Below are 72,089 nucleotides of genomic sequence, written 5' to 3'. Positions count from 1 at the left end.
TCAGTCTAAGCTCAGTCCACCCTTGTTACCTTTCCTCAGAATCCCTGAACTCAGAGGGACTTAAACCAAACATCCGGACATTTAGCTCCGCAGTGCCAACAGCCTCTAGTGACCCCAGGTAAGTAGGAAAGGTGCCCCGCAAACAGGGCGAGTAGTAGAGGTTGCACCTATTTTCTTTCTGAGATTACCCATATGAGGGAGTCAGAACTGTCGTTAAATTATGTTTGTTTATAGAAGTCGCTTTACCTTTCTGAGCCTAAAAGTCACAGACCATTGCAACTAAAAGGGACTTTGGAGTTTACTTAGTTCTTCCCATTTCATTTCACAAGATGGAAAGGGACAGTGGGAGAAGTGGAATTCAAACTTTCTAACAGACTTAGTAGAATTCTATAGCTCATTTCCCCTAGAGAAATTAGATGCAGTTTAAAGTGCTTTTAAATGACCACCATGTCCTGATTTATTCCTCCAGAAGCAGGACAGCAAATATGAGGATGGGGACGGAAGTGAGGAAAACACGCTGAATCAATGGACACGAAACGAAGAGCGATTAAGAAGAGGCTGCCTGAACTCATTCGGATTAATTCCACTCTAAAGAAATCCTCGAATAGAGGAAACACCATAAAATATCTGAGTTACCCACTCCTTCTTAAAATGTATTAATGAACAGATCCAGTGAGAAGTTTACATGTCTTAACTGTGAATTCAATAAACATCATTGCCATCTGATCTGTACTAAGTCCATGGGGATTAGGGTAAAAGTAAGGATGTACATATGAATAATGACAAGAGCAAACATTTATGGAGAGCTACCACGTTGCAGGCGCTGGGCTAAGAACTAGCTCATTTAACCTTAATCGTAAGTATGATTGTTTGCCCATTTTACAGGTAAGGAAACTGAAACTTAGGACAGGGAAGTAACTTGCCTGAGGTCCCAGAGCTGGCAGGTGGCGGTGCTGAGTTTCTGACTCAGGTCAGCCAGCATTCCTAACCATTAGGCTCTAGTGACTCCCAGGGGAAAGATCCCCGGAGCTTGTAGTCGGACGGGTAGGGCGCACGGGAACAAGGAGTCCATAATGATAGGGCCTCCCACTGGGACAGGGGATAGTTAAGGAAGAGTCACAAGGAAGGTAACACTAGAGCAGGAGCTTAAAGAATGAAGGAAGAGACGTCCACTTGGAGAGAAGTGGGGAAAGTTTGCTTTAGGGACTGTGCCACGATAAACAGAAGCGTCAGACCTGGAGCCGAGGAAGAACCACATGGTGCTGGGGTCACACCAACCGTACCCCAGGGATTCAGCTTTGGGCCTAAAGCCAGTTTCAGAAAGAGAACACTCTTGTTGCAATCAGCACGAGTTCTAAGACCTGCAGCCCACTGGTGGCAACTGCTGGTGGCCGTCAGCGCTGTCTCCTCGCAGCTTGGCCCACTGTGGCCTCCCCAGGTAGCGAGCTGGACACCGCTCCAGGGCAGACTAGCCTGGGGGCTGTGGAGGGTGAGGGTGCGGCGACACAGAGCTGCCACGAACCAGGCAAGTCACTGAAGACCGCGTCAGGTCAGTGCACCTCCTCCAGAACGGTCCCCCTTTCCACAGCCCACGGCTTTATTCAGCCCCAGTGCCTGCAGGTGAGCCCAGTGTGGCCGTGGACAGATCCGGAAGAAAGACGAGAGATGTGACAAAGGAAAAGCAGGGTCCCACAGGTGCTACTGATGCCCAAGGCATTGCTTTGTGCTTTCTTAAAATCATGGCTAACACATGGACACTAGTCAACTGAGCAGTCCCAGGGCCCCTGGTAATATTCGCTCACTTCTCCTTAGAGAGACATCCCTTTTCCCTCTCGAAAACTAGATTTTTTCTTTTTCCGTTTTCTGCCCTTAACCGTCTCTAATGCTCCCTTTCCTTTCTCTCAGTTTCTTCCATCAGCCTCTGGTGGACTCGCCCCAGGGCCTACAGCTCCAGGCCCAGACTTTTGCTTGGAAGGGCAGCGAGCCACTGTGGTCACGGGCCACTCAATCTGAATCCACTTGGAGAGCTGGACCAATGCAGAGCCCTGGGCCCCGCTCCAGACCCACTGACACAGTCCTGCCGAGCTGGGAGCTGCATTTTCAACAGTGCTTCCAGCTCACTTTTTGCTCACTAAAGTTTGAAAATCACTGCCCTGGGGACCCAGACCCTGGAAACTTTCAGATCTCCGATCTTTTCCTCCATCTCTCCCATGGAACCTTCTTTGGTAAATGGAGATGCTGAGAAGGTACAGAGCAGTCCAGGGCTTAGCTTTTCCCGGTTGTCTTGTGTTAACTCATCTGTCTCCTCTGCTAGACTGTGAGTCTCTAGGATGGACATCAGGTTCTACTCAGCTCTCCAACCCTGGGTGGTGCCTGGGTCACCGTGGACGCTCCACTACTGTTTGTGGAACGAATAAATTGTTGATGTAGCAAACCCTCCTCTCTTTTCTCTTATCCTTTCCTCCTCTCCTTTCTCTTGGGGGCCCCCTTGGCCTTGGGCACAAAACACAAATGTTTTAAGAGATGGTTAATATTTTAAGGGACAGGGTCAGGCATAGGCCGGGCAACGGCTGCTTGCTCAACTGACAAACAAATCCACCTTCTTCTGTTCTTTCCTAAGCCAACAGGAAGCAGCCAGGAGATGGTCACTCACCCAGCCAGGGCCCAGAACCACCATCCTCCCCTCCCACACAGCAATTTCACAATGTTGCTGAAACCTGGGGCTATAAATAGTCTTTACTAAGAAGCCACACCTGGGGACTGAGCAGGCCAGATGGGTGATCCCTATTTGCTGCCCCTTCCAACAAGTGGAGAAAAAAATTTTTAAGTGTCACTTAGAAGAATCCAAGCCTGGGCCAAGTATTCTACCTTTACCTTGGAGTTCTGTCGGCTCCCCCGGGTTCGGACTGCATTTTAGGGTCTCTGACACATTCTGCTTATTGTTGTCCAATAGGAAACTTTGTCCTGCTCATAATAATGAAGATAATGGTAATGAAAGTAATTTTTTAGTAGATCTTCCTCCCCCCACTCCATTCCTATGATCTCTTGTGAGTGGACCACTGTAGTGTTTTCCACACCGATTCACGTCCTCCCTCGCTCCAGTCTACAAGATCAATTCTCCTACACACTTGCTTTTTTCATGGTTTTTCCCTGTTCAGAATTTTTCACTCTTCCCATTATATGTAACAGTGGCCTACAGTGTTTTAAATGCATACCCTGATTCTCAACGTATATATCAATGTGCTACTATGGATTCATATAAAATATTAGGAAAGCTTACTTTCATTGTTAATCTTTGACAAACGTAAATATAAACAGCAGTTCTAATATTTTCTCCCTGTACTCCAATGGACCATTTTGGACACCACTGACAATGGCTGAGATTGAATCATTTTGTTGGGTCACCAAAGCCTTCTAAGACCTAGTTCCAGGTCATTCATTCATTCACTCAACATTTCTTAGTGACTAATATGGCCAGGCATGGGGCTAGGCTCAGGGGATAATAAGTAGTTAGAGCCCCAATAGATCAGGAGCTTACAGGTGAGTGGAGGAGATAAACCCATAAATAACTAACTCTTGGAGAGACTTATGTATCGTCAGAGATGTTTGCACAAAACCTTAAGGGAGAATAGAGATAAGAAATAACTTTGCCTGTGAGAGTCAGGAAAGGCTTCTTGAGGACTATGTGAGCTGGGTCTTGAAGGAAGAGTAGGAGTTCACCAAATCACAAAAAAGAAAAAGGGCCTTCTAGGCACAGAGCAGAGCATAGTGAAAAGGCACAAAGGTAATAAAAGAATATGGTACATTTGAGAAGGGACAAGTAGTTCACAGAAGTTGGTGGATTACATGGGGAGTGACAGAGGATGAGGATTAGAAAGGAAGGCTGAGGTCAAATCATGGAGGACCTTGTCTGCCATACCAATTAAGTTTGGATTTTATCCTGAAGTTAGTGGGAGTCATGGGATGTTTTGACAAACTACATTCTCCTCTAAATGTGTTTTTACCTGTCTTCCCCAGAGGAATGGCAGAATATGAAGTAGAAATAAAATCAGCAGTTCCTCAGGGCAGGGCTGGCACACCTTCCCTCCCCTGAATGTGCCACCAAAGATGTCTGTCCCTTCTCAGGGTGCCTATGAAGCTGGTGGCCTGGGCTACTTGGGAGGTCCTACAGCAAGGGCCACAGCCGCCAGACAGCAGGACGCGCCCCTCCCCAAAGTCTAAAGGCAAGTTCAAGAATGTCCAGTGTTAGGATGGAAGCTAACAAGGACTCACACTCCTTGTCCGGGATTAATGGTTATTAGGAAGGCTTCGTTACGAGATTCGGACATGTCTCTCGTACACTCTCAGGAGTTGATCAACCCAAACTTTAGTAAAAACCAAAGTCTTGGAATATAACACAATAACAGATGCACATAGCGTAAACGAAACTGAAATTGGAGAGTAAGAATTTTTTATTTCTTTGTCTCCCCAGTTTTCTGGGTGGCAGACACTACCATCTACCTTCTCTCTTTATTACACTCTTACTAAGAAACTGATGTTTATACAGTGTTCCCAAATAAGCCTTTCATCTGTTAGGGTCATTAGTATGTCCAATTCCTCTCCTAAGAAGCTTTACCATAAAAATCTCCTTAGAATAGAGTTTTCATTCATTTAATCAACCTGCATTGTGTGCCGAATGGTTGCCAGGCACTGTCCTTGGCTAGGCTTTTATGTCTAAAGTATTTTCCTTCATTTGTGAAAATGACACACATGGCCACCTTCTCTACAATGGGTCCTTTGGGTTGTTTTTCCCAGGAGGATGTTAGACTTACCCTGAACCCTCCACAATTTCCCTCTTGTGACCAGGGCCAGGCAGTTATAAGATCCTTGGTCCATGTTTGAGGTGGTCTGTGTTCAAAGACTAGAACTTTCCTCTGCAGAATAGAGCTTTACTCTATGCAGTGCTGCAACAGTAGTGTTGAGCTTTTAGCCCTATGCACTAACAGAATGAAATAATCATTCAGAGGGAAAACATTGCATCCAATTAGAAATGATAGAGCTCTTTATCTAAACTAGGAAAAGACTTCTCAAGATCACAACAATGCGATGACAAACATGAAGCGTAGCCCTGCAGGGATGCGGCCACTGGGGCAGCTGACACCCTGGGAAACAGCAGGATGTAGCGGACAATGGGCTGGCCCAGAGTCAAGAGACTACTGTGCTGGTCTCAGCTCTGAACACCAGCCATCTTCCTGGAAAGCTCCCACCCTTTCTGGCTGACACAGTCCTTCCTGTCAAAAGAAGGTACGAGGTAGTTGCTATCTAAGAACCTGGTTCTAAAGTGTTGTGTTTATTTCATCATATTTCCACACGGTACCAACAAAAGCAAGATTTATTAGGTCAGCACTGCCTCCTGTGTGCTTATATCGGAATCTGGCTGCTTTTATTATTCTAGTCTAGATCATGCTACTGATCTGCCACTTCTCTTTGGAAATCCTTTGGAAGGGAAGAGAATGAAACAAACACCCTTTACTCTCTGCTATTTTCATCCGGGCTTCATTCTGAGGCTCTTCTAATATCTTCAAACAAGGAGTGAGGGACAAGGAAAGAAAAAAGAGACATACCAGGGGAAGCAGGGACATGACTCTTCATCAGAGACAGAAAGAACCAGAAACCACTGCCCCACACAATCATGAAGGTTGATGCTAATGTCTTGAGTACTGCGTTTCAATATTCCCCTCTTTGTAGTGACAGTGACAAAGCCAGCTTACCTCATTAGGGCATTATGGGAGAAATGATGACACAGCTTAAAAAAATCACTGCAACAAAGTACTGTTTGTGTGCAGTCACAGGTAACACGAGTTGCTTCTTACATGGGCAGCAGTGGTCCCCAAATAAAGGTCTTAACCCACTCTTCCTACAGGAGCTATGCCCGGGCGGCACTGGCTAAGAAGGCAGGGTGGTCTGCCCCAAGTCTCATCAATATGGGGACCCAGTGAAGCTCTGAAGCCAAGTTGAGGCTGAAGGCTGGCCTCCAATTTAAGATGATTAAGAAAGTCAGCATGGGGCTTCCCTGGTGGCACAGTGGTTAAGAATCCGCCTGCCAATGCAGGGGACATGGGTTCGAGCCCTGGTCCAGGAAGATCCCACATGCTGGGGAGCAACTAAGCCCATGCACCACAACTACTGAGCCTGTGCTCTAGAGCCCACGAGCCACAACTGCCACAACTGAAGCCCGCGTACCTAGAGCCCATACTCTGCAACGAGAAGCCACTGCAATGAGAAGCCCACACACTGCAACGAAGAGTAGCCCCCGCTCGCCGCAACTAGAGAAAGTCCGCACGCAGCAACAAAGACCCAACGCAGCCAAAAATAAATAAATTAAATAAATTAATTAAAAAAAAGAAAGTCAGCATGGACACTGTAGTCTAGACAGTAAAGAGCTCAGTAAATGGCAAGACAGCCTAGGACTCTTGAACGAGACGGCCCATGGGCTGGGGTCAAGCTGTTTCACTAACAGGGACCCAAGTTAGAAAATACCATGTGTATGTATGTTTATTTATATTCACAGACTATCCATATACTATTTATTTATTAACACTTATTTAGATTTAGATTTATCACAACCACTGGAGGGCTGACCCTACTTCCAGCCCTCTCCTGCGGTTTTTCTCCAGCAGAGGTTGGCTAGGGCTTTTTTTGTGCAGGCCAGGAGCTGAGAATAATTTTTACACTTTTAAAGGGTTGTTAAACACGCGCGCGCGCGCACACACACAAAGAAGATTATGCAACCTTGTGTGATACACAAAGCCAGAAATAATTTACTACCTGGTCCTTTGCAGAAAAGCTTGCCCACCCCCGGTCTCGAGGCCTTATTGGTCTGTCGTGTATAACGTGATTTATGGCTGTTCTTTCATTTCATCCTTATGGCGACCCTGTGAAGTAGGTAGGGCAGCTGTTATCATGTCCATTTTAATGGCAGCCTGGAACAGAAGCCTGGAACAGTTACACAACTACTCCAAGGTCACGGTCACGGTGGTGAGGCCAGTTCTCCTCATTTTCCATCCAGGACTCTTATCAGGAGATCACAGAGAGAATCACTGACCCAGCTCATCTTCACGGTGGGGGGCGGGGGAGGGTTGAATTGCATCCAAATTGGTTTGAGGGTACCGGGTCTGTCCACCCTTTCTTAGCAGGCAGCTCATTGGGGGAAAATATCATGAAGACTCTTTGGAAATGCTGGGAATGTTTAACTAGCCTCGTTATAGATTTTGGCAGGTTAGGCAGCAGAAGTGCACACTCCCCTGCAGCCGATGGCTCAGCTCAGAGCTGACAGAGGCCCTGCCATCGGACGCCTGCCTTCCCCTTCTGCTTTCCCCTCTCATTCATTCGCTCCCCTCTGCGTCCCAAGCGCATGCTGAGCGGAGCAGCTGGAGGGATGAATGCCCACATTGTCCCCCCAGCCCGTCAGCAGCCACAGACCCGTGCAGCTGCTGTGAGGCCCGCGTCCTCGGTGTAAACAGCTGGCCCGCCTGAGTACTGGCTTGTTCTCTTCGCTGTTCCTGGGCCAGATCTCCCCGATGCTGGGACCCTCCTCCTCTCCCTCCCCTGCTCTGCTGCCCCAGGGCTGAAGAGGGGCTTTGTGCCCTTAATTCAGACCTTAATCCCCTTGAACGCTACCAAGGTAGAGACCCAAAATAAAGACACACATGGGATGGGTCTCTGAGTCACCCACAGGCAGGAGGGGCTGGGGGCTGCCTGGCTGTCTGTGGGGGACGATTTCAGAAGTCTGGATACAAATGGTCGGAGGCTGGAGTGGGTGACTTTTCAGGGCTCTTCTGCCCTTACAAGTCCACAAACATCTTTCTGCCGGCCTGCTGTGGAGTGACAGGGTGCACTCTTAGAGACAGGCTGCTAAGAGGCAAATCTGTGCAATCATTACCAACTCAGTCATTTGGGTCATTTAGTAATTGAGTCCTTACTAGGCAGAGACCTGGCTTCTCGGGAGGGGGACAGAGAGGTGACAAGGATGAAGACCGGCAGGAGTGGGACCCCGATGACGAAGTAGAGCCTGAGAACTCTCGGGATGCACACGAAGACCAAAGGCAGGGGGTCAAGGTCAGGGAGGAGGGCCACAGCACTGAGGGGGTCGGCAGGGGGAAGGTCTGGCTCTCCTTACCTCTGCCTCTGATTTGTCCTTACAGTTCCTGTTTCCACAGTGACTCAAACCTAAGGTAAGTCTCTCCCTGCGCCCTCATACAAGTCACCGTCTTCCCAGCTCACCCCAGCGCTGCCTGTCCTCCCTCCATCACTGGGTCCTTGGACACATGCGCGTTGCAAATCCGCACGTCTCATCAGAAAGAGCACGTTGATCTTTAGCTCCTTCTGCAGGACTTGTCCCTGCCTGTGTTTCTCACGGCCCTTCTTTCTTTGGACCTTGAATTATAGTTTTCAGAGCCCTGTCCTACTTCTGTCATTAGACTGAGAGCCACTTGAGGGAGGGACTCTATCTGACTCAGCAGCGCCAACACGGTCCCTTGCCCCTAGGGGACACGCAATAAATGTGGAGCCACTGCAGAATTTCCTCACGATTCTTCCGGCCAGATGCTAAGAAAAACTTTTAAAGCCCTAGGTAAGGGCCAGCTAAGGGATTGAAGGTCACTCTAAAACTAAGAGAGAGATGTTCTAGTCCAGAACTTTTTTTTTTTTTAATTAATGTTCTTCAGGACACCAGGTTGCATCAGACACTAACAGACATTTCCAAACTCCTGAGCAATCCACCTGTCCCAGACTCCTGCCAGCGTAAACACTGCAACCATGGGGGAGAAGAAAGGGCCTTCTTTTTGTTTCAAAGTCATTCACTTGTAAAGAGCAGTTAGGACTGACAGAAGACAATCCTTGTAAAGGCACCCCCAGTGCTTTAGCTCCGAAATCACTTCCTCAATCGTGTATTTTGGAGGTCCCTGATTCTACCTGCCAAGAGGAAACCTGTTATGTCTGCTTATTTGCTGAAATCACTGCTGATTTAACTCAGCAAATAGCAACAAAGAGCTGTTTTAATGAGATTTGAAAGTTCAGCGGTGAAAATTGGAAATCACAGCATACCAAACTACCCAACCACCTGAAAATATTGTACTGAAATGTTCTCGTCACTCGCAAGAATTGTTTCCGGTATATATACACCAAATCTTCTTTATCCATTCATCCACTGATGGATACGTAGCTTGTTTCCTTGTCTATTGTAAACAGTGCTGCAATGAACATGGGAGAGCAGGTATCTCTCTGAGCTCCTGTTTACATTTTCTTGGGAGATATACCCAGAAGTGGGATTGCTGGATCCTATGTATGGTAGTTCAATTTCTGATTTTTTGAGGAAGCTCCATACTATTTTCCATACTGGCTACACTGATTTACATAGAAAGTACCTCTTGATTCCCAACGAAATTAGATTAAGGTATGAGCGCTCCAGCCTTCTTCTCATACCCTTCTCATTTTCTGACAGCTGGAATTTGTTTTTACACTGTCAAGGTTGATCATATTACATTTTTTCCTATAACCATATTTAAGTCTTCTGTGTTCTATTAGTCTGATTGTCAAGGTGGGAAACCAATAAACTTTATTTTAATATAAGCTGAAATCGTTAATACATCAAATCAGTTCTTTCCATAAACACCGAGGCCGGCGCTGAGCTAGGATTATACTACAGGCCCAATGTCAGGAAGCGCGTGCTGCGCCCTCGGGCTAAATGGACTCCATTCATTGCCCTCCCGTGGTAATGGCCACCAGCCACCATTTTATGGGGCTTATTGACAGGCAGGCTTCACTCTGGTTGAGATGAAAGAGGAGTCTGGCTGGGAGGCTCTCAAGTGTCAAAAGCTGGGGGGTGGTTACCCAAGGGTCTGGAAGCCCTAATTCTCAGAAAGATGTCAACAACTGTAGAAAACGGAGCTCTGATTTTTACTGGAATTTGGCTGCAAAGGCTCCAAACTCAGGGGTGGGTGAGGAGAGCGTGGGGTGCCACCCACGGCCAGCGCATCTGCAGACAACTGGAATTACCTCTGCATCTTCACCCCGCTCTCCCCACCACCATTCTGGAATGTGGCTTCTGGGATCTGATTATCCATCAACGGGCTTTTATTCTCTTTACTTCTTCTGAAAATGTGTTGGGGTCTCTTCCCCACTGTCTCCTTCAATTATCCTGAGTTTGAGTTTATTCCCATGTTTTTGTTTTGCTGAGGTCTCTGGAAAGAGGAGAAAGCCACAGTCATATGTATATTTTATTTCACTCCTGATTATAACATAGCTCAGCTTTATTATAAAGAAAAATTTCCAACAATCCAGAAAAAATATATATAAAAAGCAAAGGAAAACTCCGTAAAATCCTACAACTTGGAAGTAACCCCAGTTAGCATCTTGACGAAAATCCTTCCGGAATCTACCAGCTTTTCCTGCTCTGTGTGGAATTTCCAGAGGGAACTTGCCTGCACTTTTATCTCTGAGCCTTTACCCCTCCGGGACTGGTTAAGCCAAAGGTGGGAACAAATAGAGGGGAATGCTCACTACTTTTCAGGTTGCAACCACAATCCAGGGCTTTACTGAAAAAGGAAGCAGTCCCCGTAGGCAAGTGTTTACCAAGGGTTGTTTCCTCTGTCTCTACTTTTCCCGCTTCTGACTTTCAGAGCATCTTATGGTGGAAACCTTGCATTCTTTAAGCATTCTTTGCATTTCTTTGCAGAGACAGGCTTTCTAGAGCAGATTCTTCTTTCTCTGGCTTGGAGTGTGGGCATTATGAAAAATCAGATTTATTGGTTTATGAAATTCACAGTTGGATCAGCCGTCCTGAGTTTTCTTGTGATCTGAAACAAACAACGACGACAAAAAAAACCAAAAAGCCATTGCCCATCTCATCTCCTCTTGCTGGAGAACAGGCCTCCTCTCTGAAGGCACAGGTCCTGGGGTGGAAGGGAGAGGGCTTGGGAACAGCGGTCGTCCTCAGCTTTCTTCCTTCCCCTTTTGCTATTTTGCCAGAGCTGTGTTAGCTTGCTTGCTCGTGCTGAACAGGAATTAGAAAGAGGCAAGCTGGGCTCTTCTCCAGTGGATTGCGGCACCAGTCAGAGTTAGCAGGAACTAACGTTGTCTTCTGCTGTGTGGGGTGGCCCCCAGGGTCAGAGACGAGAGAGCTCTCCAAGGGTGTGGGCCTGGCAGACTCAGCTCCGCCGTTCCTCTCCTGAGGGGTAGACGCAGGCGCCGCAGGAAGCATCAGATGGCCCCGTGCTTCTCTGGGCCATCATCAGTCAACATGCTGAGTCTGGCCTTTACTCTTGACTTGGCCCCAACTCCTGGCAGAGAAGAGGCTGCAGAGTGGGACGCGTCTTCATCTCTCAGCCACACACAGGCTTAAAGGGACAAAAAAATCATCACATTCCTTGTCTGAGGAGGACTTTGGAATCTGCTTTAAGTGTTCATTCTTTTTTCCTTCACCCCTTTGTGAGACATTTTAGACAATCTCTGCCACCAGGATGCCGAGGTGCCCGGGCAGTGAGATGCAGAGGGCAGGACCTGCCTGAGGGTGACAGCTTGGGAAATGGCCTCTGTGAGGCCAGGCTTTGTTTTCTTGCAAACATTTCATGACTGTCACGGGGATCCAGAGGCAGAAATGGCTCACCTTCTTTGACACACAGATAGTATTCTTTGAGACTTCAATCAAATCACAATTTGTTTTGAGCCCTAGTCCTTGTGGAGATGGACCATTTTATGGTTAATTTGGAAGTGAATTCCTCTATAAGAAACATGCCTACTCAGAATCTTTTCTGACGGCCAAAAATTAGGTAGCCTGGCAATGAACCCTTGCCAACATTTTTTTTTTTTTTGGCAATTCATCATGTGATTGAACTGAGAGATCAAATACAGAAAGAAGAACACAAAAATAAAAATCACCTTACCTACCTCCCCACACCCAGGAAAGAACTGGTAATAAAACAAGGGACCCCGGAGAACAATCTTCTAGACTAAACTCCCATACTTTATTCAGTGAAGACTTTTTGGACCCTGAGAGGCAGAGTTGAAATCACTGGTCTTTGTGTTAAATAATATGTTTCTTACTGCATCATTTTGAAAGTATCTGTTTATAATTAAACGAATTAGAATCGGAGCCCCTTGAGGGTAGGGACTCTTCGTGTTTTTGTATCTCTCTCACTGAGTACAGCCCCTTAAACATATAACCAAAAAAAAAAAAGTATATAAAATGAACAAATGGGGGGCTTCCCTGGTGGCGCAGTGGTTGAGAATCTGCCTGCCAATGCAGGGGACACGGGTTCGAGCCCTGGTCTGGGAGGATCCCACATGCCACGGAGCAACTAGGCCCATGAGCCACAACTACTGAGCCTGCGCGTCTGGAGCCTGTGCTCCGAAACAAGAGAGGCCATGATAGTGAGAGGCCCGCGTACTGCGTGCGATGAAGAGTGTTCCCCACTTGCCGCAACTAGAGAAAGCCCTCGCACAGAAACGAAGACCCAACACAGCCAAAAAATAAATTAATTTAAAAAAAAAGCTTTAAAAAAAAATGGACAAATGAATGAATGAATGGATCACAGACTTTCCTTCCCAAGTCACAAATCCCAAAAAGGGTGCTGCCCCCCTGAAGCATGTTTTTCAGGCCATCAGTAATAACAAAAATAACAGCTACAATTTACTGAGCACCTACTATGTGCTAGAGACCATGCTAAGAACTTTATGCATAACATAACATTTAATCTGGATCCTCCCCTAAGTTCACATACGGTATATGGAGTACATTGTGCTTCCCCATTGTGCTACCTGCTGCACTTACAAATAATGGTTCACTCTTTGTCTCTCCTTGGATTGAAAGCCCCACAAGGGCAGAAACGTTATCTTTTCTTATACCTGAATCCTCCAGCACATAGCCCTTATAATGTGTGCCAAGTAATACATACTGAATTAATTTTTTTTTTTACTTTAACGAAGTCTTACAGATCCCCGTTAGGTGATATTATAAGTATTTTCTAGTAAAGCTATGGCAATGCTGAGTGTCTCTGCTCCTTTCCCTTCCTCAGACAGAATGTAGGGAAACTGGCAAATTTTCCCTGTGGTCGCTGGAAACATTGATGACCTCTATTGTCACCAGTAGGTCACTCTGTACCTCAAACCTTGGAAGAGGCTCCTCCCCACTCCCTGATAATTTTTCCTTTTGCTTGTCATTGACATACCTGTGTTGCTGTCTCCACCAATGTGACACTGCTCCCAGGCATTACTACTGGTTCTTTGGGATCCCAGGTACCAAGAGAACTAGAATGAAGCGGACACATCCAGGAACCAGACAGGGCTGAGCAAGGTTCAGTGCAGAAAGCGCAAGAGTCTGACGTTGAGACCACCAGTCCCAGGTACATCCCCAGCTTAGAAAGCTTCTCTGAAAGGAGTAAGGAGTAGCCCCCATTTCTCCCAGTCAGAGGGGGTTTCCCTTTGCCCCCAGCTATATTCCACCCCAGCCCATTTCCTCCATGACTGCCACATCCAACATCTTCATCCTAATAGGATTTTCTGCATTGTGTCTAGAGGTTTGTTCTGCTTCTTGGGGCCCCTTGCTACCATCATGGACCCCAACCTCTCCTCACTGCTCTAAGGGCAGCCATCTCCTCGGGTTGATGTCCAAGGCCAAGAAAGAGGTGAGCAATTTCCACAAAGTGGGCTAAGAATATTCCCACTAAACCAGGGCGCTGTATCCGGTTTGAAAATGGCACATTTGTTGGACACTCTTCTCCCTTTCAGCTTCATGAATTCCAGAAATGCAGATTCCAACCCCAGATCCTGGACAGACACTCTGCCAGGAGTCCAGCTTCTGGAGTTGTTGCCATTCTGGTCGGGGACATCCAGGATCTAACCAGTTCAGAGCTACAATGGCCAAGAGTCAGGAGTGTGATTTCATCTGGCACTGGGCTTGTTGCTAGGATCACGTAGAGGGACAGCGGAGACTCAGAGTTTCCACTATAATAATAAATTGCAGATGCCTATTTAAAGCACTCAGACATTTATTTCAAAGCTTGGGAGGCAGCCCTGGATGATAAAAACCAAACAGACTAAGGGCTGGGAGTCTGGGTCACTCACTCTGTGTTCTTAACAGAGTCACCCGGTCTTCTTGGACTCAGTTGCCTCCTCTATAAAATGAGAGGATTGATGGGATGGAGATGAAAAAGGGGTCCCAGACCCAATTTCAACTTGTGTGGAGGCTTCCCCACACCAACAAGCAATTCTCAGATGCCAGCAGGGTGTCTGAGAATGCAACCCAATTCTGACATTATCTGCCGAGAGACAGAATCAGATTCCACAGGTTAAGAGGCTCAGCCCCACAAGACTGTCCTCCACTTCAGATGCTAGTGCAACACCCAGGTTTTAACCTGTGCTTCTTTCTCATCCACTGGATATAAGTTGGAGGTTCTCACAACCCACTCCTTGCTTTCCATTAATTTTCTAGAATGGCTCACAGGACTCAGGAAAACCCTTGAGCTCACTATATTACTGATTTATTTAAAAAGGATATCAAGGGGTACGAATCAACAGTCAGATGAAGAGATACATAGAGCAAGGTCCTTCTGTTCTCATGAAGCATGGGGCCCAGCATAGAGGCAAGCATCTGATTCCCTAACCTGGAAGCTCTGGGAAAAAGAGCCAGAAAGCTGTCATTTGGGGTTTTTACAGAGGCTTCCTTGCATAGTCATAATTGACTAAAGCACTGGCCAATGACAACCGATTCAACCTTCAACCTCCAGCCCCAGAAATCAGGGGGTGCAACTGTAAGCTCCAACCCTCTAATTACGGAATCGGTTCTCCTGGCAGGCAGCCTCCGTTCTGGGGTGAGATCCAAAAGTCACCTTCATTAACATAAGCCCAATTGTCCTGGCAGAAAATTCCAAGGGTTTTGGGAGCTGTGAGCCAGGAACTGTGGATAAAGACCAAATACATATGAGAATGTGAATGACCAAATATATGAAATATTTCTCTTATAAATCACACTATCACAGGTGTTAGCTAAGGCTATGCTGTTAATCATTCTGCAATACACAAACGTACCGAATCCACACTTTGTACACCTTACACTTACATAATGTTATATGTCAATTACATTTCAATAAAGCTGGGGAAAAATGAGGGATTGATTGGTTCATCTCTGAGGTTCCTCTCAGATCAAACGCTGTGGTTCTTTGAGGTCTTTTATTTCTCCAGTCAGACTCACTTCATTCTAAAGGCAAGTCTGTTGCCTGGCCCTCTCTCCCATCCCATCCATCGGCATTGTAAAGCTACTTCTGCTGTCTCATGAGCCCAGACCCCAAATCTTTCACCTCAGGAGACTGAGTGGGTTCCTTTTCTTAGCCACAACTCTGGAAAGGACCTTCACAGCCAGTTCAGTGTTACTGAACCTATCTTGTCCATTCTGAGTCATAATACACAACTTTATGTCAAGGTGGGATGACAGCTCCAAGTGGGAAATAAAACAGGTATATCATTAGAGATCATCTTTGCTATTTAGACAAGATTTTCTATGTTTTTAAAAAGTTTTTTCTTAATTATACAAGGAACTCATTTTCTTGCATAAAATTTGGAAAACTATGATAAGTTTAGAGAAAAGGTAAAATTATTCTTTTTTTAAAAAAAATCTTTTTCTTTTTTTAAAAATTTATTTACTTATTTTATTTTTGGCTGCGTTGGGTCTTCGTTGCTGCGCACAGGCTTTCTCTAGTTGCGGCGAGCGGGGGCTACTCTTTCTTGTGGCACACGGGCTTCTCGTTGAGGTGGCTTCTCTTGTTGTGGAGCACGGGCTCTAGGTGCGTAGGCTTCAGTAGTTGTAGCACACAGGCTCAGTAGTTATGGCACACGGGCTTAGTTGCTCCGCGGCATGTGGGATCTTCCCGGACCAAGGCTCAAACCTGTGTCCCCTGCATTGGCAGGTGGATTCTTAACCACTGCGCCACCAGGGAAGCTGGTAAAATTCTTCTTAATCCTACAATCCTACCCCTCCCCCCATAGAGAAATTGGTAGCATTTTGCTATATTCTCCATTGTTGAGATCATGCTATTTCATCCTTTTTTCCACTTAACGAAGGTATAATAAACATTTCCTCATGTTATTGAAGTCCTTTATAAATAATATTTTAATGATTTCAAAATATTCTATGTTGTGGGCATTGCCCTGAGGTTGACCAGTTAGGTTGTTTCTAGTTACATTCTTGAAAAAAATTTTTTTATTAGTAATACTGAGATGAACATCTCTGTCACTTATCCCTGTGAATTTCAGATTATTTCTTTAAAATGCATTCCTAGAAATAAGTTAACTAAATTGAAGAGTATGAACAGTTTAAGACTCTTGATACTGTTTTGGTCTTAATTTTTCAAGCACATTTTATGACAACATCACCATTTTTTTCTCTTAAAGAATATCCTATTTATTTTAATCATGAGAATACTTGAAGTTTTTCAAACTTTCCTGAAGCAACACCTACCAACCCAAACCTCCTCCCAGGAAACATCAGAATCCAGATCTTTGTCAGGAACTGTCAATTAGCTTCAAGAATACCTGTCTGACCCCAGGCACCTGTGTCGTTAGGTCAATGACTTAAATGCTTTGAGCCTTAGTTTCTTTAACTGTATAAGCACTGAGAACAGAGCCCATCTTGTGGGGCGGTTGGGGATTAGGTGGATAAAGCATGCGACTGGCACACAGGAAGCACTCAGGAACTATCACCTGGACAACTGCTACGGTTCTTGTCCCAAAACGAGCATTCCTCCTAGTGCAGCAGGGAAAACTGAGGCTCAGGGAAGTTGCTCCTTGACAAAAACTGCACAGCAAGTGACCTGTGGTTCACTTGTCCCAGTTTACGCTTTGATCCCCACATAATTCAGGAAATAGCTGAGTGAAAATAAATACTTCTAAAGGTAGTTTAGGCAAATATATCATTGTTTTCTTGACCATGGTCCAAAGCCAGTTGCAGTGTTATGTGTAGACAATCACATCTTATCCAAGCAAGATGGAAAAGTCATGGCTACCACCACTACGCAACAAGGATGAGATCTACACTCTCCTGCTGGGTGCTGAAGATCTCTCTCAGCCTGCCTTCCCATGCTCACCTCCTGTCACAGCTCCCCATGGGCTCCCGTGTCAACTAAAATCCACGGCACATCATTCTCTTAACGTAGGGATTTCACCACGGCTCTGCTGGAGCTGCTGGCAGCTTCCCCCTCATCCTTCGAGGCCAAACGTCCTTCCTGGGTGAAGCCTTCCCTCTTTCCCAGGCACATTCATTGCTCCTGGCCCCAGCTGAGTTATAGAGATGCCTATGTGTGTCATCGCATTACAATATGTGACCCACGTAACTCGTGGGCATGGGAGGTCTTCCTCCTTGGTCAACTCCAGCCTAACCTAGAGAGGGTCAGATCCTCTCAAAGTCAGCTGACATCTGCTTCTGCAAGACTTCGAAACTCAGAGCATCTGAAACCTAATATAAACTCGTGGTTGTTCTTCTAAGAAGATAGTGACAGGAAAACGTAATTTAATATTGGAGTCCCATCAGCAGCAAAAGCAAATAAGAACTGACTGTCTTCAGCTGGACACCTGAAACTAGCACAACATTGTAAATCAACTCTACTCCAATAAAATTTTTTTAAAAACCACATACTTTCCTAATCTAAAAAAATAAAAATAAACAAATAAATGTTAAAAAAAAAGAAAAAAGAACTGAGTATCTTCAACAGATTGCCATTCCACCACCATCATTTATGTTTTTCTCCCACTATTACAGTGGGAATCCATTTTTTTCCCATCTTTGGATCCCAATGCCTATGGCAGGGCATATTAGTACATGCAGGGTAGGTGCTCTGTGGTCTGCTGAGGGCTCTGACCACGAGTCGGTCACTGAATGACCATTACTGTGTCCAATAATGTGCCGGGGGCTCGGGAGGCACACCTGCTTTTTCAGCTGAACTCAGCCCCAGCCCCCAGCACTTAGCCTTTTCAAGCCTGGAGATGGTCGCCATGGCTGCAGTGGAGTGAGTACTAAGGCCCCGCGGCGCAGAGATCTCTGCAGTTCTTTGCACCTGCCTTCCACACTCTCCCCTCTGCGTGCATTTCAGTTTCAGGTCACTCCCCCTCGTCGGCCAGTCTTAGCCCCACTGTGCTTAGACAGACCCCTCTCTTCCTGAAGACTTCCGGCCCAGTCCAGCCTACACAGCTTCCTCTGTTTCACTCCTGTGGTTTTGTGTTTGCATCTCTTATCTCCTCTTTAAGACTCTAAACTCCTGCCCAAGGGGGTTCTTATCTTCTTTTCGACTCTTCAGAGCACTTAGCAGATTGCTAGGTACATAACAGGCACTTAATAAATAATTCGTTCATTGGTACCGACATTCTTCACGTTCCAAGAGGTGAAACTGGGGTCCTCTAATCTTGGTACTCAAAGCTCGGTCTGGACAAGCAGCCTCGGCATCTTCTGGGAACTTGGTAGAAATGCAGAATTGCAGGCCTGCCCCAGACCGACTGACTCTGAATCTGCATTTTAAGAAGGTGCCCAGGGGATCTGTGTGTGTGAGAAGCACTGATCTAAATGACACTAAGTGCCAAGCTCCTGAGCTTGCCTTCCTCACTTGGTTCACTGTTTCTGCTTCCCCCATCCCTGCCTCTTCCCCACAGCGTCCCGAGCCCCTTCCCTTCCCTCCCCAGTGTATCACTTGAACCGTTTGCTTTCCAATATCCTCAATTCACGCACTCCTCAAGTTTCTCTTTCCCGTCCCCAAAACGCCAACAATTCACCTTCTCCGTTCCTTTCTTGCTCTTTGATCACCCGGCACCTACCATGCTACCGTCTCCTGTTTTGTTGATTCAATACACATCTTGCTCATCAAACAGCCAAGTGAGAGGGATTCAGCAAGAAATCTGAGCCCCATCTTCTCTTGAATGGGTAAAAGGTCTTTTTGCTGTTTCTGTTTATCAACTTACTCCTAACCGAACAGAAACTGAGAATTCATTGGCCCACAGAAAATGTGAGATGGCAGGGAAATCTGTGCTCGTCCATTTGTAGGCTCAGCTGCTAAAAGGAATTTGAGAAATAAGCCGTCTTCATTAGTTAAGCCTCAACGTTCAACTCAAAGAAAGGTATGCCTCACTTAAAGGTGATCAAACACAGAAAACCATACTTAGAAGAAGGAATGCCAGGGTTTGCTTTAAACCATGATTCTTCCACTTAAAATAAAAGACTTCAAAAGGTCTTTAATCGAGTGACTTTAAAAATTACATTTGTTCACACTTTGATAAGAGCACAGGTGTCTTGAAATTCAGGGGAGACACCTTCAGTTTCAGTTGTTGTATTTTATGTAGAATCCAGGAAGAAGCAAGTCTGGGGCCTGATATACAAAGAAAATTACTACCCCCATATTTTGTAGCAGGAACTAAGCAGTTAAGTACTGTCCTCTCAGACTTCCTACCTGAGGCTGGATTTGCAGTGATAATTTTCTTTAGACATTTTGAAAAGTGATTGTTCATAAAGAAATGAGATATATTGGACACAGTCTTCCTTAAGGCCAAGGGCCACAATAATTGGGTTGTTTGATTTCTATTCATTTTTCTTAAATCTCTGATTGCTTGCACAATAACTTTCTTCCCCAATCAACTAGTCTAATAATTCATATCAATATTTTATTTTTAATAAATGACTACTCATTTAATTAAAAATGTAAGTGCATTAGCTCTGTGTAAAATGATTCCATTGGGATAGGATGATTTAAATATTCATAACATAAAAAGTAATAAATCTGAGCTCAGTGTTTGCATTTTAAAATGTCAGGCTACTGCCAGCTGTATTTGGCCCTAGATGAGTTTTACTGAATTAAAAGCTTTGAGCATCATCTTTTTATCGATTCTTCTTTACAATAAAACAATAAAACAAAAATGCTATGAGAACAGTATAACTCAATAACTCACTTCCTCTTTCAGCTTCATCCACTTACAACTAGCTTCCCTCCCTTTCTGTCTCTGGTGCTATCCTCCTCTCCTATCACCTAGATTCTGGTCCCTAAATCATCCTGTCTGAAATCAAAGAAGTTACATGCTGGGGACTCATAATATTTACTTCCAGTTAATTCAATCTCTCTTTCCACTCCTCCCCCACCCCCTGTCAAAAAATAATAATAAATAAAGCCAATGAATCATAAGAGTGTACAGCAAGATCTCTAGAGAAAACTGTGTCCATTGGAATGCTTGCCAGTTGGAGGAAGAGTCATACACTTCACAGGGGGTAAAAACTGTCCTGTGTCAGTTCATGAACATATATAGCTTTAGAATCAGCCAACTTGACAAGTCTATATATTGGGTTAGGACATGGAAGACTCCAACTAGAGCAGGAACCTCTGATAAGCTACCAAAGGCTTGAGAATGTCATTTACATTATTCACAAAAATGAACTTGAAGTGCACTCAAGACTTAAATATAAGATCTGAAAAAAAGACCTTATAAAATGCCTAGAGGAAAACATACAGAAAGAGCTCCCTGACAGTGGTCTTGGCAATAATTTTTTGAATATGATACCAAAAGTATAGGCAACAAAGCAAAAAAAAAAACCAACTGTGACTACATCAAACTAAAAAGCTTCTGCACAGCTAAGAAAACAATCCATAAAATGAAAAGGCTACCTAAGGAATGGGCGAAAATATTTGCAAGCCATATATCTGATAAGTGGTCAATATCTAAAATATATAGGGAACACATACAACTCAATAGCAAAATAAATAAATAAATAATCTGATTTTTAAATGGGCAAAGGTCCTGAGTAGACATTTTTCCAAAGAAGATATACAAATGGCCAACAGGCAGATGAAAAGGTGCTCAACCACACTAATCATCAGGGAAATGCAAATCAAAACCACAATGAGATATGACCTCACACCTGTCTGGATGGCCATTATCAAAAAGACAAGAGATAATGAACCTGTAGTGAGGATGTAGAGAAAAGGGAACCCTAGTACACAGCTGGTGGGAACATAAATCGGTACAGCCATTATGGAAAACAGTTTGGAGGTTCCTCAAAAAATTAAAAATAAAACCGTCGTATGATTCAGCAACCTCACTGCTGGGTATATATCCAAAGAAAACAAAATCACTGTCCTGAGATCTCTGCGCTCTAATGTTCACTGCAGCCTTACTTACAATGGCCAAGGTATAAAAATGACTTAAGTATGTATCTCTGGATGAACGATATAGAAAATGTGGTGTGATATATACACAACAGAATATTATTCAGCCTTAAAAAGGAAACCCTGCCATTTGTGACACATGAATGAAGCTAGAAGGTAGTATGCTAAGCAAAATAAGCAAAACAGAGAAAGACAAATACTGTATGGTATCACTTGTATGTGGAATTCAAAAAAAAAAAAATAGAGAGCGAAAAGGTCAATGCATAGAACCAAAGAGTAGAGTGGTGGTTACCAGGGGGGCTGAGGGGTGGAGGAAATGGGGATGTTGTTCAAAGGTACAAACTTCCAGGTATAAGATGAACAGCTCCTGAAGATCTAATGTCCAGCATAGTGATTACAGTTAATAATACTGTATAGTATACTTGAAATTTGCTAAAACAATAAATCTTAAGTGATCTTACCACATACAAGAAAGGTAACTATGAAGTGATGGATATGGTAACGACTGTGATGATATTCCACAATGTATAAATATATCACATCACATTGTATAGTTCAAATATATGCAATTCTATATGTCAAATATATTTCAATAAAGCTGGGGAAAAAAATAAAAGGAAGTGGGGGAATTCAACAAGTGCAGGGCATCATTGATAAGCTATGGAAGGCTTGAAAATGCCACTTGGAAATAAGGACACTGGCGTAGTGAAGGCATGTCCTCCCCAAGAACCCCCAGCAACCTGGTTTGGGATTACTGTTGTCTCATCTTCAACCCCAAATCACTACTGTTAGCAAAGCCTGTCTGGATTACACAGAAGAGGCCTCTGCTATGAATAGGAACAGGCGGCCTGGAAGAATGGGAGGGTGATGACATTTCGCAGCCTCCCACAGTCCCAGCCCCACTAGTGTGGATAATGTTTGTGAACTGGGTTATTGGGAGGAACATGAAATGTGGAGTCAGGAGATGGAAGATCTACCCCTTAGCTATCAAACCTCCAAGTTCTTTTACAGTTCTAAAATTATCTATACAAAGAGCAGGTCTTTGAAAGATAAAACCCAGGGCTGGACTGGCACATAGGTGATACAAAAGTGACCCCATCCTACCCAACAAGGGCGCATGTCACACGCTTTCATTTGGAGCCCATATAGAACCCCAGAATCCTTCTCTACTCACTCCTTTGCTCCGCCTCTACAAAATGTTCATCATCAGCCCATGAGCTGAAGCCTACTTGCCATCCCTGAAGGTGACTGATTAACAGAGGAGAAACAAATTCATTTCCACTTGGGCAGGACAGGGCAGAGCAGAGCAGAGCACAGCATTACTAACTTCCCAGTGCTGGAGCCTCCATAAGCCTTCCGACTTTGGAGGTCAAACGTCGGGTTTGAGGCTGAAAGGAAAGAGAAGCCATCAAAACAGCAAGGACGAGACGCCCAAGTCTGTTTGGAAGGGTCCGTGAAGTCAGGCACACAGACACTTCTGTATTTACTTCTCAGAGATGTGGAGCTTTGTTTGTGATTCTGGTCTTCCTTTATAAATTAAATTCTCCTCCTGGGCCAAGTGAGGAAAGAAAATACTCAAATCTACACACCGTATTTATTTGATTTTACCAAAAACTTATAAAGTTCAGTTGCTCTATTATAAATGAGGCACATGTGGAATCCATATACACAGGAGAGACAGATGGTGTATAGTCTCTCCCTGCATATGTACACAGAGGCTATGAATGTGTAAGATATACAAAGCATCGAATGTTTAGAGAGTCTGTGTATATTACATACAGCTGAAAAATCCTGGAGTCATCTCCTCCAGAGTTTCTCAAAGTGTGGTCTATTAACCAGCTGCATCAGAACGTGCTGGGATGTCTGTTAAACGGGGTCCCCATGCCAGACCTCTTGAATCAGTCCCCTCCACACCTCTACCAAGACTGATTCTGGGTCAGTGATGTATTACTGGATGGCAGGAAGTCTCTTGGAGGCACAGATGTTATTCTGTGACTCTGGGGACCTAGGCATGTGTTTCTGGGCATGACTGTATTTCACAGGCAAATGTAAATGCATTTTAGACTTATCAGTGGTTTTAATATTCTTTTCATCTCTCCCTTCTTCTATCAGCTAATCATGGCTTTAAGTATGCCTGTGTTGCTTTGTTTTTCATTAGCCCTTCCTTCTGGGTTTGTAGCACATTATGCTTAGCTACGGTGAAGCTTCTAGAATCATCCTTTGTTACGTCTGGACTTGCTTCTTCCCCCTGAGTCATTACAGCCTCTTTGCAGTTTTCCTGCTGTGGCCTTGACACAACTAGATGGTCCTGATTTCCTGAAATCCAATAATTAAATGGGCGAGAATGAGCTACAGTAAAAATGAAGAACAGCCACGCTGCATCTTTACACCTTTCTCCTTTTCCTGGAGGCAGTCCACAAATCTAAGCTAATCTGATTAAGCAGGAATACAGTGGATCTCTCCATCATTACAGAAAAGCAGGGCCCTTGGAGGAGTAACTTATGGCACCTGTTTAGCTGCATTAAAATCACTACCTAAAAGGTAGAGATAAAAATTAAGTAATAAACCATAAGCTACAGAAACTTGAAGGAAGAACTTCAGAAGTTATTTGTACTAACCGTCTCAACCTGGCCAGGGCTCTGAGCCTTCATTTGTAGATTCCAAGATTGGATTGTACACGGTAAAGGACGGAGAGGTCAGAGAGGCTTCTAGCATCAGTCCAGGGCCAAAGGGTGGAAGGCTGCTGTCCTCTGAGGAATTGCCTGGATCATCCCGCACAAGCGAGGTGGGCTGACAGCCTGCACATCAGTCTGCAGCCGCAGGAATCAACGCGCTACGCCAAGCCCCTGAAAAGGCCGCTGGTCCCCTGCACTGTAGGGCGGAGAGGGGATTTTCTCCCCCTCTCCTGGAGAGCTTTTCCCTTAGAGCAGGCATCCTCTGTGCTGTCCTTTGGGAAAAGAGCTGTTGTCAAAATTTCTGCTACAGGAAGAATCTTGCAGATTTTATTTCGCTACAAACTGTTATGTCCCACGCTCCAGTAAGAATTTATGGCAAGTCTTCTGTAGGATGGAGGAGTTAGAGGGGCAGGATAACACGGGTGGTGTGGTGGGGCTGAGAGCACGCTGTGCAGCAGTAGATGCTGCACCTCTGCTTTCCTAGGACTGCCACGGTGTAAAGATTCGACGAGGCTGCAAGCCCTGCTTTGAGCTGTGGGGATGGCAGATGTGGAAAAAGGGACCCGCGGACCTAGCCTGATACCTCAGGGAAACAGAACAAGCATGGTAGAGATACAATTTTTGAGCACTTTTCATGTGCCAGTTACTGTGCTAACAGTTTTCTACGATGACTACTACCAATAATAATAATAACACACAAGTACCTAATATCGTCCGGCATGATCCCCAAGAAGTCCAGGAGGTTCACATGATAATCTCTATTATACAGGTGAAGTTTAGGGAGTGAAGTCTCTTGGTCAATCAAGGTCATGTGATTTGATCCCAAAGGGCCCTGCTCTTAACTCCCATTCTCCATATGCCTCATATTTTCAGGGGATGATGGTACTTAAGACCCAAAATAGATCTGTGTGGTGGGAGGTATTATATATACCCTCTCCTATTTTACAGATGAGTAAATGGAGATCTAGAAAGCTTAGGTGAGGTCCTGCCTGGAGGGACGCCTGGTAAGTGACGGCTCCAGGACTCACGCGCAGATCGACCTGATGCGAAAGCCTGCCCCTCGAGACTGGTGGGGGCCACCTTCAGGGCAACCACAAACACTGGCTAAGACCCGTGAGGATCGGACCCTGACACAGGGCCGTGCCTAGTGCCACCTCGGCCTGGAGCTAACATCACTCCACCTTGGCTACAGCTGTGCAGACAGAACTCTTATACCTTACACTAGAGTATGCATTCAGACGGAACGGAATTGAGTGACACAATGCACGGCTCAGACAATAACGGGTGGTCAGGAAGGGCAAGAAATGGTGGGGAGGCTGAAGAAATGTGGAATACATTTCAAAGGGCCTGGAGTCTGGTTGGTGCAAGAGAGCACAGAGGAAATGAGTGATTGATACTAGCCAGTACCCATTTAAGGGCTAAATTATGTTGCATTATCTCCAAGTACTACAGGGCTTCGAAGGATGAGAGATGATCAAGGGCGGGAAGGTTAAGAAAGGCTTCCTGCAGGAGGTGGGTCTTGAGCTGCGCCTTGGAGGAAGGAGAGGTCGGACGGGGGGTATTACATCAGTAAGTGCACGGAACGGGGAAAGAACGTGGTGTGTTCATGGCTGGTGCGCAGCGAAGCACTTAGGGCTGCTGGCCGGCCTCAGGAGCACCTCCGTATCTGGGGGCTGGGATAAACCGGGTGTCTCAAAGCAACCCAGATAATTCGGAATTGAGGTTGTTACGTTATGAGTTAAACTACTAAACTTGTACACAGCGGATCAAAGCAAGAGAACAAAGTCATCTAAGAGAGACTGCCTCCAGCCTGGCAGGACTCAGTAACAATGGGGACTGAAGGACATTTCTCCATCTCTAAAGAGACTGCAGCCATCAGAAAAAGGGACAGTTGATCACAGAGCCGAGAACATCATGGGTGAGTGTCCACTCGGCCCATCACAGAGAACCTGTCCCAACCCAGGTGGTCCACTCTGAGTGGCTGGTGTATTTCTCCCTCTTCTTTTACTTGAAGTATAGTTGCTGTACAATATTATATATGTTACAGCTATACAACATAGTGATTCACAATTTTTAAAGGTTATACTCCATTTAGAGTTATTATAAAATATTGGCTATATTCCCTGTGTTATGTGTATTTCTTATTTTTAATCACAGCAGGCTCTGTGAACATGGCTAAGGTGCTTCCTTCCCTATGAGAGGCCTCTGTTCCCCTAATAAGTAAAGTGGCCAAGTCTCTGAAACTGATAATCCAGCCCAGACTGTGGCAAAATTGTCCCATAAGGCCATTCGGTGGGGACCTGCTTGTCTCCGCAGGACCCCAGGGCTGTTGCATGTCTCTCTGGTTGGGCAATGAACGACTCCAGAGGTGTCATCACCCACACCCCTGGCCACCCCGCATGACCCCATTTAAACTTTAATAAATATATCCGGAAGGTCCCCAGCGATTCTCAGAGCTGGAGAGCTCGGAGGCCTCAGCTGGAGCCCCTTCCTGGGCCCTCTCGGGCTCTGGCAGCTGAGTGAGTGGCGTCAGGAACCGCGTATTAATGAACGCTCCTTCACCACCACGGTCGGAGGGAAGTGCTCGGCATTCACGTCCTATCTCTCACAGAGCCCCGTGTTCTGGCAACTGTCAGAAAATCACCAGTGTCCCTCCCTCGCACACGAGAGAGACAAGATTGTGGGATCAGCTCCTGCAGATACTTAAAAATTCCAGGCTGTGCTTATCTGACCTGATGCTGACCTGATTTTGGAGACAGTCTTGTTTCCTTGGTGGTTAGTTTCCTGCCAGAAAATGCTTGTGTTTTATAACTGACCCGCCAAACCCGCTGGGCAGAGCAGGGCTCCTGGCGTCAAAGTTAAGGGAAACGGCCCCAGGAATCCTGAAGGGAAAGGGGGTCAGGCCAGACAAAGAGGAGGTGGTCCAGAGCGCCCACGGAAAATGGGCTTAGTGATGGCTATCTGTCCACCCAGTGGAAGAGGCACACGCACACTGATGGAGCCAGGGCGTGACCCGTGGCACCTCGTCAGTGATACGTCCCCGACAGTGGAAGGAAGCCTGGAGCCCTTTCAGGCCAGACACCCAGCCTGATGTGTTAGATGCCCTGGGACCTCGAGAGGAAGAAAGCAGGGGTTGGGGACTCTGAAACAGGAGGGGGAAATGTACAGGCGTGCACATTGTGTGGCACGAACATGGGTTGGACTGGGGGACATTTAGAATAAAGTAAAGCTCTGAACACTGAAGTTGTTTGGGAATTAGGGGCTCACACATAATACCCATCTTCACCTGAATTCAAAATCCATAGAGAGAAAGATACAGGCAGTCAACAGTTGGGGAGCCACATGTCAGCGTTATTACAAATAAGCCGGCTAGCGAGCGTGGCTGTAGACCTGCAGCCTGCGGGTTGTACTAACACGTGGCCTCTGAAATACCCACAGGGACCAGAGCTCAGCAGGTCTTCCCACAGGGCTGGGCCCCTCTGCCTGCAGGGTGCAAGGAGGGATGGGAGCTGCCCGCAGGCAGGTACGGAACAAGGAGGAACCAGGAAAAGCTGAACCACGCGGGCTCAGATTCTCCTCCCAATACCCCGACCAGACGAATGACTTCCTTACCAGACGGAATGGGTGGATGGAGGCTCGGGGGTCCCTTAAAAGAAGTCCTCCTCATGGAAGTACAAACCGAGCAGAAGTCCCCACCCCTTAGCAAGTTCTCCGCAAACATAAAGCAACAGCTAGAATCTAGAATCACTACATTGTAAGGTTTCCCTTACCTGACAGGAAATAGGCATCTGAGTGTCCCGTGGACTTCCAAGACGTGCCTTGGTGCTTCGACAGTCAGCTGGCTCGGTTTTCCAGGCCCAGAGAGGCCAGTACGTTGTGATAGTGCAGCGTGAGTAACGGGATCAGAAGAAGAAGAGTATCTACGCAGATAAAAAGGACACCCGGAAACCTCGCGGTTTCTCGCGGTACCGAAGTGTTCCTCCCTCCAGCAGAAACATCCGCCCCGGGAGCGCAGGGCGCATGCTCAGTCCCTCCCAGAATTGACTGTTTCTCTGCACTTTGCACTCACTGAAGGTTTGGTGATTTGGTCCCCATCCGCCCCATGGGACAGAAAACCGGCAGATCTAGATATTAACTAGGATTGATCTTACCAGTCCTGAACTTGACACGGGTTCGAGCCCTGGTCCGGGAAGATCCCACGTGCCGCAGAGCAACTAAGCCCGTGCGCCACAACTACTGAGCCTGCGCTCTAGAGCCTGTGACCACATCTACTGAGCCCACGTGCCACAACTACTGGAGCCCACGTGCCTAGAGCCTGTGCTCCGCAACAAGAGAAGCCACCGCAATGAGAAGCCTGCGCACCGCAACTAAGAGTAGCCCCCGCTCGCTGCAACTAGAGAAAGCCCACATGCAGCAATGAAGACCCAACGCAGCCAAAAATAAATAACTAAATTTATATAAAAAAAAAAAGTACAGCATGGTGACTACTTAACCACACTGTACTGTATATTTGACAGTTCCTGAGAGAGTAGACCTTAAAAGTTCTCATCACAAGAAAAAAGTGTAACTATGTGAGGTGATGGATGTTAACTAGACCTATTGTGATCATCATTTTTAATACATACATATATCAAATCAGTATGTTGTACACCTAAAATTAATACAGTGTTATACATCAATTATATCTCAGTAAAACTGGGAAGAAAAACTTTAAAAAATTTCCTTATCCATTCCTTTTAGATAGGTGTTTGCATAGCATGTATTTTGCATAACCTCCTTTAGTAACTGCACTGAATGCTGTGTTAGTTTGGGGACTGTAATCTCAATTAGTTGAATACTTTGTGGCAGGATTATGGTTAATTTCATGGTCAATTTAACCGATGCCTCGCTCCTTCTTTTGAAATGCTTGTGATAATGTAAATCTTTCTAAAACATATTGAAGGAGTTTAGGCTTTTCTTGCAGAGCCACTGCGGTGGGATTCATGTGAGACAGGACTAGGCTGATGGGATGGGGTGACTCTTTAGATGGTGGTGGGCTTGCAGCAGGAAGCAGGTCAGGAGCGTGGACCAGCACCTCAAGGTGCTCAGCCACAGACGAGAAGAGCGGACGAGAAGGCAGTCAGGGAGGTTGGGGGTCAAGGATGACTCAGTCACCAGCTGAATCCTCGTCACTGACCGGGTTGCACGGTGACCTTTAGTCTTCAGCCTTCTGCTTCCTTTTAAGATTCCGGCATCCTGCTGTATAAGCACAGAAACCTGGACACAACAAAGGGCCTTGCAGCACCCAGCAGAATAATGCTGAACCTAATAGTCCTACGTGGAAAGGCCTTATGTATAGTTAAGACATTCATTACTTCTGTGAAGTACTTCCATGTACATAAAAATGGTAGTAAAATATTAAATGAGGTAGAGAAACCAGATTACAGATGGAATGGAAGCTAGGGCTGCTGGCATCCAAGTTATGGAAAGTTTCGTATAATGGTATTTAACCTTATTTTCCAGCTATCATCTTGGACACCGTGGTTATGGTCATGAAGATTGGGAAGCTCTTTCTGGAAAGCTCCACCTGGATCTGAGAAAATGCTGCTCTCTCCCTGTTACGAGTAGATGAGGTCCATCTTGTACTTTTGTGTGGCTTTGGAGGGTGTATAGGAAGAGAACACGGCTTTAGGAAATGATGCTGTCTATGATTCTAACTTATTTTTGGACTCCTGAGGCTTAAACGTTAACCAGAGTAAAATAAACATATATGTGGAAGCTCTGTGAGTTGCATTCTATCTACTGTTTCCATTTCTTTATCTTTGCCTTTTAATATAGTTGAAATGTCCCAGTTTGAGCTACAAAATAAGTCTGTGTTTGTCAACGAAATCCAGTTGTTTGGATATGATGGTGTTCATAAATCCTCTGAATTTAGTCCTCTGGAATTTTCCCAGATTGAAATCAAATATTCACATTCCTGCCTGGCTTTCAGATTCCAAGTCAGCCGTGTTCCCCACTACACACAGCCTGTAGGTGACATTTGGGAGGGAGGTTATCACAATGTAAGGACTATGTGAGTACTCAAGGCTTATCTAATCAGGTTTTCTTCACACTTGTTTTATTGTGTTCAAATCCCACTGGCTTATCGAGTGACTGGACTTTCTAGTGAGATGTAAAAAAAGAGAGCTTCCCTGCAAATGCTTGCCCTTGTTTTAAACCCATTCTCCTGCAAGTTTGAGTTTTGCTCCCTGGCTTTGGCTACATCATTCCTGGCTGATCACTGAGTTGGAAACCTGAGCTCTGTTCCTATCTCTCTAGTTTTAGGAAACATTGCTGAGTGGGGTAGGTGTTTGGACAGAGGATTCTTAAGGTCCCTTCCAATTTTTGGTGTTGTGGATTCTAAAATCCAGTTGCCACAGAATTCGACACAATTTTTTCTTGCTCCCTACAAAACAGGCATTCAATAAATATTTGTGGAATAAATGAATGAGGGAAAAAATGAATGGATAAATAAACAGATGGACAGAACTGTCAAGTGACTATGGTTCCAAGCCCTTCTCCCAGTTCCTCCCTGGAAAACCTTTTTGCTTTGGATAAAAACTTTTGCAAAAAGAAATCCTGGTGCCAGATATACTCCCTGATATGCCAGAGTTCCAGGGGTAGACGGGCAACTTTATCTACTCTGGAGTTTCTCACCACATGGAGATATAACGGATACTCTTCAAAGCAAATGGCGTTACCACGTCCACCCAGTAGGTGGCTATTATTTTTTTAAAAAGGAAAATAACTAGTGTTGGTGAGGCTGTGGAGAAATTGTCACCCTCATCCGTGGCTGGTGGAAATGTAAACTGGTGCAGCTGCTGTGGAAAACAATTTGGTAGTTCCTCAAAAAGTTAAACGTAGAATGACCATGTGATCCAGCAATTCCACTCCTAGATATATACTCAAAAGAACTGAGAGCAGGACTTCAAACAGATACTTGGACTTGAATGTTCATAGCGACATTATTCACAATTGTCGAAAGGTGGAAACAACTGACAGATGAATACATAAACAAACTGTGGTCTAGCCATACAATGGAATATTATTTAGCCTGGAAAAGGAAGGAAATTCTGACGCATGCTACAACATGGATAAACCTTGGGGACATTACGCTAAGTGAAATAAGCCAGACATAGAAGGATAAGTATTGTATGATTCCATTTATATGAAATATGTATTATAGGCAAGCTCACAGAGACAGAAAGTGGAATAGAGGTTACAAGGGGCTGAGGAGAGGGGAGAATGGGGAGTTATTATTTAATGGGTACAGGGTCTCAGTGGGGGATGATGAAATAGCTCTGGAAATGGATAGTGGTGGTTGTACAACATTGTGAATGTATTTAATACCCCTGAATTGTACAGTTAAAGATGGTTACAATGCTAAATTTTATGTCTGTATATTTTAGTGCAACAAAAAATAGCAAAAATAAACAAAACAAAAGGGGAATGTGAAAGACCAGAGGTAGAAGAAGGCTATCAGGTAAATTATGCCTCAAAATCCTGCTAACTACAGAAGCTAGCGTTTCATGGTGCTTGCAGCTTACAGGTGCTCTCATATGTCACTACCTCAATCCTTGCAACGTCTCTGTGGGGGGATTATTATCCCATTGCACCGACGAATAAACTGAGACTCAGTTGACTCACCCAACAGCATATCATTAGCCAGTAGCAAAGTTGTGATTTGAACACCTGTCTTCATACCTGAAATGCTGTGTTCATCCAGCTTCCCCGCAGCGGCCTGTCAAAGCATTGACCATGCAGCTTGCAGAAACGCAGCCCACACGCGGGACCAGCGAGTAAGGCCAACGAGATGGTAAGGTGTGCTGCCCCAGAGGCCAATGGCCTGGTCTGCCATCTCCAACTGGCCTCACTATCACCCTTCCCTGAGAGAGGAAGAAGGTCACAGTGCTTACAGCTGGGTTGATGGCATTGAAATGCATTTGCTTTGAATATATACAGTGACTATAAAATAACTATAACCCCCAACTCCATCCCCTCCTTTAAGCTTATGTATTCAGGGATCTCTTCAAGGCATTGACATGAAATTCCAATCTTCTGCATATCAGAATCCAGCACTTCTCCTTACAGCCCCCTACGCCATCTTTCAAGAAAACTTTTCTATCGTTTGACATTTGAATCCAGCGTCCCTGGCATGAAATCAAGTATCACGAGGAGTTTCCCCCATCTGGTGAAATTCATGCATATCCTTTGCACTTTGTTTGTGAGGTTAATCTCTTCAGGGCCCCATTTAGCACAGAGATAGCCATACGTTTCTCCTGATTTTATGGTTGCAGAAGTTACTCCATCAAAGCATCCACTGGCTTTTTCTGAGCATCATGATCCATCTGTGTAATTAATGGAGCCACTCTCCTGCCAAAACCTGGCCATTCAGCCTGCCTGTTGCTATCCGTAGCAGCTTGAAAGATGGCAAAGACGGCCCCTCAATTCTGATTTTCACCCCCAAGTCATTCCCCCATGGAGCTCCTGTTGTCCTTGGCGTTCCTGCAAGTGGGCTGTTAATTAAACTCCCCAAGTTGTTATTTACAGACAGTGGCTGCCTCAGGGTGCCAAGGGCAAACCGTGCACACCCTACCTACTGTCCATCTGTCCCTGATTTCCCGGACTCTGTCTCTGGAACAGTGAGCCTTGGGTTCCTAGGCCTGGCAGTGTGCTCACCCAGACACCCGCCCACTGCAGCTGGGGAGAGGCAATGGTGCCTAACGGTTAGGAATATGGGCTCCAGCAAGACTGCTGGGGTTTCAATCCTGGCTCCACCAAGGACAAGTTCTGCACCACTGGGAAAGCCTCTGAACCTCAGTACCTCATTTCAGGACCTCAGTTTCCTCATTTATAAAATGGGGATAGTAATGGTATACCCACCCCTTTAAGTAGTTGAGATTAAATATCCTCTAACATGTAAATTACTTAAAATAGCATTGGAAGCAGAGTAAGGCCCCAATATAGGCTCATCCCTACAGCTCTTAGCATTATTACTATGTACCTGGATTTACAGAGCAATTCACCAAAATCCTAACCTTCAAAAATTTCCTAGCAGCATCTTATCAACACCCACAACTGGAGGACTCAAGGGCAATCACGTAAGTGGCAACCCTTGGCCTTCCCCAAATCCTCTGTAAACTTTCAGAAGCTGCTGCAACTTGGAAGTCAGAGATTATGAATCTCCAATTGCCAGACCTGTTGAGTCACTTGCTCCTACGCCAACTGTTCGTGTCGGAGCAGAAAACTTTGTCTCCCATTAGTCACTTGACTCTGTCCTCACAGCTCTCGCCTCCGGCCATATTGTTTGAGCTCTTCGACGTCACGTGAGCTCTGGTGCTCCTCAACGTTTGCACGTGCCTTTCTCTTTGTGTGCCACGGCTCCTGGGGATATTTCAACTCTTACTCATTCTCCATAACTTCTCGTATGGCTCATCCTTCTAGACCTTCAGGCATCGGCTTCGGTTCTGCCTCTTCATCTGTCCTGGCCCAGTCTGCAGAAAGGGCTCCTTTCTGGTGTAGCCCCACACCTTGTATTCATCACACACTTCTGTTGTAGTGTGTTACTTTTCCCCACTAGACCCTAAGTTCCTTGAGGGTGGAGACTGTGTTATGGCTTATGGTCTCTCTGGTCCTTAGCACATTTGGCATTTCAAGGATGTTCAGGAAATAAATGAACCACCCATTGAGGGATGCAGAACTTTCCAGGGAGCATCCAAAGACAGGTGAAACAGTCAACACGACTGGGAAACTTGGAGAAGGTTTCACAGCAGAAGTGATACGTGGAACTGAGTCTTTAAAGATGAGAATGATTTTTGACAAGCAGAAGAGGGAAGAGGCAAGTGTCTCCAGACCAAGGAACTAACAGGAGTGAGACTCACAGGCCTGGAGATCTGTTGAGGCTAAAACCTGGAGTGGGGTGGGAGGCGGAGGGAGCTAGAGGGAGGTGGGTGCCGGGCTGGAAGGCGGTGCTCATTTGGGGAGACGGATGTGAAGGATGTTCTGCACCAGTAAGAGGTTGGGCTTTATCCTGCAGAAAACTGGGGTCTATGAACGTATTTTAAGCAGGATGGTGTTTTGGAAACTGTATGCCTGGAACAGCAAGGGGCAGGAAGTGCGTCGTACGCGTGGATACACAGAGACTTTGCTGGTAATGCACGTAATATCTCTGGAAAGATAAACTCTAGAAACTGGTACCAGAGGGTGGCCCTTTCGTGGAGGAACAGCGGTGGAAGGAAGACAATTTTTGCTGCATTCCTTTTGCACTGGTTCTATTTTTCCAGGCGTTTGTATTATATTTTCTAAAAGAGTACAAGTTTTAAATAGATAGTAAAACTGTGAAAATGAGGAATAAAAGAAAGGAAGACAGAAGGAAAGGTGTCTCACACCACAACGTGAAAGAGCAAATTACCCCCCAGAGTCTGGCCGGGAAGACCGGCCAGGAGACCATGGGGATGGGCAGGAGAGCGATGATTATCGCCCACCTGGGGCTCTCCTGCCCAGAAAACCAAGGCCACGGTGCAGCCTCGAGTTCGCACACTCCTTTCCCCTCGAAGATGCAAGCGGCCTATTGTAAATCCTCTTATTTCATACTCTGATCCCAGCCTCAAATGTTCGACAAGGCAAACACAGCCCCAGTTATAATCAGAGAGATGCCTGCTGCTCCTCCGTGAACCTCCATGCACTCTGCCTCACACCCATCAGCTTCCCCGCTGCTCAGACCTCTCTGAGCAGAGGCCCTGCTGCCGCTCACCAGCTCATTGGTGCTTTGCGCTGAGGCCAGCCCCTCGTGGGACCCCAGGGGTTGCAGGCAGGAGCGGGGAGAAGGGCTCTTCCTTCTTCGGGAGGGTGACTTGAGAGAGGCCTGCTCTCCAGACCTCCCGAGAGCTGCTGTTCTGTTTTCAGGACACGTGGAATCCGAAAAGAAGGAAAGAATGCCAGGTCATGTTCGAAGTTCAAATTCGGGCATAGCGAGTCATCGGGGAGACCTACCTTGGCCCCCAAAATGACGGCTTTGGGGCTGTGAGGAACTAACAGTTTGGAACTCCCAGTGAGAGAAATTTCTAGAGACATCACAACATTTTTCACAGAGGAACTTGTGATTTCAGGTGCTGATGGCAGCACAAATCTAGGTGCACTTCGGTTTAAGAAAACCCAATTAAAAAAAAAATCTGGACTTTGGAACTGGATGTTAAGAGTAAACGGAATACAATTTTTGAAGGTTACTTTCCATTTACAGGGATTACAAAACATTGGCTCCATTCCCTGGGTTGTACAATACATCCCTGAGCCTATCTTACACCCAATAGTTTGTACCTTCCATCCCGTCAACCCTATATTGTCCCTCCACCCCACACTGGTAACCACTAGTTTGTTCTCTGTATCTGTGAGTCTGCTTCTTTTTTGTTATATTCACTTAGTTTGTTGTATTTTTTAGATTCCACATATAGGTGATATCAGACAGTATTTGTCTTTCCCCATCTGACTTATTTCACTTAGCGTATGTATCGTACAACACAGCAAATATGGCCAATATTTTGTAACAACTGTAAATGGAAAGCAACCTTTAAAAATTGTATTAAAAATTTAAGAAAATATTTTTAAAGAGTATACTGAATAGAGTCCAGGTCTCAGGAATGCCTCTCTGGCCCTGTCTCGTTGATCTTGAGTGAATCACTTCACCTGTCTAAGCTTCAAGTTTCCCTCTAGATCTGCAAGATGCATTTCAGCTCTCCCCTTACTTCTAGCAGCTTCTATTTGCAACATGAAGGGTTTCTTGATTTATTCATCGATGCCCTGTTACCTGTTATCCTAAAGTATATTCAGCGTCACTTTTCAAGATGCTCACGGCTCATCTGAGAGGTGGGTGTGGGGAGGGCATGAGTAAGTGAGGCACTTTTTGCTCAGTCTCCCAGAGCTTTAGACTTTCAAATATTGGGGAGGTGGGAGCAGTTTTATTTTGCTCTAAGAACATGTCTGATGCTGGCTGTCATCACATGACTGAAGCTGGGAGGTCCTGTGATGGGGACCCTTTAGGTGGCACCAATGACCTCCTCTTGCACAGGAATCTGTTGATATGAAAATCACGTTTCTGATACTGCTAGCAGATCAGGACCTGTGTCTGTCAGTTTTTCAAAAGCCTCTGCTGATGGGAGCTCGGCTCTTGCTTGCTAACAAGGATCTGAAAGTGGTTTGAAATAACTTGAAGACATTTTTCAAGATGTTCTGCCTTTTAGGAATATCCAGCAGACAGTAAATATCATTAATTGTGCCAAACATACTCTCACAATTTGAATTGTCAGAAATGCAAAATAAAAGATTGAAATTATGCGTCACACAAAGAATACATTTAACCAAATTATTTGACTCAAAATTAAATGAAAGGCTGAAGGTACTTACTTTTTAATATGTTTTACGTTGTTATGTGACTTCCCTTAGAGTCATTTATATTTAAGTCGTATTTCTTTAAAGCAAGTAATGTAAATTTGCTCTTTCTAGTGTCTTTTACGTCACCAAAGCAAGCAATGTGTCTTCCATATGACTCTGTTTCCTGGTGATGATAGTTGATGCAGCTTAGTATTTCTAACGTTTGCCCTGGCTCTGATTCACATGGAGAACACTCTTATTTCCACACTGTTTCACTCTCTTTAATTCTGGATGACTCCACTGGCCACAACAGCAAATGCTAAAGATATTGATTCTCACTCCCCTGGTCCAACAGTCTCTATAGTAGAATGACCAGATAAAACAAAGGACTGGACGTCTTGTATTTTTATTTGCTAAGTCTGGCAACCCACTGCCAGAGCCCTTCTAACTTCCTCAGACCTCCTCTTCCACCCAGTCCTCCTTCCCTCTCTTCACCCTCAACTTTCCCCCATCTTTTGGGGGGGCCCGCACCCTGAGCTCTTACTCACCTGCTTGCTTCCACAGCCCGCACCCACACTCAGCCACCGTGAAGTGCTGAACTTGTGGACAGGGTGCTCCCACCAGAGAGACCCTGTGTCCAGCCTTGGAGGCTAAGCTTCCCTCTCACTCCTTGGGTTCAGTCTTTTGCCAAATGTTTCTTATGTCTGTCGTGTCCTTGAGCTCAGCTCCTTCCTGAGGATGGCAACAGGAATTTCCTCTGGTCCTATAGCATCTTTTATTCATGATGGACGACCAAATTATAGGGATGAAACTAAAAGGAGAAAGGATTAAAGGGCCATCACTCACGGTGTGGGTTCCTAATGCATAAGAACTTCTTAATGTGGGGATCATGCTTCCAAGACTCCAACCAAATCATCCTCTGTGACCACAGACCATCTAGACCCTAGAGGATATGGCTTCTGCTTTCTTGTTACTGAGCCACCGTTTCCTTAAATGAGCTGGACTCAAAAGAGCGCAAGCAGAAAGCAATTATACTATTTTTTCTGTGCTAAGTTGAATGCTGCTTCTTTGCTCCTGGATGAAATCTCAGGCAGGTCCTGTGGAATTAACAAATAGCCCCATTTTTCAGATAATAAAAATGTCCAGTTCAATCCAGAATTCAAGTTTGTCATACAATCTAGAGTCCTCTCTTCCTGCCAGTTTGGGCCAGATGCAAGATTAGGAGCTGGCGGTGGTGTAGGAGCTTGTTGGCTCCATCACTGTTTGAACTCCTTCTCGATTCAGGCTTCCCCAGAACAGGAGCAGAGTGAAGGAAAGGGTGGGAGCAAGAAAGGGCTCACCTGGTTGAGACCACTGCAGTCTGGTGTCAGGATGCTTCTTTCTCCTATTTAGCACTTCCATGGGTTCTTTGAGGGTCTTCCGTTGGCACCTCGCCCAACGTCATGGGAGTCTCCAACCTGCAGTTCTTTTTTTTTTTTTTTTTTCGGTACGCGGGGCTCTCACTGCTGTGGCCTCTCCCGTTGCGGAGCACAGGCTCCGGACGCGCAGGCTCAGCGGCCATGGCTCACGGGACCAGCCGCTCCGCGGCATGTGGGATCCTCCCGGACCAGGGCACGAACCCGTGTCCCCTGCATCGGCAGGCGGACTCTCAACCACTGCACCACCAGGGAAGCCCCCAAGTTTGTTAAATTGAGTTGAACAAGAGTAACAGGTAGGTCGAGACTCCTCCTGGGTCTTATTTTTGCCAAAGCCTCCAAACCAAAGACAAGGTTAAGTACCACCCACCTTCTAAAGGGAGGGGCCGACCACGTCCATTTTGAAGTTAGACAGAGGAGGCCAAGCGACCCAGCAACCTCCTAGGCATCTGAGGGGGCTCATGGCTTTTAGGCGAGAAGAAGGATTCTTTGGAGAGGACGGTAGGACCAGGGAGAGCCTTGTGGTTCCCCCAAGCCTCCTCCACCTCCCACTGCCTCCAGGATAAATGAAGAGGGACCTTAAAGCACCACCGGCGGAGATTCGAGTGATTTTCAGGATAGGGGGATGGACAGCCCACTCGCTGGCCAGGTGCTGGCTGGTCCCCTCAAACTCTCCAGCCTTCCCCTTGCGGTGGCTGGAGGGGCATGGGAGGGTTCCTGGGAGGGCCTTGAAATGTGGCCCCTGGGTTTGCTGGTCGTGAGTCGTGAGGCCTGACTCACCACTGAAGCAGCCTGCAGGAGGGTGCTGGCTGAAGCCCCCACTGAGGATTGGGAGAGGAGAGAGGGCAGAGGGAGGCGTACCTGTGAGGCCCCAGTTTGGAAAGGACCACAGCCAAGAGGGCTGGCGGCTTGGGGGTAGGGAACCCAGTAGCAAAGTGCCGAGAGGAAGAGCCGAGGGGCCTCCTAAGAGCGCATCTCCAAGTGCCTCTTCCCCGACGGGGACTGGGGTCCTTGTGCGGCCTTGACCTGCGTCTGAGGGAGTGTGGGCAGTGATGGCGGGGTGGGAGCGGCGGGGAGGTTCACCTAACCAACCCACAGAAGGCGCCAGAGCAATTCTCCAATATATGTGCATCCGCAGTGAGAGGGAACATGACACAGTGCGGAGCCCTTTCCCTGCCCCGGCTCTGGCCCTCGGGGACCTGGAAGCAGCAGAGAGAGCAGGGGAGGGACAGGAAGAAGGAGCAGGTCTGACCCGAGCCGCGGTGGGGCTGGGAGAGAATGCAGAAGCTTCTGTTGGATGAGGGAGTGAAGTTTTGATTTGGATTATACTGGATTTTCTGGGGCTTGAAGGGGACCAGGGCATTCTAAAATCTGCCCAAGATGACACTAAGGCCTCGGGGGGGGGGGGGGCGGAGAGCTGAGGGCGACTGCAGTGGGGAAACACAAAGCTCTTTCCTGATTTCACTCCAACCTGTTCAATAACCCATTACACTAGGAAGTGTGGGCAGGCGCCGAATGCTAAGAACAACACCGCGTTTCCCTGATCCTAAGACACGCTTTTTTTTTAACATTAAAATACTTCTGAAATCCAATCCCTTGGAAATCCCAGCGCACATCTATTTTTGTTCCCTAAAAAAGCTTTTTGAACTGATGCTGCTTTCAAATATATCGCTTTTTAGGATTGAGAACATTTTGTAATGATAGAGCTGTCTAGAGGTCTTATGGGTTTTTCAGTGCTCTCATTGCGTGATTGCTTTCAAGTCCAATGCTACTCTCTGACCTTCTGGCCCTAGGCAGCTGTGCTGTCCAGCCTGGGTGAGGGTGTCAGGAAAAGGACAGGACAGGAGTGAACAGTGGTTGGCCTGAAAGTGTAGGCAGAAAGCACAGGGAACTCCCAGCCATGTCCCTGGCAAAAGGTGTCCAGGGAACCGCAGGACAACCCAAGGTTTCCAGTCCAAGGGGTGAGGTAGGGATCAAAATCAGAAGCAAAGATTTGGCTGCATGAGATTGTGAGAGTGAGTGAGTCTGGAGAAATTTTTAAAGAAAGGAACCTTTAAAATTTTTTAAATGGGTATCTGTTCATCTGTGGATGGGCACTTAGGTTATTTCCATGTCTTGGCTATTGTAAATAGTGCTGCTATGAACATGGGGGTGCAGATATCTCTTCAGGGTAGTGATTTTGTTTCCTTTGGATAAATACCCAGGAATGGAATTGCTGGATCGTATGGTAGCTCTATTTTTAGTTTTTTGAGGAACCACCATACTGTTCTGCATAGCGGCTGTATCAGTTTACATTCCCACCAGCAGTGCAGGAGGGTTCCCTTTCCTCCACAGCCTCTCCAGCACTTGTTATCCGTGTGAGGTGACTGATGTTAACTAAACGTATTGTGGTAGTCATGTTGCAATATATACATACATCAAATCATTACACTTTACACTTTGGACTAACACAATGTTATATATCAACTGTATCTCAGTAAAACTGGGAAAAAATAAGCTGTGGCAATAAAATTTTTTAAAAGGGTAATAAGTGCCTTTGATTGACTTCATGGACAGAAAGAGAACTTAAGAAGACAGATGGTATAGACAGTCACTGCTACATAAGATTAGCCTAAGGAAGAATGAAACTGAACACCATAAAGTAGGGTTGAGCAACTTGTCCAAAGTGACAGCAACTAATAAACAACAGAACTAATTACCTCCAATTTTTCTTCAATTTTATCCCTTAATACGAAAAGTCTTCAAAATGAAAAAAGTAAAACAAAGATACATTGAAGGAAAATAAAGCTTAGAATGGTAAAGAAATAGTAAGAAAACACTTAGCTCTAGATCGGAAATACTGAGCTCCCACACAAACACTCTTCGCATGGGGGTCAGTGAGAGACATGGCTGTGGTGTGATAGCATGACTTCCTGCTGAGACTGGACAAGGTTTAAGGATCCTGCCAGCACGGTGCCTCCCTTGGGCAATCACCCCCAAGTGAACCTGTCTGCCCCCGTGAAGCTGCCTCTTCTACGTCAGTTTCCCCCTCCCTAGTCCAGACAAGGTCTCACAGAGTCTGGAAAGATCCCAGAACACTAGTCATAATCTTTGAGACGTTCTTTGGGGAACAGGATATTCCAAATTTCAAAAAGATGAATTTCAAACAGGGGAGCAGGAGGCCTGTTATTTCTTGACACAGTCTGACAATTGAATATTAAGCGAAAGAAGTGAAGCTTCTTAGAAAATGAGCTAAGCGTTCACAAAAGAAGTCGTTCAATACTAACCTCATTATCTTTCACGGCATTCATATCCTAGCACGTAAGGGGAATCATAGATAGGGTAAAGCATTTGCTAAAGTTCCTTAAAAACAGATGGAAGTATAATAATTGGATGAAATATGGTTTGGCAAATTCATACGTGATTAAAAACCTGAATCGATAGAGAATAAGCAGCTCTGTGAGTGGATATTAATAAATCATTGCTGAATGAAGAGGAGCATTTATATATTATTTATTAAGGATTGATTTATTTTGTTGCTTTTAATGCCGTCAAAATTCTTATTAATGATTTGGAGCAATAGAAAAAAATCTATTGGTAGAATGATCTAACATTTCAGACAAGACTGTGGTTATTTGGGTAAATAACATATGGCTGATCTTTATTTGTGGGTCAGGATAATTTAAACCCCTTGTTTATGGAAAACAATGTCTCGTAGAGCATTTTAATTTATACCTGAAATACTTTTCAGGCGATGGGAGCAGGGACTTCCGTGTTGGGGCTGCCACCTTAAACTACCCCAGGTCCTTTGGTGATAAATGATGGATACTGCTTCACAGTCATAAAATCTTTACGAATTTTAGAGTACCATCTAATCAATCTTGGTGTCACTTTTGGTTGTTTCTTCTAGCCAAACATTCTGAGTTCTCTCAGGGCATAATAAATCATGGCATTTAGACTTTCAGCCCCCATGCCCTCTATTCTCTGAACATGGTCTGTTTATCCATGTCCCTCTTAAGATGTGACAACTAATTACCAACTCCGGGTAAGGTTGAATCACCTAAGAGCACAGTGTAGTGATGTCCAGCCTTGATCTAGAAACCATTCTTTTACGGAAACAGTCTAACATCATGTCAGCTCTTTAGTACGTGCTTCACACCTTTGGCTCTTACTAAGCTGTAAACTAAAGCTCTCACGTCTGTTTCATTTGACCTGCTGTTGAAACAAGTATCCTCCCTCTTGTCCCTGTTGATATTTTGGAGACTGAATACATGGCTGTACCTTCGCTCCTGTTATATTTTAACTTATTAATTTCAGAGTAATCCATCAGTTAGCAGTATTCAAACATTTAAATGTATCATCGGTGTATTCATTTAGCACAAATCATCTTGCATTCATTCAACAAAAACTCGAGTACCTCTGAGACCCTGGGCATGGAATAAGCAACAAATATTTAAGTTCTGAGTTCCAAATATGTTATGACCTACCATAGAACCAATATCTTTTAGAAGAAATAATCAAGGAATTCTAGATAGCAGGAAGACATTCCATACTTCCAGGAGATTTCTCTCCAAGCATCATTTTGTCAGGGGAACACTGTCTTGAAACAGATCACCTAGCTTCCGCTGGTACTCCGTTCCCCAGCTCCCCGCCTTGCTTACTGCAGATAAAGATTAGATTCATGTTTTCTTAATAATTTATCTGTGGGGAGGAAGGTGATCTCCGTGTCTTACTCTTCCGCCATCTTCCCCCTCTCTTCATATTTTCTTAATAGTTTAAACAAGCTTTTCAGTTCTCTCTATCCCCAGAAAGTAGATCTACACATGGCTCCAATCATATCAGATTCCCTGGATGTACATGTCAGCTCTCATCCCTTTGATGCTGGTGGCTTGAACTTCTGGCCCTCCCATTAATTCATGACTTGAATTCGTACATGGGAACCATCGGGCATTACTTGGAGGGCATGATTGCAAGAGCAAATCACTTTGAGTGAGGAGAAATGGTTTTTCCTCAAAGTAGCTGTGTGATAGAAAGCAAATCTCACTGCCTCTCTGAGCCTTGGCTTCTTTCTTTGCCAATGCAGGGGCTAGACTTACAGCTCAGTGTTACGACCACAGGATTAGGAGCGTAACCGTGACTCTTTCTTGTGCATCAGGGATGTTAAAGTGCTCTGGTTTGGGATGCTTGGGAAGGGGGCTTGAGACCCTCCTTAGGACAATGGTAATACTTTGAGTTTGCAGATAAGGACAAAAGAGAAAGTTTGGCTTTAGCCAGAAGTGCTCTACTGGCTAAAATGAAGCTCCCAAGTTTACAAGGACCTTGACCACAAGGATGGCTTGTGTACTCAGCTTTGAAAATTCATTTGCAAAACTGTGGCCCCTTTCAGAGAGGTTTTTTCTTGAAGGAGATGAGATGAGGGGGAAAGAGAGATACTTTACCTGTGTGTGTGTGTGTGTGTGTGTGTGTGTGTGTGTGTGATACACACAGAGAAAAATAAGTACAGTTGAACAAACAGTTGTAAAGAGAAAGCCATGTAAGCACTGGGAGGTCCTGTTGAAGTTGTTCAAAATGCAGAAAGTTTAACACCAAAGAGAACTCACTGATTCTCGGATGTCAGCTCATGAGAGCTGAGGGCCCAGGGCCTTGGGTCAGCTGCTTTTTCTCTCTCCCAGGCCTGGAAAGGGTAAATGGTCGCCTGCATGCTGGCTGCTCCTGCTTTCCCCTGGCTCCAAAGAAGCAAGATGGAGAATCCTCTGGAAGGAACAAGAGAACAAGAGCCTTACTGAGGTCGTTGCAGACTTCAGCTAGACCCCATCCCTGCCATCTGTCCGGCTGGAAAGACCAGCCTCAAAACGCGAAACAGGGACGCAGGTCTTTCAGGCTCTCCCATCCCCCTCTCTGCGTCCCCTCCAGGGGCCCCATCAGACACCTGGTCATCTTCCTAACGTCAAGGACAGGAATCCAGATTGCCATCTTCACCCCAATCACACCCCAATCCCAAGAAAACGTAATGGAGACTTGGCTGACCAGGGTTTACAGCGTAACTGCTGGAGGACAGCCTGCCAGGTCCGCAGGAAAGGAGCCCTGACGCTGGAGCGACAGGAAGAAGAATATTCCCAGCTGCCCCCTCCCTCGGTCCCACTCCAGGAACGACCGCGAGGTCGCTCTGGAGCACTGACCTTCCAGCCTGGCTCCCGTGCAGTAACCTGCCCTTCACCCTCCTCCAAGCCCGTTCTAGCTCAGAGGCCCCCGGATTCTGTTCCGGACATGGAAACACACCTGTAACCAGAACGTTTATCCAGCAAAAACACGAGTTTGCTGCCACTCATCACACAGAGACTGCCATCAGTTCGTAGATAAATTTTGGTGAGCACGGAGTTCACAGCAAGACACCCCTATGTCAGCACCAACCCTTAGCCACTGTCTTCTTCTCTACCAATGACAATTTAATGCCACACCTTCTAACTATTAGAAGATTTAGCATGCTCTAAGGGTTCTGAATTAATTTCTAGAAACATAAAATACCATCAAAAAAGCAAAGGGTAACTTTCCTGCCCAGCCCATCTTAGCCAGCATTTCTCTCCAAAAGCTAAGATGAATTTGAGGCAGCGGCAGATGGTGTGGGGTGTGAGGTCACATTCTCTGTTCTCTTGTCCCCTTTACCTAGTGATTGCTGTCCTAAGATGCCAGCAGGCTTCTCCCGGCTCTCCACTGCCCCTGGTGATTTGAGAGCCTTCAGGTTCCAAGCACACCAGGCTTTGAAGGGCATGCCCTCTGGAGCTAGTAGACCGTCTGACTTCCAATCCAGCTGTGTTCAACCCTCTCTTGCGCCTCAGTTCTCTGATTTGTAAAACAGAAATATAACACGATATCCCTCATGGAATTAAATATAAACACCGTTGTTCCTGACATGCCCTGATGGGGCATCGCTCCTCTGAACAGCTCCAGTTAGGGCCTCGGGCACCTTCCCAGTGGACAACAGTCACGCCTCATCTGGTCTGACTTACCCACAGCACTTGACGTGGTTGATGGTTCCCTCTTTCTCGAGCACCTCCTGGCTTGGTTTCCAGAATAACCGTTGATTCTGGTTTTCCTTCCATCTCACTGGTTACATCTTCATCTCCCGCCTGGATCCTGCCTCCTTTTCTAGACCTTGGCGTGCCCTACAGCTCTGTGCTGGGACTTTTCTTCTAACCTCATACACGCTCAGTTCATGTGTCTGGTCTGGGATTTTTCAACACCATCTCCGCCCGCTTTTATATTCTTAGTCTGGACGCCTCCCTGGAATGGCAGACCAGCACCGAAATGCCCGCCTCGAGTTCTTTACTGAGATCGTCATGAGAATCTCAAACTTAATAATATCCCGAACTGAACTCTTCCCATTCCAGCTCTCCCTCTAAACAGCTCCTCCAGCACTTTCACTGTCTCAGGAAATGTCAACTCTACCCTTGAAGTTGCTCAGGACAAAATCCTCGGGATCATCTCCGACTCTCCTCTTCTCTCACGTACCACATCCAGTCCACCAGCAAATCCCATGGGCTCTACCTTCAGAGATAACTGGCGACTGACCACTTCTCACCACCTCCAGTGTAACTGCCACAGCCCAAGCCACCGGCCCCTCCAGCCTGGACTCGGCACTAGCCATATAATTGTCCCCCTGATTTTCACCCTGATGCCCTAGTCTATTTTCAGCACAGCAGCTGGAGGATGCTTTTAAAACAAGGCATTCCCGTGGTCAAAGCACTCTACTGTGTTCCCCGTCCAACAGAGTCTGTGAGGTCCTGCTTAGTTTCCCTCCCAGCTCCATCTGACCTTGTTCACCCCTCTCCCCCTCGTTCCCGTCACCCCTTCCTCCCTTCATTTTTCTCAGGTAGGCCAAGCACGCTCCCGCCTCAGGGTCTCTGTACTGGTGTTTCCTGTGACTTGATTTTGCCATGTTCACTCGCTCTCTGCTCAAATGTCACCTCATCAATGAGACCTAAACATAGCAACATCTACCTGGCACTCTGCCCGTTTGCCTCAGCTGGTTTCTCTCTGCAGGACTTAAAATCACCTGACACACTGCATGTTTTTTTGTTTATTTGCGCATCGCCTGGCAACCCTCAATAAAGTATCATCTCTGTAAAGGCAGAAGCTCTGTTTAGCTCACCACTATAGAACCTAGATCAGTGCCTGACACACAGGAGGCTCTCGGGAAATACTTGTTGAATGAATGGATGAATGAATGAATAAATGAATGAAAAGCCTTTATAACAATACTTGACACATAAGAGGTCAAGCACTGGATGAACAAATGAATAAACAGCATTTAGAAGTGACTGGCACATAGGATGCACTCAGTAAGTACTTGTTGAATAAATGAATGAATTAAAGCATTTAGAGCAGTAGCAACACGTAGTAAGCCTTTGGTAAGTTTTCTTTTTTTCTTCTTTTTAACTTATTTATTTATTTCTGGCTGTGTTGGGTCTTCATTGCTGTGCACGGACTTCCTCTAGTCACGGCAATTGGGAGCTACTCTTGGTTGCGGTGTGCGGGCTTCTCACTGCGGTGGCTTCTCTTGCTGTGGAGCACGGGCTCTAGGCACGTGGGCTTCAGTAGTTGTGGCTCGCGGGCTCTAGAGCGCAGGCTCAGTAGTTGTGATGCACGGACTTAGTTGCTCCGCGGCATGTGGGAGCTTCCTGGACCAGGGCTCAAACCTGCGTCCCCTGCATTGGCAGGCGGATTCTTAACCACAGCGCCACCAGGGAAGCCCCTTTGGTAAGTTTTAGTGTTTATTATTTAAATGTCAAAACTCCAACATCAAGGGGTGCTCCTTCTGCTTGCACTCCCAAGGGACAAAGATGCTCCTCACTTGGCACTGCGAGTAGGGAGGAAAGGAGAATAAATAGGAGTGGGAGGCCCATCCCTGAGAACCCCTATCTCAGGGGTCCCCAGGATAAGGACCAGTAATTCTAGGACCCGGTGTGGGCTTGCTTTTCCTTTCTTGTATGTCCAAAGAGGCTTCCATGATTCTTATCTATCCTCATGGTGGATCTCTGAATATTGGGGAGTTAACCATCTGCTATTCCCAGATGCAGCATTTCCTTATTATCAGATTAAGCAACACAGAGGAAAGGAGGTAACTCTTACGATGCTAAAACTTTTTTTTGCCCTTGACCTTAGTGAGTGAGATGCCACCATTCAAGGGGTTAACTTTTAAACCCTGAAATTGTATAACTGAGATACTTGAATTCATAAAAAGTGTTAGGACCGCTCCAAGAATTTATCAGCTGTTTGCTATTTAGTGTGAATTAGTTCCCTCAGCGTTTTCACTCCAAACTCCTTATTGATACTAGTCTGAACTCAAGAATGGGAGTTTTGCTTGGGATGGAAGAAAGATTGAGGGAGAGGAATTTCACAGCCACGCCACCAGGAGAAAGGACAGTGGTGAAGGCACTTTTTGCAAATATATGGGCCTCAGAATGATAGAGTGAAGCATATAGGAAGGCAGAAGTCTGGGGATAAGGGTGGGATCAGATGAAAATTTCTTCCAAATGAGAACCAGGCAGCTTCCATACTGACTGTGCTCATTGTGTGAGGCCGGGAAAACCACTTCTCATGACCCTTTTCCAGGGCCAACGGTTTGATGCTAATTCAGTTGGGCAGCTGCAACCCAAGGGAAACCTCTATGTAAACGTTCCTCTAAACTTATTTTTTCTTTTCACTCCTTTGAAGGGTCTCAGTTTACAAGGCTATGTCAGTACTCAAGCAATCTGGCCAAAGCATCTACGTACGGGGCTCTGTGGCCTGGGACTGGTGTTGATTCGGTAAATGTACAGGTCTGGCCGCCATTTGTCCTCCTCCTTCCTCCTTGCGTGGAAACTGTATTCGTTTTGTAGGTTTGACTGTTAGCTCTGCAAACGTAGCACTACCACCTCCTTGCCTGGACTTTGCAGCCATTTGCTACCGTCCTCAAAGATCAGGGGAGAGGTCTTTCCCCCAGAGATGCACGAATCAAATTATACACAGGAACCAAGTTTCAAGAAAACTCACCACGGAAAACCTGAAAGTTGATCAATTAGGGGCTTGCTTCTAACGTTTATTTATAGTTTCTCAATTACTTGATGGGTAGTCTGGAAGACCAAAGAACCTTGAGGCAAAAACGACAGATTACCAGGGCTGCTCAGAGAGCTGTGAGGCACATCTGGAATTTTAGAAAACTAAGTCATCAACAAAAACCATTACCAGCCCTTCAATGTCCTCTAATATGTTCCATCCAGGCAGTCCTCTGCCCCACCCTTCAGCCACCCCTGCTATGGTGATGAGCCCTCCCACCACTGAAGCAACCAGTCCATCTCTGGTTAACTTTACCTGTCAGAAAATTCTTTGTCACTGATAATAACAGGCAGCTCAAATTAAAAATACATTCAAATTTCCAAAATTAAATCTGATTGTTTTTCATGACAGTGGGGATAGCCGTAACTACTCCTAGTTTAGCTCTTGCGAATCGGTGGTAGTCAAAACTCAAAGTCCCAGTGTCGGTGAGAGTGGTCCCCAGCCCAGCATTACAGGCTGTGAGCCTTTAAAACAGGAAGGGCAATTAGACTAGTTAGTGATGCTATTATTAACAGATACTGATGATGCACTGCTTACCATGAGATGGGCATTACCACAGCCCAGGGAAGAGGGTGGCATTACCTGCATTTTTCAGATGAGAAAACAGAGAGGTTAAGTTGATGCTGCCAGTCAGTAGCAGAGCTGGGAGTTGAACCCTGGGGAGTTTAATATCCAAGCTCATGCTCTACCCACGATTTACCCTCTGAGGGTGGTCCTTAGCTACTCTTCATGGACCCTGCAGGGCTGTGCTGGATGGCAGCAGTCAGAGAGGAGCTCTCAGCCGACCACAGAGTGGCTCACACAAGGTCAGCTAAAGGTCATTTCCCTTCTGATTTCTCCTCAGCCTAGTGGAAATATGACCCCAACTGTCAATGCCTAAAAGAGATTCCCAGAAAGCACTAATATCCAGTGACGTTTCTGGATGCCCTTAACACCTGTGATGCATATCTTTATCTTTTATAGAACATTAAGTTATATAACAACAGAATGAGAGAATTTCAGAGTTGTCGGAAATTTGCAGATCATCTAGTCAAGGTTTCCTCCTGATATACCTGTTGGGAATAATCTTGCCAAGAGGGAACTGAAGAGATGAAAAAAAGTAAATAAATGTGGGTAGCAAAGTTAGAATAGTTGCTTCTGCTATGCACCCCTTTGGGGAAGGCAAGAGTATCTGAGACCCAGTCCTGGCCTCTGAAGGGTTTGGAGATGAATAGGAATCAAGTTAGAGGGTCAAACTGAGCCCTGACAGTCTCTGCCTCTAAGTTCTCATGGACCAGCTCCTTCTGCACAGCTCTGTATGTTGAGGCAGAGGACAGAGAGATATCCCTGGACATGCAGAAAGCTCCCTGCTAGCTACATGGGACTAAGAAGAAAACTGACCTTTTCCACACTTTTCCTAGAAGCCATAGGGACAAGAAGGGTGGAGTCCATGGGTGTCCCTCCTGTACGAGGCTGACACCATGCTTTCAGGAACCCAAACCGTTGGGGTGTTCTTCCACGCAGTGAGCTGCTGTATGCCTCCCCGTAAGTTATCATCTCTAAGCCCCAGTTTTCTTATCTCCGAAAAAGAATAAGAAAGGTACCTACCTCCTAGGAGTCCCATAAGGGTTCAATGAGATATCTTAGTAAAATGCTTGGAAAAGGCTCTGGCACATAGAAAGCTCTTGACTAATAACGCCAATTAGCATTATTATCACTCTACCCACTGGTGAAAGTTAGAGACAAATAGGGACACACTCCTAGAATAAAAGGGGGGAGGAAAAGCTTTACATTGTGTTTCATTTTGTCTTTTAAATTTTCTTTAAACGTCTAATATGTCTGTTTTTCTATATTTTTCAGGTTATAGAGCTTTTAGAACTAGTACTGAGATTGGACTTAATTTGTAGCTGTGTCCCCAGGCCAATATGGGGGGAGGGAAGGAAAAGGGAAGGGGAGAATATAAATGAAAGAACCTAGAGATTTTGGTCTCGTTTCCTAGATACCTTAGCCCAAAGGGACTATTTCTGCAGTGCTTTTTCCTCAGAGGAAACTCTTAGAGAGTTGTGGTTAATTTTGTTAATGAACTGTCACTGATTGAGGATTTAATGTGCTTAATCCTTGCATACGTTAGCTCGTTGAATCCACCACCACTAGTTGAGACAGGTTCATTTGTCCCATTCTCCAGATAGTTTGCAGAGGCAGGACTCGAACCCATTTTTGTCTCACTCCAAGACAGGCTCTTAACCACCACGCTAAACAAATCGTTCACCCAAAACCCAGTGGATCTGGGTCCTGCCTTAAGACTCGGCCCAGTGAAGCTGAGAAAGCAGGAGAGTGTCCTTGTGCCCTTACCCAGAATTCCTGCCCTGGCCAATCTAGGGATCTTTGAATAAGTCTCTGTAAGGGTAGCTGTCTGAGAAAGCGGTGTTGCAGCTCTGAGGACGCCAGCTGGGCAGCTTATGAGAGCAGCTTCTAAGAGGGAGGTTCACTGCGAGAGGCTCCGAGTGGGTCAGACCTGAGGTCATTCATTCCCAGGAACGAGAAGGCGCATCCAAACAGCCTCCAAGTTACCTACTGGGAAGAATGACTCTGTTCCTGCCATCATCCCAGGATGAAGGGCCAAGGATGGCTGAGGTGGGGGCCTTGAGCTCACAGCCCCAATCTCTATCAGTCTCCTCCAACCCACCCCAAATAAAAATAACATTGGATGGGGCAAGCAATATTTTCTTAACCTTATATTTAGAGTCAGTAAAATCTCGTTGAAAAGTTTTATTTAAAGTGCTATGAAATCTAAGTTTTTAAGAATGTAGCTTGTAGACAAGACCCCAGGGCTGGCCTCCTACCCCCTCATCTAGATTTCTACCCAAACCCCTCTTGATAGAAATTCTAGAACTGAGGCAAGATGAAGCCTCATTGAGAACAAAAGGGTTTGCTTAGTATCCCAAGGATGTACAGGAAGGCTGGAGAGACAAGTCTTCAGGAGAGAGAACTTTCTGGTCACAGGTGGAGCCTGGATGGAAGAGGGATGAGAATAGATGCAGAGGACAAACAGTAGTCGTCACAAAGTCCTTGGTTTAAGTACTTCTCTGATAAGTGTCTCTGCGAATCAGAAGTTGATACTTTGACAGTGATCACTATCCAGTTCTTATTATAAAATTTAACCTCTCGATCCAAGAACTTCGAAAACTGAGACTGTTTTTATTTTATTTATTTATTTATTTATTGGTTGCATTGGGTCTTCGTTGCTGAGTGCGGGCTTTCTCGAGTTGTGGCGAGCAGGGGCTACTCTTTGTTGCGGTGCGCGGGCTTCTCGTTGCAGTGGCTTCTCTTGTTGTGGAGCACGGGCTCTAGAGCACAGGCTCAGTAGCTGTGGCGCACGGGCTTAGTTGCTCCGCGGCATGTGGGATCTTCCCGGACCAGGACTCGATCTCTTGTCTCCTGCATTGGCAGGCGGATTCTTAACCACCACGCCACCAGGGAAGTCCCTGAGCCTGTTTTTAAATGTCTTTATTCTACCCTCACATTGGATGATACTTATTCTGTCTCCCCATAGGATTAATCATCTACCAGGTATAGAATTCAACTTTGGACACCATCTTCCTTCAGGCTCTCTTCTTTGTTCCATTGTCCTCCAGGATCCAATGTTGCTCCAGAGACATTTGAAGCTGGTTCTTAATCCTTAGTATGCACCTAGGTTATCTTTTTGGAAACTTGCAGGATCTTCTCTTTATTCCCACATTCTGAAATCTGACAATGACATGTCTGGATACAAATCTATTTTCATCCAATGTCTGGACACGGTGTGGATCCCATCTAGGGCTGTATGGTCTTCAATGCTGGGAAACAATTCTCAGTTCTTTCATTATATCTCCCCTCTGCTTCCTTTGTCTGGCTCACTTTCCTAGACTAACCTTCAGAAGTTTCTTTTTATTTCCCCCTGTTTTTTTTTTTTTTTTTTTCTGTCTTTTTGCTTCAGTTTTTAGTGTTTGGTTGAATTCTTCCTTTCTACTACCATATTTAAAAATTTTCAAAAGCCCATTTTCATTGTTTTTCAAAGGACCCCTTCTTAAAAAAAATAGTCACCTCTTCTTGTTTTCATGGATGAAATATCTTTTCTTACCCCTCCAACGGTATTAATGTTAGCTGTTTTCCAAGTTTAATTTTTCCTGAAAAGTCTCTTTTTCCTCCAAGATTGTTATTTATTTCAATTGATTTTGTTCTCCATCTTTCTTTAGCTATCTGCTCACCCTTGATCATCTGCTCACATTTATAAGGAAGGGACATTTTGTGTCCATGGTGAGCTTTGCTGAAGAGCAGTAGTTCTCAACTTTACTGAATAGGTGGGGGACTTCTTAAAGTAGACCTCAGGGTCCTACCCCAGTGGTTCTTATTCTGTAGGTCTGGAGCAGGCTGTGAGAATTTGCACTTTTAGCGGGTTCCCAGGTGTTGCCGATACTGCAGGTTTGGAGACCACACTCTGGGAGCCACCGCTCTGACTGTCTGTTTTCTTGGGAACTCCCTGAGAGAGCCATTTTTAGCTATTTCTCCTTGGGATGGTCAGATTCCTCAAAGAAGCATCTTCCAATCTCATGCTCAGGGTCTAGGCCCTGCTGCTAGCACTTTGCTGACCTAAGAGGGCTTGGAGGGAAGGTCTAATCATTAGATGTGTAAGTTTTCATCAGATCCCCCTGTTGTATTATGGTAGACTTGCCATCAACCATTGCTAGAATCTTCCAGTCCAGAGACCCTCTGTTCCACCCTCTCCAGAGGGAAAAAACCTCTCGACTTGTACCAGTGGAGACGAGTGACCGTCCCTCTGCCGGGGACCCAAATGCTTCCCAAGCAGACTCTCAGCTGATCCTCCTCAAGCCCCGCCTTTAGCTCCACTTACTGGAACCGCTAATTCCTGCACATCCGGGGGGTGCTGAGCGCAATGAGTTTGCACCTCACCTCCTACTCTGTCGGCTTCGGATTCTGGTTCTTGGGTCTGAAATGTCAATAGTCCTTGTCCTTCTGCCTGCAGCTGCCAGGACTTTGTTGCTCTGTTCTTCCCCTTCATTTTCTTTGTCCTTGTGGGTTTCTACCCTTTTGAAACCTCCGTTGCTGTCATTTCAGCAGGCTTTCAAGAGGAAAGAGCGATAAACGAAAATGTTCAATCCGCTCTCTTTACCCCGAAGTCCCTAACAGCGCTCTAAAAACATTTGGGTTAGCATTAAGTGCGGATCATTCTGAGCTCTCTGTATCTGCAAAGATAGATGTGGCCTCACTGTGACTATTTCGGGTTTATGGACTATTTTTTTCTTTCTGTGCTAAAGAAAGCTTCCTAATTCAAAATGATTTTTTTAAAAACACATCTCCAGTAATGACCCCCAGAAGAAAATATGAAGACTCTAACTTTTTCTGGTTTCTCAGACTTGCATTAATTAGAAAATGCCCTCAAGAAACAGTAAAGCTCTAAATCAGATTCATTTCAATATTCAAGTTGTCAGTTTTACAATACTTCTAATGAAGCGCTCAGCATAATGAATTGCACAATTATAATGAAACGGGGTTCTAATGAGCAATTACAATTCCAAGCAAGAACATTCCAGGGTTTTTGTTTTTTTTAATTGTATTTCTCTCAAACTGGAGGCTAACAAGTAGTTATGAAAAAAATTAATGCGGGGGCTCCCCTGGTGGCGCAGTGGTTGGGAGTCCGCCTGCTGATGCAGGGGACATGGGTTCGTGCCCCGGTCCGGGAAGATCCCACATGCCATGGAGCGGGTGGGCCCGTGAGCCATGGCTGCTTAGCCTGCACGTCCGGAGACTGTGCTCCGCAGCGGGAGAGGCCACAACAGTGAGAGGCTCACGTACCGCAAAAAATAATAATAATAATAATTAATTAATTAATTAATTAATTAAAATAAATATTTGATGAGCCTCCAGCGCACTCTTCACCTTCTGTGGATAGAGGCCAGAATCACAAGATGAAAGGAGCCTGGATTTCTGAGTACCAACTTGTAGGAGAGCTACCCAGGAGAGCTGCTGACCCGCTTTGGAAATTGTGTGAGTGAGAACTAAACTACTAGTACGTTAAGCCACCGAGATTCGGGGATTACTTGTTACTGCGAAGCAGCCTCACTTCCCTTGACTAACAGAATTCCTAAGGTAGAGTGGGGCCATGCATCATTCAGCTTTTATTCCCCTGGGGATCAGTGCTTTGCACATCTTTCCAAAGTGGGATGAAGAGTAAATAAAATAGTTGTCATAAACATATATTTTCACCTAAGGAAAGACTGAAATCCCCTTAAGAGCAACATCTCTATTTTCTGTGAACATGAGATTAATGATTTAACAGATGTGTGTTTCTGATATTTGCTGGCCGACTTCAGCAATGAGATTGAGGGGAAAGCGGGGTGGAAACAGTTGCCAGGCATTCTCCCCACAGTTGGCTGGCCTGCTCCTTCTGGATGTGGCTTAGCTGTCACCTTCAGAGCAAGGTCTTCAGGGCTCACCATGCTACAGGAATACTCACCTGTTTTCTAATATTATTCTCTATCTTATTAGTTATCTTCATAGAATTTACCTCAGGTACTTCCCTGGTGGTCCAGTGGTTAAGACTCCGCCCTTCCAATGCAGGGGGCACAGGTTCGATCCCTGGTCAGGGAACTAAGGTCCCACAAGCTGCGCGGCCAGAAAAAAAAAAAAAGAATTCACCTCAGGTTGTAATTATTCGCCTGGTTTGTTTGAATTCCAGATTAGACTGGAAACTTTGTAAAGGAACCACATCCGTCTTGTTCACTGTTGTTTCCAGGTACCTAGGACATGTCTGGCTCACGGTAATGCACACTCATGATGATTGGTAAGGTAAGGAAGGAAAATGAAGAAGCCCCGAATAAAAAAAAAAAATCACTGTAGGGTGGAGGCAAATAGCTCACACTTCCAAACCTCAAAGTCACAGCTGTACACAGTAAAATAACCAATGAAAAGGCAAAATTATGTTCCATAAAATACATTTAAGAAGAAAGGAACATGACTGAAGCACTAAAAACATGACCATATAACATGTTTAAAAGCAGGTGACTTCACATCTATAGGAGGAAATCTTAGTTAACTGGAAAAATCATTCAACATAATTCCACAAAGAGTCAAAATAAATGAGACATGACTAGTCATTCTTTCACCAATTCAGCAGTTCATTTCTCAACAAATATTTACTGTGTATCTAGAAGATATAGAATATTTTTCTGGAAGTTGCTGGGAATTTTAAGTAGCAGATAACACCCTCCTCTTTCTCTTCCTCTACAGTGACTTATAATTGAAAACATTCAAGAAAAGTGGCCTTGCCTCCTGTTTCCACCTGAGCCCAGGTGCCATAGTTCTCTCTGTTCCCATCGTGGGTCCTTTGTTGTACCTGACATAGAACTCCAAGGCGAGTGACTTTTTCTTTTTTTTTTTTTCGGTACGCGGGCCTCTCACTGCTGTGGCCTCTCCCATTGCGGAGCACAGGCTCCGGACGCGCAGGCTCAGCGGCCATGGCTCACGGGCCCAGCCACTCCGCGGCATGTGGGACCTTCCCGGACCAGGGCACAAACCCGTGTCCCCTGCATCGGCAGGCAGACCCTCAACCACTGCGCCTCCAGAGAAGCCTCCAGGCAAGTGACTTTTATACTAAGCATAGCTCCAGGTCTTCAATCCTCACTTCCATCTACCCACACCTCCTTTTATCATCATTTCATGAGAAGATGCAATGCATTTCACATAGAAAAGACTCAGTAAATGTGTGCTATACAGTGAAACAATCACACCCACAGAGTTCGCTTTTCTGTGGATTTCCTCTCCTGGAGAGAATGTGTTCCCCCTATCTTGTCCCCCCACCTGGAATGTGTCCTCCTTATCGCTCAGTTCCTGCAGTCTGTGGGCCACAAGCCAGTAGTACTTCCTGAAACTCTCACAATCGCTAGGACATTTTCAAGCCACTTCCAGGCTGTCTTCAGACTTGCCAAAATCGCTGCCTGCCCCCCTTACCCCCCCTGAAACTGCAGTTCCATCCAAACCTGGGGCAAGGTGGGCTCTGAGAGATGGAGCCTCTTTTTCCCTTGCACTTGAGAGCTGTCTATCTCAAGTGTAAAGCAAGTTGAATATTTCTGTTGAATTTTTTTAACTCCAGGGATTCAAATGTGTTCCCTAAGAGGCAGCTCAGTGAAGTAGAACGAGCACTGAATCAGCAGTCCAGAAAACGTGGTGGTTTCATGTCCTGGGTCTGCCTCTGTGTGATCTAGAGCACACAGGGTCTTAACCTCTCTGGGTTGGACCAGAAGGTCATCACCTTTAACCCCAAAAAACCCATGAGTGTGTTTTTCATCCTAACAGTATGGGTTCTATTGACCAATATACGGTATTATCTCTTGGGAGAAAAGAGTTTGCTGATATAGCAGGTGTCTGAGAGTTCTGCCTGCTGAATTGTCATCAAAGCAAGACAGAGTCCCACAGTTGTCGGCTGCCCAATAAGGCTCCATGGAAATATCTAATACAATGGGGTGTTTCTTTGATGTTTCTTGGTCTCAGTCTTTGCTTGACTCTTGGAGCTTTGTTTCTATGAAGGCTTTTCTAGCAAATAAGAATGTTTATATCAGTAAGTCCTAAGGCATTATTTAAGTTCAACAAATAGCACTTTTGAGTGGAAGCAGATTTGAATGGCTAGAATTTATTTGCCTGTGTGATGATAATTAGCTGTATAATTCACTTCTTTTTTCGGGTTAGTACTGAAATCCTATGTCCCTGGACTGGGATTAGATTCCCTAATGATTCAAATGGCTGTTCGGAGATTATCTCCACTTCACTGTGGAGACGGGCATCTGAAGGATACTTTCCCTCGATTCTTGAATACGAAGTAACAGCACTTACAAATCATTCATTAAATAACCATTTAGCTATCAAGGTCATGAAACAAAGGACTCAATCAATCTTTTAAACATAGCCTTTTTTTTTTTTTAAGCAACATTCATTGTCATTATCATAACTACTTCTGCTAACAGGAGGGGGAAACATCACCACCTAGTTTCTTCCTGCCAAACAGTAAGTTGCTTCAGCAAGTTCTCTATTCAGAATGCAAAGGTTTTACTAAGTCAAAGAGACTTAGTAAGAGGTGACAGGTGACTGGGGGTGATCTCTGCTTTGAATTCCAGGAGATGGCTGCCCTGTCTCCGTTGCCTCAGGTGGGTTGATCTGGGGACAGATTCCCCAGTGAGCCTGCCCTGCCTGTTCTTTTGTTCCTTGAGCAGCAGTCCAGAGCTGCTCGTGACGCTGGTCCTGTGCAGGGAGAAATCACTCTCTCTCCATCAACACGCATCAGGCAAAATAGTCAGATATCAGTTACTTGGCTGAGTAAGGATGATATAATTGAACTTGACTGTATGGCTTGCTCGATGTCTGTAGCTTTGGGTTGGCATTTATCTAGTCCTGCAGCAGCAAGCTCTTCTCCCATGAACGGCTGTTAATTAGAATGCTTTTGTTTTCCTTGATGGATTGATAATTCTTCCTCTTACGTTTAAAAATAATTTTAAAAGTTCCTTTCCTCGGGAGAGATGGCATAAACTGAAGGGGATAGTGGGAAAAGTCAGGCATTGGATGTTTCTAATGCAGGATTTTTCTAACAGCATTTTTCTAATGCTATTAATCTAGAAAGCCTCCAGACATTTCACAGTGGCGTTTCAAGGGATCCCACCATCTGCCTATGTCTCAGGCTCAGTGAATTACTTAGCAATGCTTTTAGGAGGCAGATTCGGACATTGTGCTGCTGCTTTTATATTTTCCACGTGCTGTGTAATTGACTAGGGTAGTCACCCTCCTCTTCTTCTAATGTAGGATCCAGTGGGTCCCCAGGTACTCATGCCACATGCCAAGATGATGTGATAAATCACCTATGTTTACTCTGGCCTCTTCTTGGATCTCACAGAAAACTTGGGGGACTAAGGAGCTACAACTTGTTGGCCCGTTTTCTCCTCTGTTTTTTTCCTATAAGAAATGGTATTTTAATGGACTTAATATGTGCCAGGAACTACTTCAAGGGCTTAATATGTATTCACTCCTTTTTTTTTTTTGCGGTACATGGGCCTCTCACCGCTGTGGCCTCTCCCGTTGCGGAGCACAGGCTCCGGACGCGCAGGCCCAGCGGCCATGGCTCACGGACCCAGCCGCTCTGCGGCATGTGGGATCCTCCCGGACCGGGGCATGAACCCGTATCCCCTGCATCGGCAGGCGGACTCTCAACCACTGCGCCACCAGGGAAGCCCGCATTCACTCCTTTTATCCTCACCATAGCCCTACTGGGTAGGGACTATCATGGTTCCCATTTTGGTGGGGGGGAGTAGGGCACGAGGCATGCAGGATCAGGGATTGAACCCGTCTCCCCTGCATTGGAAGCATGGAGTCTTAACCACTGGCCTGCCAGGGAAGTCCCTTGACCCCATTTTAAAGATGAAGTAGTTGAGATACAGAGGGTCTAAGTAACATGTCCAATTTCATAGTAGATGGCAGGGTCAGGGTTCAAACCCAAGCTCTCTGACTCCAGTGCCCATGGTCTTTACCATTTCACGAACTGAAATTAGTGAGCAGACACTAAATTCCAGCCATGTGATGACAGTAGGAATATCAGTGATATAAAGATCCTTGGGGGAAAACCATATATATGGTCTTAAGCATTCAGGTCATTTGCCTCTAGAGATTGCTTTAGTTTGCACTAAAAAACAAGAACAGAAAAAGACAAAACAAAACAAAAAACTGAAAACAAAGCTAGACTGCATTGCTTAGTCCTTGAAATCTACCCTCTACCCTCAGCCCAGATCTTCTGCTACCTGCTTATCTGGGAAGCTCACATCTCTTCATAGTTGTAATCTGTATCTTCCACACTCAAGTTAGAATGCATCCTTTCTCCAGATTCCTGGTCCTCGAGGAAATGAGCTCATCTATTTGGTTCTTCAAGACCCTCCACTGGGTTCTTTCCATCAGATGCACAGGCAATCCTGACTCCCTCCCCTCTTTCCTGACGGGCTGCTGGCTTTCTCTCCCACCTCAACTTTCTGCAAACTAAACATCTCATCTCATATGCTCTCTTTTTCTTTGATTATCCACTGTTTATCCCCAACCTAAATAGAAAGAAGCCCAAACGCTAACCACCCAATCCAGGGTAACTGAGGGTCGCATGCTGGGGTCTATGACCCAGTTGTCTCTCTGCCTTCTGGGTGTCCTTGGTCTACCTGCCCCACTGCCTCTCCCATCTGCAATGCAGATGCCCCGGGGAGGTCTATAAAGGGAAAGAAAAGCTGAGCACAACCAGAGACCAGGAGGGGCCTCTCGAAATGGAAAATTAGGACATCTTCTCAAGTCTATGACATCACTGTTGCCATTAAAGAACAACCAACTCTTGTCCAGAATCTCAGGCAGGAACTTGAGTGGAGTTTCTAGAGCATGACACAGGAAGCTCATTTAATTCAGACAAATAGAGGCAAACCTAGACTAAATCAGAGAATGTTTAAAGGAATATATGTCTCACAAGCAATGTCAACTTACTGTATTTAAAACTGAACTTGTCATTTCCAGCTAAAACACCTGTTTGCCCCCCAGTCTTTGCATCCGCTGGCTTCCTTGATTTCTCCTTTTCCTTTACACCCTGTCAGCGGGTCCTGCCAGTGCCACTTCTAACACGTACCCTAAATCCTTCCATTCACCCCCATCTCCATTTCCACTTCCCTCGTCCGTGCCACCATCGCCCTCACTTGTACTCGCCCACCCACCTCCTAACTGGTCTCCCTATTTCTCTTTGCCCCTCCACGTCCATTCTCCACACAACAGCCAGAACAATCTTTTGAAAACATATATCGGATCCCGTGACTACCCTGTTTAATGCCCTTCAAAGTCTCCCGACTGCACGTAAAATAAAACTCAAACTCCTTGCAGGGCTCTGCAGTTCTGGACGCCGCTGACTTTTCTGACCTCATTACACGCCACTCTCTGACTTGGTCCCCAAACCGCAGCCACACCAGACTTTGTCTCCTCGTTGCCCTCAACTGTGGGTCCTGCACTGGCTGTTCCCTTGGCCTGGAAGACTCTTCTGCAGGAATCCACGTGGTTGGCTCCACATCATTCCTGCCTCAACTCAGATGGGATCTAGAAACTCACAACGTGCTACAGACTTGAACAGCGTTGGATGGCAGTGTGTGTCCTAAGCGAGCTCCGAGGGAGTCTAAGGATTCACTGATGAACGCAGCTGAAGGGCATCTATGCAGACAGGCCTTCCCTGACCTCCAGTCTCAACTATCCAGTGTTTATGAAGAAGATGTGGTACATACACACAATGCAATACTACTCAGCCATTAAAAAGAATGCAATGATGCCATGTGCAGCAACATGGATGGACCTAGAGATTATCATACTAAGTGAAGTCAGACAAAGACAAATATCATATGAGATCACTTATATGTGGAATCTAAGAAAATGATACAAGTGAACCTATTTACAAAATAGAAATAGACTCACAGACATAGAAAACAAACTTACGGTTACCCAAAGGGGAAAGTGGGGGGATGGATAAATTAGGAGTTTGGGATTAACAGATACACACCACTATATATAAGATAGATAACCAACAAGGAAGGACCTACTGTATAGCACAGGGAACTATATTCAATATCTTGTAATAACCTATAATGGAAAAGAATCTGAAAAAAGAATATATATAAATATATATATATATATAACTGAATCGCTTTGCTGTACGCTTGAAGCTAACACAGTATTGTAAATCAATTGCATTTCAATAAAAACTAAAAAACAAAACAAACAAACAAACTATCCAGTGTTTTATCACATTCTTGTGATGGGCTTTCTTCATAGCACCTGTGGCCACCTGGAATGATCTTGTCCACTTATTTTCTATCTTCCCCACGAGGATGAGGGCCCTCTGGTTCTTGCCTCAGGGCCAGGCCATGGCAAAGCATAAAGTACATGTGTTGTGTGAAGTTTGTAAACAGTAGCAAGGCACACACAGGGCCTGAGAACAGAGAGCACTTCGTTTCCTTCTTGGCTTTCCATTAACCAGCTGTGTCAACTTGGAAATGCTGCTTCAACTTTTTCTTCACCTGAGCTTGGATGATAATGGAGATTCTTTTTTTTTTTTTTTTTGCGGTACGTGGGCCTCTCACTGCTGTGGCCTCTCCTATTGCGGAGCACAGGCTCCAGACGCGCAGGCTCAGCCGCCATGGCTCACGGGCCCAGCCGCTCCGTGGCATGTGGGATCTTCCCGGACCGGGGCACGAACCCGTGTCCCCTGCATCGGCAGGCGGACTCTCAACCACTGCGCCACCAGGGAAGCCCTGGAGATTCTTTTAAGGCCTAAGTTCCATAACAAGTAGGAGGAAAAGGCCTAACTAGGTACAGTAACTTGCTGCTGGGCCTTTCCTAAATCGATGGGAATAGTTATTAGGCCCTGAAATGCTTCATGAATCGAGGGGAACTTAGCTTACATTCCTATAGTTTTAAAAGTCCTGTGCATTGTTTTCTAATCCTTTGTAAACTGTTCTCTGTGTAAGACATAGATAGTACCACTCAACCAATCACAGAACTTTCTATATTAAAACAGATTCATTTCTCCCCAGTGCTAGAGGGTGGGATGCTGATTAAAGTGAGTTCTGAGTTAGTCTGTGACTCCATCGATGAGCATGGCTGAAGAGCGTAGTAATGAGAGGCCTCCTCAGCATCTGAGTCTCTCACTTCACAGGTGGAAAGCTGGGCTCTAGGAGTTGTTATGAAATACAGGGGCAGACCTAGAATCCAGCTCTCTCACTCCCAGGAGCCGTCCTTTCTTCTGTACCTCACGGCTACCCGCCACCCCTGGCACAGCCACCTGGGCTCATGCCTTCTCAGTGGGCTCTGCTGAGGCTCAAACAATGCTCTGATTCTTTCAGCTGATAAAGGTTTGAGTGGCTACTCTCCCAGATACTGTCCTCTCTCTCTCTCTCTCTCTAGGTTTTCCTTTGCAGCAGAAACATCAAAGACTCCAACTTCAATAGCCCATGGTTCTGTAAGTGAAGTGGCTTTGGTGTCCCCTTCTGGATCATAAACCTAATAAGGCCGAGAACTCTGCTCTACAACCAACAGCCGTTATAAACATATATGAGTCAGTCAATAGATTAAAAAATAAATAAATCTGTGAATAAATACACTGGGGGTGGGAGATAAAAAGTAGATCTTCTCCAAGAACTGATACGCTATAACCTTGGAAAAGCTACAGTTCAGAGAGGGAACTTGAGATTTCCATATGAAAGGAAAGACTGGAATTTGTGTGTTTTTAAAAAAATTTCATCCCAGGGCTTCCCTGGTGGCACAGTGGTTGAGAGTCCGCCTGCCAATGCAGGGGATGCGGGTTCGTGCCCCGGTCTGGGAAGATCCCACATGCCGCGGAGCGGCTGGGCCCGTGAGCCATGGCCACTGAGCCTGCGCGTCCGGAGCCTGTGCTCCGTGACGGGAGAGGCCACAACAGTGAGAGGCCCGCGTACCGCAAAAAAAAAAAAAAAAAAAATTTCATCCCAAAGTTGACAACTGGCCAAAGAGTTTTCCAGCTTATTGCCTCTTCCCTAGTTTCAGGATGAAACTCTATTTGATTTGATTATATAAGAAAAGGAGAGGAGAGACTTTGGCCTGAATAACAAACCACAGGACTCTTCTTATCTAAAAGTGACCATAGAAGTATTCTCTTCATCCCTAAAACAAGGTCATTTACATACACACACAGAAAACATGCCAGCGTGGCACATGGCTTCTCTTTCCAGCTCCTTTGCCTGAGGATGCAGAGCTGATGGGCTGGGCTACATCAGTCCTAGACACTGAGAAAATCCAGGCTTCCCAGAAAATTACGAGCTGCTCTGTCCTGGCTCAACACCTCCAGCAGTTCAGCTGCCACACGTGGTTTCCTGGTTGTAATTCAGTCACGATTCTGGCTTTAGCTTCATCTACACAAAGCAGTAGCCTCCCCGGGGCTCCAAGGACCTAGGGGTCAGAGACCTCAGTTTAACTTCTGGTGTTCTGTGTACAAGCAGGCAGAGCCCTGCCAGCCACCCTTGAAATACCTGGTCCTGGGTTTAACCTCATGTGGCCCCTCTGTGGACATCAGGGTCTACTGAGATGGCAAGTTACACCTGGGCCCTCTGATCAGCCTGCTATGCAAATGCAACTTGAAGGCAGAGACTAAGGTCTGCCACCCCCATTCAGGACCCATGGTCTGGAAGATGATCTGGTAGTAGTCAGTCCTGGAGTATTAATCACTGTATTTATCAGTCTGATCACTTATGGGAAAATTGAGCACACTGGTTTAAAATCTTAGCTTAGCACGGAAAGATGTGTATGTGATCCTTCCAACCCCACAGTCATTCTCTACTTCATTGTCCTATTTGTTATCTTCACTGATGATCTGAGTTTATATTATGTATTTGCTTACCAGGTCCTTACCTATTTCTTCCCAATAGAAAGTCAGCCTTACAACGACAGGAACTTTATCTTACCCACTGCTACCTCTACGGTACTCAGAACAGTGCCTGGCCCATAGTAGGTGCTCAATAAATAATCACTGAACAAACAAAGTATTCGAAATTAGTCAAAGTATTTTTGGCAAGGGGGCAGGAACTCAACTTTGTTTAATTCCCCTCACGTTCCCGTCTTACAACAACCATACCAGGATAGGGGTGTTATCCCCATTTTATACCCGAGGAGATGGACAGCACATCTTCTCAGGCAGTTAACACAATACAAACCAGAAGCCAGAATAATAGCTGTCTGTCTCTGGGCTGAGATGATCTCTCTAAGGATGGAGGATGATGAAAGAAAACAGGGAAGGGCCAGACTGATTTGTAACTGAGAAAAACAAGATGGGCAATGAGAAACCAGAGCTTTGCAGAGGTTCAACCTCACCCCAGGAGGCTTCTGGTGTGCCAGCCTGACTTTTCTTTTAAAACTCTGCTCAAATGTCCACTTCCACTTGGGGTTTATTTCTCCTAAGAAACCATTACCAAGTTCTCTTCCTTTCTAGGGCATGCGTTCTGCACACCCACTTTGGCTCTTGGAGGGCGCGTCTGCTGTATCCGTAAGGGATGGATGGGGGTGGTTGATCCAGCGTGTGGTGTGCTACTTAGGTACCCAAAGTCCCCCACCCACAAACCTCTGCTCTACCCCACCATGCCCATGTGTCTACCCTTAGAATTCCACTTTTGGCTGAAGCATGTTTTCAGAAGGTATCTGTTAAAATACAGATTGATTGATTTACTCACTTTACCTAGGAAGAGACTCATGACTGGATCGAGTCATACATAGTCATGAGCTTGCAAGGAATCCAGTTGAAGTAGCAGAACCTGGAGTTCTAGTACCTGATCTTACAGGGGTGGACATCCTTGGAATTCTGTAGTGCTGTGGGGTCTGGCCATGGGAGAATGAATTCAAAGATACATCAAAAACAGAAGGGTCAGTCTCTAAGCAGCAAGGCATCACCGCGTAAGACCCAGACTCTGTCCAGTCCTGATTCTTACCTGCAGAGATCCAGCACATAGGTGAGCAATATCCAGAAGCCTGGGGACAGTTCAGAGAAGCTGGGTTAAGCGGGCTGAGAAGGAAGTAGGGTGCACGGCAGTCCTCAGTACCAGGGAAACCAAAACGCGGGCTGGGAACCAGAACCGGGGCATTGAGTTCAGACAGAGACTGACTGGCTGCACTGCAGCCTTATTCATGCTCAGCGACCTATTTCTGGTTCTAAGTGAAAGTGAGAAGGAGCTTCACCTCTGCTTTCATCCAGCAGCGCTGGGGACCCAACTTCTCCTGTGTCCTCTGGCTTCCCCAGTGGAGTCCCTTTCTCCCCCTCCTCACTGGGTTTCTAGTACACATGGTCCGTTCAGGTATACGATTCTGTTTGATATTACTGCTTAGTAACGGTTGGTGTGTTTATACACCTAAAATGCAAATTACCTGCCTTCCATTAGATATCTGTTTCCATTTTAAAAACGGATACCACAACTTCCCCGTGTCTTCAAGCCAAGTGAGATGCCCCTTTTATGAATTCTCACTGTATGCTGTGCTTGCCTTTCATAACTTTTGCCACAAGGTAAATAAATGATTGTTTGTGTAGTGATTTAGGTGATGTCTGTCTCCCTGATAGACTGTAAAGACAGGAACTATGTCTGTCTTATTCATGGATTTATCCCCTAGCACGTAATAGAGCTCCTGGCGCACAGTGTGTGTTCATAAATATTACATGAACGAATCAATGGATGAAGGAGGCATGGCTAGAGTTGGGACTCGACTTTGAGACCAAGGTTTCTCCACTAGACCCAGCATAATCCTAGGGCCAAAAGGTTTACCAGTTGGCCCATTCTGTTTACTCACCAGCTTGGGATCAAGTGCCTGCTTTTTACTCCCAGCCTTTTGACAACATCTGGTCATCTTTGATGTCACCCTCTTTCTTCATTCTCCTGATATCTCTGTCCATTTTCCTGTCTTTGGTATTCAAGTTCTTCCATCTCTGTTCTCTGGCTTTTGATATGGGCCTGGCCTTCTTATTTAAAGGGCTGTGAATACTCAGTTTCCTTGGTTTCTTTTATTCCTGTGCAGGCTGTGGATGTTGGATTGCTATCTTTTTCACTGAACACCTGTGAGCCCGTATCCAGCTCCTACGGAGGAGCTGCCAGTCTGGCCTCACTGAAAGCCCTATGGCCTATGATCTCTCTGTAGAATTCACCTTACTTATTTATGTGTTAGAGCCAAGGGGACATCCATTCAACACTTCCATTATAACACTGTATCAGGGAGGAAGGTATTTTCCTCTACCCTTCTAAGTTCTTCGGGCTGGTCTAAGAAGTAAATTGACATGAGACACATTAACAGGAGAAAATCAAACAAAAAGTTGAGTCACGTGAATACACGGGAGAGACAAAGGAGAACTGAGCCCTCATCTTAAATACCATCTTCAGCTAACGACAAAAGAGGATGTTGAGGATGGGAGAGTCAGTAACTCTCTGATGGGAGCTTATCAGGAAAAGCACAGTAAACAATGGTAAGGGCGTTATGCAGATTTAAGTCATTGCCTTCCTCATGGTTAAGAATTTCTAGAGATTTGGTCATCTTTCTCTTCCTGGTACATGGAAGGAGACACCCTTGCATATAGAGATTTCCCTTACAAATATAAACGTTTCTTACAAAAGGGTAACTCCTAATTAGTTTTCAGAATTTTTCCCATGTCTGCGGTTTCCTAGAAAATAACCAGCTTAAAGTAATTAATATGCCAAAGAGACAGGATTTTTTAAAGGAGGAGCTCTTTTACAATAGAAGAGAGAATTGGGATGATACATAAGACAAGGACCTCAAGATAAGCAAATTTAAAGATCACCGGGCCAGCCAAGAGTCACAGTCACATGGCAACGTGACCATGGGCAAGTCACGTAACCTTTCTGAGCCACAGCTTCCAAATATATAAAATGAAGCAACTAAATAGTTTCTTAAGTCCTTTCCAGCTTGTGTGATTCTCTAGTATTTTGAGTTTTAGAAGAAAGTTCTCGGCAGAAATATTCTTTCAAGAATAATTGCTAACTGCCCCAGCTTGAGCACAATCAGAACTCTTAATTTGTTCACATTCCAGGTTGGATTTCCATTTGTGTCTTTGACAAAATAAGTATTGGCTTTTTAGAATTTTTTAATTACCGTGAGACCAGTGTATTGACGGGGCTCTCAGAGCAATCTTAGAGCATCGGTAACTGCTTATGATTCTAGCAATCTCGCAGTAGGTTATTCATTCTTTGGTATTTGGTTTGACATTTATTTTTCTTTTTCAGCCGTATTGACTTAAATATCATTAGCCCCCAAATGCACCAAAGGGCAACTGCATTGACTTTTTTAGTTCTACTCAGCTATTACATCGTAATTCATCTTTTACGGCAAAACTTCCATTGTGAACAGGCCAGGAGGGCTGAATTTGCATCATAGTCACACCTTCCAGTAAACTGCAGAGTCTACTTTAAATGTTACAGGAGTAAATCACAAGATAGGAGAAAACACTTGCTAAACGGCAAATGATTTGAAACTTCTATTTGAGAGAGTATTAGGAGAGGAATGAATGAAGCTATGGAAGTGTATCATATTAGAAAGGGGAAACGTGTCAACCAATTCTTACAAAATTGGATGATTTCCATTGAAAAATCTCCCTAATTGATTACATGTTGCACAACATGGGTTAATTTGGGATTCAAGTAACCCAAAGGTTTCTAAAAGCCCACCAGAGAAGAGAGAGAATCTTCTGGGCAGCAAAACTAACTGTCCCTAAATAGGGTCTCTTTTATTCCATGGGGTCAGAGCCTAGAACAAAAGAAAAGAGTAAGAAAGCCTCTTTCACCTAGGAATTTAAACATTTTTGGTAAACTGTTTTCTTGAAGTTAATTTTTTCTAATTGAGACTCCAAATCTAGGGGAGATTGGGTTTGTATGGAAGGAGTCTCCCACTATCATCTTATCCTTGTTAAATATCTGTCACAATATTAAGGTGTTTTCAACTGCAAGTGAAGAGAAACGCTAACTGGTGGGTCTAACCCTAAACTGAAATGGTTTTCCCCACAATCTTTCTGCTGGGTTTGTGTGGTGAATTTTACTCTCATAATTAACCAGCCAGTGTCCTGTCTTTCGGACAAAAGAAGAGTCAGTCACAATGTGGCAAAAGCAGACAACAAAAAATAAGAACTAAGCAACAAAAGTAAAAATAAACAAATGGGCCTGCATCAAACTAAAAAAGCTTCTGTACAGCAAAGGAACCATCGACAAAATGAAAAGGCAACCTACATAATGGAAGAAACGTTTGCATCATATATCTGATCAGAATGGCTATTATCAACAAGATAAGACGTAACAAGTGTTGATGAGGGTGTGGAAAAAAGGCGACACTTGTGCACTGCTGGTGGCAATGTAAATCGGTGTAGCCCCTATGGAAAACAGTATGGAGTTTCTTTGAAAAATTAAAAATAGAACTACCGTATGATCCAGCAACTCCACTTCTGGGTATTTATTTAAAGGAAACAAAAACACTATCTTGAAAAGACACCTGCACCCTCATGTTCATTGCAGCATTATTTACAATTAGCCAAGGCATGGAAACCCTCTAAGTGTCCATTGGCAGATCAATGGATAAAGACGATGTGGTGTATATACACAATGGGGTATTATTCAGCCACAAAAAAGAAGGAAATCCTGCCTTTTGCAACAACGTGGATGGATCTTGAGGGCATTATGCTAAGTGAAGTAAGTCAGACTGAGAAAGACAAATACTGTATGATTTTTATAAATGAACTGATAGATACAGAGAACAGTCTGGTGGTTGACAGAGGCGGGGAGTGGAGGGTGGGCAAAAATGGATGAACGTGACCAAAAGGTACAAACTTCCAGTTAGAAGAGAAATAGGTTCTGGAGATAAAACGTATAGCGTGGTGACTATAGTTAACAATACCATATTGCATGTTTGAAAGTTGCTAGGATTGTACATCTTGAAAATTCTCATCACAAGCACTCACACTGTAACTAGGTGTTGTGATGGGTATTAATTAGATCTACTGTGGTGATCATTTAGCAATATATACACATATCAAACCATTATATTATACACCTAAAACGAATACAATGTTACACGTCAATTATATCTCAATAAATTTTTTTTAGGCTAAAAACTCATATTCATACAGAGATCCCACTTTGTGGGGTGTTTGTGCACTTGCACTGTCCACACCCCTCACTTCTCAGTCTTCCTTCTCTTCAGCCTCTAGAATTTCTTCCCTCTCCATAGGTCACTCATCTTGACCACAGGTCAATATCAGGATGTATGGAAGAGGGCCTTCTGAGTGGCTAACCTAGAGGGGAAGATGAGGGCTGAGTGGCAAACAGAGATGACCCATATCTGGGCACTGAGAGACACACATAGAGGTCCCAAGACCTTGATCAAAGCCTATGTTCTTTTTCAATAATAACTAAAATTATCTGCTTAATTTGGATTTCCAGTCCACAGATAATCAGAAACCAAGGCTGAGAATGAAAAATGATACCTTGGGACTTCCCTGGTGGTCCAGTGGTTAAGATTCTGCACTTCAACTGCAGGGGGTGTGGGTTCGACCCCTGGTCAGGGAACTAAGATCCCACATGCCGTGCTGCGAGGCAAAAACAAAAAAACAAAAAATAAATAAAAATGATACCCACAGGCTGAAAGTGATGATGGAGACAAAAAAATGGCTGTGAAACAGGTACAACTAAAAAACCCATAGAGCTCAGAGGGCATTTCGTGAGTGACTCACTGCCTAATAACCTCAGAGTCATTTCCTCTGTATTTTTATATTTCAGTTCCACAAGTGATACACCCAATAGGTCTAAAGCTTGGTTTTGAAAACAATAGTCTTTAGTTATCTGTAAACTTACACGATACTTAATTACTCATACCAGAAATGCCTTTAAATGAGATACCATCACCTCATGTATAGAGATAAAATCCCAGGATTAGTTGGCCTGTGTTGTGTGCACTGTTTGTCTAAATGAGGCTGCCCATCTCCTAAAATACCCTCACCCCAGAAGGCCAGCACTAGGGAAGCACGAGTGTTCCCCCTACGTCATTAGATGACAAAGGAAGAATCATACAGCTTGCCCAGCCTGGAGGTGAGCAAGACACTCAGAAGGCGCCTGCACATTTTTCTCTGAGGATGCCCAGATGGCACCAGGCCCAACGTGGAGGCTGGGACATGAATCAGAGACCCCTCGTGGCTTTTGCACTAGCAGGGCTGAGTGTCTTGTCAGCAAAGTCACTGAAGGAGGCAAAACCGCCACTGACAACACCCTTCCACTTGTTCCACACTTTTCCAACACCTTCCTCTTCTAAGGTCAAGTTCAAGGCTCACCTTACCCACAGGGCCCACCCTGACCACCTGGTCAGGTCTTTCCCTCCTCTGAAGGCTGCTCATCTTATTATCCAGATCATTCATTTGGCACTTGCCAGAGGGTTTTAGATTGTCAGCTCTCATTTGCTTGGCAAAGAGCATGGGGCCCTGAACACAGCACACCCCCAATAACTGTGACTCTTTTATTCATTGAGCAAATATTTATTGACTACCTACTATGTGTCAGCTACACAAAATCCCTGTCCCCACGGAGTTCACCATCTAGTGGGGGAAGACAAAGACAGATAAATAAAATGTATGGTACCTTAGATGGTGTAAGTGCTAAGGAGAAAAAATTGTATGAAATGTGGGCAGTGGGGGAGCTTTGAAATTTTAGATCTTATGATCAAGGAGAAGGTGACTGTGAGTAAAGACCTGAAGACGTCGGTGAGAGAGCCATACAGACATCTGGAGAAACGCGTTTCAGGCAGAGGGAATGGCAGGCAGATACCCTGTAAATTATGGCATTAACAGACATCGTTACTAACCCCTTGGAAGCAGGACTTTACTTCAACTTGAAAAGTTCTGCTTATTATATATAATATATATAGTAAGGCTGGCATTAACAGACACTATTGTTAACTTTTCTAGTATATATATATATGTGTGTGTGTGTGTGTGTGTGTATACGTATATATCGATATATATGATATTGATATGATATGCTATATGACATGGTATTAAAGGCTGGCATCAACAAACACTACTCTTGAACCACTGGGAGCAGGGTTTTTCAAGCTGTAAGAATGTAAGCCATATTAAACAAAGCTCTACCAGCCCTTAGAAGATTAGACTGACAGTCTTAAACTTTTTTGTGTCTTTGGCCATAGCTCAGGTGATACAACTCAGATTATCAGCCCCAGGAAGTCCAGTTCGCCACAGCAGGAACACTGGTCCTAACCGGTGGAAGAATAGTCCCACTTGGGGCAAGTTATCAATGAGGCTGTTAGCAAGTCCTCTCATTATCAGCTTCTGCCAGAAATTATAGTCGGGATACTTCCTTAGACGCAAGATCAATCGGCGGTGGGAATCTTGCCCATTGTGAGGTTCGGTTTCCAACTAGTCTGGAGTTGCCCCAGAGAGGCTCGATCTGATTGGTTAAGCGGTTACATCGCCCAGCCAATCAGAATATTCAAGAGACCAGTTGAAGCCCTTTTGTCTACCCTGGCGGCTGCAGTAGCTTCTGGCAATGAAGGTCAAAGTGAAGCTTGAATGTACTATTGTAACTTCCCTTTCCTTCTCTGACGGGCCAAATTAGCCACTTGCTTACTTACTTTCCTTTCATTAAAGACCCGACGTAATAACCTCAAAGCTATTGTAGAAAACAGCGTTAAGATTTGTATCCTTTGGGGAAAACTGCATGAGATGACCTGTCACTCCTCTCCACGCCTGCGCATCCCGGGCCCAGGAGCAGCCCTGCCTCTCACCCCCTCAGAGGTCCCACAGCCTTGAGGGAGGGGCTTGCATCTCACTCCACCACTTTTTTTTTTTTCACCCCTTCTCTTCTGGAATTATAGAATTGAATTTTGAAAGTCACTTTCTGCCAAGACTTTTAAAAATATCTTCTGTATGTGCTACTGCCAGACTGGGATTGATTTACCAAATAAAAGGACAGTAGAAATCTGCAGAGTCAGATCAATCTTCATTGAAAACCCAACAAACATTAAAAGGCTGCCACTAAGCAGCTAGGGGTTGAAGGCAACTCCAGCTAACTGGCGCCCATAGCACTTCTATTCACTGCCAAGTTCTAGGCAACTGGCTCTCAACCCAGCTCCATCAAATTAGGCCAGTTCTCTGTAGGGCTTGTGTTGCTGTGTTGCTAATGAGGGTGATACAGAGCACCCCTATCCCCATAGCGTTTCTTCTAGATGTAGATGCTTCCCGAAACTCGAGGATTTAAACATACTCCCTGAAATGCCAGCTGCCATTTTGTTACTTGCATTGATCAATGATGAAGAAATTACTAAATAGTTCCTGTTCTCACTAAATGGTGCAATAGCAATGCTAAAATGATTTGGGGACTGAAGGGATGGAGAGATATTTGGAGGAAGAAATCTCTTTTATATTGGTGGAACAACATACAATGATTTATGAAATCTGAGTCTTCTAAAAGACTGAAATAGGGACTTCCCTGGTGGCACAGTGCTTAAGAATCTGCCTGCCAATGCAGGGGACACGGGTCCGAGCCCTGGTCTGCGAAGATCCCACATGCTGCGGAGCAACTAAGCCCGTGCGCCGCAACTACTGAGCCTGCGCTCTAGAGCCCAAGAGCCACGACTACTGAAGCCCGCATGCCTACAGCCCGTGCTCCGCAACAAGAGAAGCCACCGCAATGAGAAGCCCGCGCACCGCAATGAAGAGTAGCCCCCGCTCACCGCAACTAGAGAAAGCAGCAACAAAGACTCAACGTAGCCAAAGATAAATAAAT

The 72,089-nt window shown here is 45.3% G+C and overlaps 1 long non-coding RNA gene across 4 annotated transcripts; it reads right to left on the bottom strand.

Moving 5' to 3' along the window:
- Window positions 1–28,512: 28,512 nt before the first annotated feature.
- LOC113628819 (uncharacterized) lies at window positions 28,513–67,477 on the bottom strand. Of its 4 annotated transcripts, none has more exons than XR_003436263.1 (5): window positions 64,245–67,477; window positions 62,584–64,134; window positions 44,281–44,457; window positions 43,218–43,370; window positions 28,513–29,845 (listed from the first exon to the last, which is right to left on the bottom strand). It is a non-coding gene; the product is annotated as an uncharacterized LOC113628819 (long non-coding RNA). The 4 variants fall into 4 exon arrangements; XR_003436264.1 differs by having other exon boundaries at window positions 62,584–62,715; XR_003436265.1 differs by having other exon boundaries at window positions 62,584–64,375; window positions 65,095–67,477.
- Window positions 67,478–72,089: the final 4,612 nt, after the last annotated feature.

This window comes from Aethalodelphis obliquidens, unplaced genomic scaffold, assembly GCF_003676395.1.
Source record: "Aethalodelphis obliquidens isolate GAN/ISIS:26980383/991018 unplaced genomic scaffold, ASM367639v1 scaffold25, whole genome shotgun sequence".
NCBI lineage: Eukaryota > Metazoa > Chordata > Mammalia > Artiodactyla > Delphinidae > Aethalodelphis > Aethalodelphis obliquidens.
This window is presented reverse-complemented; position numbering and strand designations above follow the sequence as displayed.